Source organism: Adiantum capillus-veneris, chromosome 3 (genome assembly GCF_014529385.1).
Source record: "Adiantum capillus-veneris isolate H3 chromosome 3, ASM1452938v2, whole genome shotgun sequence".
Classification (NCBI taxonomy): domain Eukaryota; kingdom Viridiplantae; phylum Streptophyta; class Polypodiopsida; order Polypodiales; family Pteridaceae; genus Adiantum; species Adiantum capillus-veneris.
Window position 1 is genome coordinate 104,432,943 of NC_140933.1, and position 72,089 is coordinate 104,505,031.

The 72,089-nt window shown below is 43.2% G+C and overlaps 1 protein-coding gene across 1 annotated transcript; it reads right to left on the reverse strand.

Moving 5' to 3' along the window:
• Positions 1–25,208: 25,208 nt before the first annotated feature.
• Positions 25,209–51,134, reverse strand: LOC147461438 (cytochrome P450 709B1-like). The gene is made up of 5 exons (XM_086508999.1): positions 50,804–51,134; positions 46,352–46,575; positions 46,029–46,264; positions 26,014–26,380; positions 25,209–25,939 (listed from the first exon to the last, which is right to left on the reverse strand). Exons 1-5 carry the CDS (start codon positions 51,072–51,074, stop codon positions 25,508–25,510), a joined length of 1,530 nt encoding a protein of 509 aa, XP_086365125.1. The 5' UTR covers positions 51,075–51,134; the 3' UTR covers positions 25,209–25,507.
• Positions 51,135–72,089: the final 20,955 nt, after the last annotated feature.

Sequence of the window (72,089 nt, forward strand, 5' to 3'; positions counted from 1 at the left end):
GACGGTAACGCATTTTCTCTGATCATACAAAAAGGCAAAATTTGCCGTATCAGCACCGCATACACCGCAAACTATTGTAACTAGTGGCGATAAGTTTTGCCTTTGCATTGAAGACCATACGGCAACTCTGAAGCGCGGAAGAAGAAACTGAATAAATTCTTTTGTTTCTGGACAAACCACAACTCGACAAGTACCCATCCGAAATGTTTGCAAATCCTCGTAGGTGTCTGCTATACCCAGAGGCACGCGCATCAATAGCAATCCATTGATGTCCAAGATAATCAACCTCTGTAAAAGTTGACAAGTACATATAAGAAGTTAGAAGTTGAACATATTTTGCCATACTTGAATAGACATTACCGGAACAACCGTATCTACAAGTAGCAAGGGTCCATATTGGGTCTCTATAGTGTTGTTGTTGTTGTTGCTATCCTCTATTTTAGCTTCATCGTCGTAGTCATCGTTCTCATCTTCATCAAGGGTCTCCCATGGCTCTTTCTGCCTCATCTAGGGTTTCCTCCAAGGTCTTTTCCTCTCCCTCCATTGGCCGGCTTGCATCATCCATATCCTTTTGGGGCTCCTCCATTGGCCGGATTTCCTCATCCATAGGCTTGCTTTCCTCATCCATCCTTGCCTCATCCAGGGTTTCCTCCATGGGCTTTTTTGGCTCCTCCACTAGCCTACTTGCTTCTTTCATTGTCTCCTCCATAAGCCCCTCTGCTTGTACACTAGCACCTTGCATAGCCCGTTTGGCCTTTCTTCATCCTTGGCCCTTTCATCTTTGGCTGGTATGACCCCCTCGGCCCGTTGTGGTTCCACTGTATCTGATGAAGGGGCTTGTGGTGGTGGCTCGTCACGTATTGTCATATCAACTGTGCGGTTGTCCAAGCAGCTATCTTCAGCTTCTCTGGGGTTCGACATAGTGAGCAGGTGTTGTATTAGACTTGTCCGATATCTTTGCAAATAATCATATGTGTAGTTTGCACAGCACTCTGCAAAATTGAAAGACCACATGGTGAGAAGTCTTGTATAAAGAAAACCAAAACTGACTAAATGCATTGCCAAATGGTTACCTTAGTCATGAAAGGTTGTAATGCAAAGTAGCTTTGTAGGACATATTCTGCATGGAGAAGACATCTCCAGCCACAAGAAGTTGCATCGGTTTGATTTGGTACATGCACATCTTTGATTGGGGCCTTGTATAGTTTGTACCTTCCACATAGCTTGCCATAGGCAAGCAATAATCTCTTTACACAACTGCATAAAGGAGTATCAGGATGTTAGCTTGAGGCTTTCAAATTTACATGGATATCCATAAGAAACACTTTCTGATACATAACACTTACAGCCTAATTTCAGGGTGGGTTTCTTTTATTGAATTGAACACCCACACTGCTGGCTGCTCAACATCAAGGCATATGAGACTCCAGTGATGGTTGTTCTCATAAGGAAAGATGATGACAGTTACTTCCAGCATAGCACAGTGGAGAAACCAACTCTCAAATGTGCCAGATGGATTGTTCTTCTGTCTAATAATCACAGACATTTGTGGATCAAGAAGAAACACCTCCGTGTGGGTGTGCGGTGGAAGTTGACTTTTGATCAAACTGCAGGGAGTGTACCTGATTTAGTACACCTATCATTTGAGTTTTCAAAGTTAGAAAAATATTAAAACTTGCTTAAGACAAACGTAGATAATTATATCTTATATTTGAGCATCTGGATCCAGCAATATATTAATGTCCACTATATCTCGAGCCAGCTTTCTGGCTCCATCTATAAATGGTATCTCTGCAAGCAAACCGTCCTTCATTGAAAGTAGAGTATCTTTGTTTCTTTCATCTATGGATCGGGTCACATTGCATTCTCTTTGCGTCTGCGACTCCACTGCTACTTTCGTTTTCTCCTTAAGTTATGCTTCCCTTATGTCTTCTATTTGGCGAGCAACCGTCTCTGCCTTGCCCTTGTATTAACATCATGTGTGACATCTACAATTGTGACTTGTGGCAATAGTTCAGGGGGGTATAGAAAAATTTCCCTCATTTTCTTATCCCTACAATCATTGGGTACCAGAAGTTGGTCATACCTCCACCTTACCCTTTTTAGTGTCTCGCTGTCTTTGTCCATTACAGTCACCCTGTGGGCATGGGCTGCTACAATGGTCATGTAACTGAAGTACTCAAGCAGGAAGTCCTCTGCTACTTCCTGTAGAGCCATCAGTGCAACCACTTTCCACCTTTTAGTGCCCCAGGTAGCTTCGTCACAAATGGACCTCACCATCCTCTGGAAGGGCAGCTTTGGTATGCACAAATCAACACATTTCTGTGCCTTCCTGATTTCTCTGAAAAGTCCCATGCAGCTCTGTAACTTCTTCATCCTTGGACCTTCCAAATTTTTACTTGGTTTTCCAAGTCTCTTGTTTGGGGTTGCAGATCTGCGACTTGCCTTAGCTGCTAACCCTGGTCCCTTGCCCCCCTTTCTTGCAATGGCCTTTGTTCTAGCCATTCCACTGTATACAAATAGAAGAGTGTCTCTCTCTCTCTAAAACTCTCTCTCTCTCTCTCTCTCTCTCTCTCTCTCTCTCTCTCTCTCTCTCTCTCTCTCTCTCTCTCTCTCTCTCTCTCTCTCTCCCTGTCTCTCACCAAAACTTATCCCATTACTAACGGCGCGCGTGAAAGAAATTTTTGACAATAAAATACACCTCCTCACGCCGTTAGTGAAAAGGAAAGAGAAAGAGAGAGAAGACTCTCTCTCTCTCTCTCTCTCTCTCTCTCTCTCTCTCTCTCTCTCCTTCCCCCATATCTCCACCTATTTCTCCCTCTCTTTATAACACACACACACACAGGCTGTGTGTGTGTGTGTGTGTGTGTGTGTGTGTGTGTCTCCAAAGCAGACCTAAACACACAAGCACAAACACACACACACACACACACACACACACTCTCCCTCTCTCTCACTCGTTCTCCTTGCCTCTCCACAATACTAAAGGCGCACGTAGAGACATCCAAAGAGTAGTTGGTTGTCTCCGCATGCCTTTAGTACACACACACACACACACACACACACACACACACACACACACACACACACAGGTTCTGTGTGTGTGTGTGTGTGTGTGTGTGTGTGTGTGTGTGTGTGTGTGTGTGTGTTGTGTGTGTGTAAGAGAGAGAGATATGAAATTTCCTGTGACAGAGAAAGAGAGAGAGAGAGAGAGAGAGAGACAGAGAGAGAGAGAGAGAGAGAGAGACCTTTGAGAAAGAGAGAGGGTGATAGAGAGAGAGAGGCACAGGGAGACCTTTTAGAAAGAGAGAGAGATAGATAGATAGATAGATTTTATTATCGTCCTCGGAGGTCAAATATGACCTATGGGACCAAAGTTACATGTGATGTAGTATGTGTATGGCTGATGAGCCACTCTCAATGCTCCAAAATTGTAGTGATGAGAGTCGCAATGGAGAGCCCACACTTTGGCTGGGAGAGGAAAGTGTGTAGGTCTAAGTTATGGTTGAAAATGTGAGAGAAGCAAGTTCGGATATGATCAAAAGCTGAGCACTCTAGTAGTGTGTGGTACTCAGACTCTCGAACTTGCAGTGAGCATAATGTGCACAATCGATTTGACTCTTCTCCATTGCCCCAACGCCCTATCTCGCATCAAAGGAAATGGGAGCTAAGCCGAATTGCTGCGATAGTGCGTATTGCGGACAAGGGAATAGGCTCAAGCATGTAAGTGTGAGTACGGTTTCCTCTCTCAGCGAAGAACATGGTTTTGTAGTTGGGGGCAATATAGGTGGTGTAATGTATGAAGCGTGACCCACCCGATTTCTCCCAAGCCGTAATACATTGGCGTTGTAGAAAAGCTTCATTCACTTGAGAGTCAATTGAAGCATCATGTAGCAAGTGTAATGCATCCCATCTCCCAAACCACTTCTTTATGTCTTGCATCCATCCCGTGCTCAAGATCTTGCTTTTATGCGTCTTTTGAACTTTTTTTCTTGCTTCCCATGCAATTGTAGGAAGTTGATGTGAGGGCTTTTCACGCATCTTTATCATGTACTCCACAACCCTTTCCATGCCCATAACCTCAATTGGAAGAGATCCCGACTCAAGAAGTAAGAGCATATATGGTGTTTGTGTCTTAACTTGGAGAAAGTTTGTAAGAAAACGCTTTTGGACATTCTCAAACTCTTTCTAAGTAGACTTTGAGATGCTCCCGCCCCACACTTCAACTCCATAAAGAAGAACCGGTGTCACCAATGCATCAAAAAGATACTTCTTGAGAACCCAACACTTGATGTTTCCCGCATTACACATGTTCTCAAATGCATAATATGCTCTCTTTCCCACTTCCAAACGACGCATAGCACATTCATTCCACTTGTGATTGGATGGAACCTCAAGGCCAAGGTACTTAAAGCTCTCAACAACTTCGAGTGTCTCGTTGTTGTACACAATGCATGGCTTCTCCTTATGGTTGGTTTTCACAAGCATAACCTTTCTTTTGGATTCATTTACAATCAGCCCACTATGCAAGCAAAAGTTCTCAAGGACAACCATAAGCTTTTGTGCATCTTCTAAAGTGTGTGCTAGAAGCACTACATCATCCGCATACAACAAAAGCATGATTACCGCATTGCAAATAGTGACCTCTTCAATGCCTTCTTCTTGCATAAAGTCAAGTACCATTTGTTCCAATTGATCGATGCATAGACCAAAGAGAGTTGGTGACAATGGACATCCTTGTTTAACCCCAATAGTGCTTACAAAAATTTCTGAAATTTCTCTTCCCATGCGCAATTGACAAATCACCTTCTCATAGATTCGAGAAACCGCAAGCATGAACTCACTTGGCACTTGGAGTTCTTCCATCCTTCTCCACAAATTGTTACGTGGAATCATATCAAAGGCTTTCTTAAAGTCCACAAAACAACAATACAATCGCTTGCCTTTCAACCGACTTTCCTCCATGAGAACACGAAGAGTGACAAGATGATCAATGGTGCTATGGCATCGACGAAAACCCGCTTGTCCCTTTGCACGCTTGTCATTCTCTTCAGCCCAATCACTCAATTTCATCTCCATTATGCACCCAAACAACTTTGCCATAAGAGACCCAATCATTATAGTCCGGTAGTTGCTTACATTCTTTACATCCCCTCCTTTATGCAAAGGCTTAACGCAATTAGTACTCCAATCATAAGGCATACCATGTTGAAGTGCAAGGTTGAACATATCACACATCCACTCATGGGTAAAATCTCCTGTCCATTTGATCATCTCCAGCTTGATACCTTGAAGATCTCCCGCTTTGCGAGTGGCCAACTTTTCAAGCCCACCGCATACATCCTCAATAGTAAAAAAAGACGGCATGCATGGGAGTGAACCATAAAATGGCATTTTTTCAGTATTTTCTTGCTCATATAATTGCCTCCAATGTGTGTACATATCCACTAGACTCAAGTTACCAAAATTCTCAACCCGCTTGCCTCTCAAGTTTCTCCAAAATCTTCCACATGCATGTGCCTTTTCTTGGACTTGAAATTCTTGTTGCTTTAGTTCCCATCTTCTTCTCTTCTTTTGAATCAATGCCTTGTATGAATGCAAATGACTTTGATAGTTGTCTTTGTCCATAGTTGCATCAAGCTTTATCAAGGACTTTCGAGCATCTTGACATTCTTTATCAAACCACCTTTTGCGTAATCTATCTTTGTTGATACCATGGAGATGCTTTATGGCAAAGCATTCTTCCGCACAAGAACAAATAGCTTTCTTGAAAGCTTCCCATTTAGTTTCCAATGGTGCATCACATTGAAGCTTTGTCATCCATAATTTTTGCTCAACCATTTCAATGTACATTGGTGCCCGTTTGAAATCCATACATAGTGATAACTTCTCTTTCCTTTGGCTGAGATTATCATGCTTAGTTGCTTCTCCACATGAAAGGTCAATACATAAGGTGCGATGGTCGGATTCCAGGGTCCATTGACCAAACATAAAACTCTTTATGCGATACATGATGGCTTCAGAGAGTAGAATATAGTCAATCACACTATCCCCATTATGTCTCCTACATGTAAATCCATTGGTTTCACTCCACAAAGATACACCATTGGCAATGAGCATACCCGTGCTATTACACATGTGTAAAAGTAACTTTCCATAGTGATCCGGCTCTTTCTCATCCATTGAAGTACGATCATACAAGTGAACTTCCTCCAACTCCCTTGAAATGTATGGCATATCAAATTGTTGAGTATCATGTTGCAATGTTTTTGTGCGAGCATTCATATCCCCAAATACAATAACATCACCTTCACCTTTAAAATAAGCAATGTCCTCTTCCAAATCAAAAAATGGTTGATCTCTATTCATACAAGCATAAAGGGAGAATCATGATGAGGAATGTAGCAACCGGCTACAAAAATGGGTGCTCTTTTTGGTGTCATAATTTTCAGCCATACATAACGTTTGTACTTGTCATCTTTCACAATTGATACAAAATCTTCCAATCCTTTCTTAACCATACATGCTAACCCTCCTTGTCCTCTTCGTTGCTTGAGATTCTTTGACCACATCAATGAATGTACATTGTAATCCTCTAAGCCGTTAATCCTTTGTGTATCATGCTCCCAAGTTTCAACAAGAAGTACAACATCGGCTTTGCTTGTTAGTTCATCAATGCCAACCCCCGCATTCCATGGGTATCCATTACAATTCCAAAAGCATATTTTCAATTGTAACTCGGTCTCATAGGTCACGGATCCCTATTTGCTTGAGAGACTTGCCTCCTCCTTGGGCACATTTTCTTCATGAGAGATCTCCTTGTTTTTATTATTCTTTTCCTCATATGCCTTGCGACGCATATTTTGTTGCTTAATAGTGCGATCTTCACATACAAAACATTTTGTATCCCTCAAATAGATCCAACTATTATCAAGGATAATCTTTCGCTTGGTCTCATCCGGCATGGTGCATACAATTGGTCGTTCTCCCGAGCAAGGAGCTCCTTGCTTCCCCACTTTATGTGCTCCATAGACCATAACTCCGGACATGCCAAAGTGGGTTTTGAAGAAATCTTCAATAACAATGGCAAGAGAAGGAGGTGTCTCTAACTTCTCTTCGGGAATTCCACGAATAACAATGTTCTTGGAACGTCGCTCCCGTTCCTTCAACTCCTCCACATCCACATTCTCAACATTCTTTGTTTGAACCATAGCTTGCATGAGTGAGGAATTAGAAACCACATTGCTACTACATACATCAGCCCAAGACTTGTTTGTGCATACATTTTTCATGTCGCATACATCCCGGCTCATAGTGTCAAATTTCTCCTCTTTCAATACATGGCCATGCTCTACTTTGCTCATCTGCTCCTTCAAAGCATTCAAGTCCACAAGAGAGCGTTTACATTCCTTGACTTCCTCTTCAAGTTGCATCAAACGTATTGTTTGCATCTCAAGTGTCCTCTTGAGATTATCATTCTCAACCACAAGTACCCTTAGTGTGCCATTCTCCATTGCAAGTGCTCGTAAGTCTTCGCCTTGTTTGTTTACGGTCTCTTGCAATGATACCAAGTACGCCATGATCATGGTTTTCGATGTCGTTGGTTGGGTGGTTGTGTTGCTATCTCCACACTTAGGAGATTTTGGATCATTTTCCACAATGGTTGTGGACCTTGTTGAAGAAGAAGAACCCTTGCGAGTGCCGGAAGACATTGTATATAAAATGGGAGATGAGAATCAATTTTGTTGAACCTGTTCACTTCGGAAATGCTGCTACAGAAACGCCTTCCCTAACTCTGAAATTTTTTGTCTTTACATCAATGCATAGAGGACTTCGTGCTCTTCGATTGAGGCTATAGATCACCCAAATCGGAGTTCGGATGAAGAAGTTATGATCAAAAGAGTGGACTGTTGTCTACTAGGTCAAAAAACGGCTGCGTTTTTTTAGAGAGAGAGAGAGAGAGAGAGAGAGAGAGAGAGAGAGAGAGAGAGAGAGAGAGAGAGAGAGAGAGAAGGCAAAACCTTGGTAGGAGACGCCAAACCTACTCTCTTTTTCACGTTCTCTCTATTGCAGACGCAGACGCACGCTCAGTTTCTCTTTCTCTCACTCTGTTTAACTCTCTTGATGTCTCTCCTTCTCTCTCATACCTTTTAGGTGTCACGTACTAACGTCCCGGCCGCATTAAATGACCGAACGTGCGGCATCATGCACATCTAGATTCTATTTTAATCAACATGTGGGGCGCCGCTTGGTGTTACCGTTATACGTGAAGAGAGAGAGAGAGAGAGAGAGAGAGAGAGAGAGAGAGAGAGAGGGGGGGGGGGGGGGGGGGGGGGGGGGAATCATAGAAAGAGAGTGAAAACTCAGAAATAGAGCAAGAGAGAGAGATAAAGAGAGAGAGAGAGAGAGAGAGAGAGAGAGAGAGAGAGAGAGAGAGAGAGAGAGAGAGAGAGAGAAAGAGAGAGAGAGAGAGAGAGAGAGAGAGAGACAAAGAGAGAGAGGGACAAAGAGAAAGAGAGAGAGCGCGCAATGGAGCAGATGGCTCCCGTGGAGTTTCTGCAAACTCCCCCAACAAAAGGTCATCTCTTTCACTCTCTCTCTCTCTCTCTCTCTCTCTCTCTCTATTTCTAACAATAGCTAGCAGAGCGCGTGTGTGTGAGTGTGTGTGGAAACAAAAGGTCATCTCTTTCACTCTCTCTCTCTCTATTTCTAACAATAGCTAGCAGAGCGTGTGTGTGTGTGAGTGTGTGTGTGTGTGTGTGTGGAAACAAACAAATCTATACTGTTGAACACACACACACACACACACATACACACACAGACAGACACAGATACACACACACAGACACAGGGGCGCACACAGACTCTCTCTTTCTCTCTCTCTCTCTCTCTCTCTCTCTCTCTCTCTCTCTCTCTCTCTCTCTCTCTCTCTCCCCCTCTGTGTGTGTGTGTGTGTGTGTGTGTGTGTGTGTGTGTACTAAAGGCGCGCAGAGACAACCAAGTACTCTTTGGAAGTCTCTACGCGCGCCTTTAGTACTGTGGAGAGGCAAAGAGAAAGAGTCATAGAGAGAGGGAGAAAGACAGAGGGAGAAAGAGAGAGAGAGAGAGAGAGAGAGAGAGAGGGAGAGAGAGAGAGAGAGAGAGAGAGAGAGAGAGAGAGAGAGAGAGAGAGAGAGGAGAGAGATTGTATGTGTGTGTGTGTGTGTTTTGGAGAGAGAGAGAGAGAGAGAGAGAGAGAGAGAGAGAGAGTATGTCTGTGTGTTTTTTGGTGTGCTTTGGAGAGAGAGAGAGAGAGAGAGAGAGAGAGAGAGAGAGAGAAAACAAAGACTTGACATTGTTTCCTGATGAATAGGATTAAGGTCCAGTAGGCAAAAGAGACTAAAACCGGACCCAGAGGTTGTGCCAGGATTCCAACCTTTACAGGCTGAGTTGCTTAGCGTTTCTTCCAAAAGAACTGTTGACTTTTGTCAGGACTTTGATCAAGAAGAGTCAATTTGTGAAGATGAGTTAGAGAGGTCGGCTGGCCAAGAGTATCCCTCACCCTCTACAATACTTGTCAAGAAAAATACAAGAAAGAGGAATATAGACTTCTCAAATGATGCACATCTCCCAGCAAGCAGTCCTTGTGCAAGTAAAGGTAAAGCCAAAGAGGATGTGCCTTCTCTGGAAGAGCCAGCTGTAACTCATGAGAGGTTGTTCGATTTTGCAGCATCGTGTGGTGTTGGGGACAAATATGATCTAGTTCATTCTATGTTTAACCCAAAATATGATATTGAAGACCTTTTAGCTCAGCACAGTGAATTCTTGCAGCCGTACAAAGATCAATTTGAACTTATGGTGCAGGTAGGGAGGGTTTTTCTGCCCAGTATGACTGTGGTTCATTTAAATGACTGCAGTGGAAAAGGACAGGGATTGATGAAGTATACGGAATTACCACCTGCTTGCTGACATTCAGCTTGCCCTTTGCATCAAAAAGAGTGCAAACTTATTCAGGAATCCTTTGGCTTTATGATTTACCTGAACAGCCTGTTTGGATTCCTCATGCAGAATCCTGATGAGGTGATAGAGGAGCAGCATGCAGCACGAGACGAAGAATGCAAGGAGACAACACACATACAAGAAGTCGAGGAGGTTGAAGATACAGTCGACCTTGAGGTTGAGGCAATTGAAGTTCAAAGAAGTAAGATGCTCTCTGTGAAAACAACAGAAATCAAACTACCCTTGGATGTTAGTAACTTCACTGAGAAGCATGCTCAGATGATGTTGCCTGTTGTGCCTGAGTTCAAAATTGGAGACAGGACCTATATCTTTTTACATGATGTGCAAAGCATCTTTTATTTAAGGGAGGAATTCTCCCTGGCTATCATTTCCAAAATCCAAGAGGAGAGGAGTGGATTTGTTTCAGATGATAGTAGCGATGATGAGGCAATGGAAACATCCAACAATCCAATGGAATGCCTCCGAAGTGGCTTTGAGAAAGCTGAAAAATACAAGGAGACACTACCGGATGAAGCCACCTTCCAAGCAATAAGACAAAGCCTAAGACCATCAACAAGTCACAAAGAAGTGGAGGATTGGTTTAACCATTTAGGTCAGGAGTCAACTACGTCTGTGGACCTGTGGCAAGAAAACCTCTTTTTGTAGGATGAGAGCTTCATGGGAACTCTCTCTCTCTCTCTCTCTCTCTCTCTCTCTCTCTCTCTCTCTCTCTCTCTCTCTCTCTCTCTCTCTCTCTCTCTCTCTCTCTGTGTGTGTGTGTGTGTGTGTGTGTGTGTGTGTGTGTGTGTGTGTGTGTGTGTGTGTGTGTGTGTCACTTACTTAGACATAATATGTGCAGTCTTGGATTGCTGAGAAGGATGACTTCCTTCGACGGCAGACTCGAGAGTATCGTGGAAGGGATGCGACCCTAGCACAGTACCTTTCGAAGCTTTGCAAGTCGTCGATAGTTGTTTTTCACAATGGAATGTCACAAGAGGGTACACCAGCAACTTACACATTAAAGACACTATCACGCTTCTTGGGTGGACCCGTGCTACCCAAAAGTGAAGATAAAGTCATTCTTGAGGACAAAGTGTTTGCCAGAGATTGTTTTGGTTATTGCCCGGGCTATACAGGTGGTCGGGCAGCGTATTACTACACTTACACGGCAATGGCACTAGCTCTTGGCAGACAAAACCGGATGAACTTTTAGAGTATGGCAAACATCTCATGATTCGTTACAAGGGTGATGTGCCAAAAAACAAAATTGAACCTTCAAAATCTTGATACACTTCAAGTAGCAATTGTATAAGATCATGTATTACAGAAATATAGGATTTTTTTACAATGTCATCCACTCAGAGTATCTTTCTCCACTTGTGATTCACATACACCACTGTCTCTCTCCACCTTCGTTGACCTTCATGAGCACCGGAGTTGTTGTATGCCATTGATCTTTTAATTTTATTTTGTTGTAAATGTCTAATGGATTGTGATGTTGCTGAAGAGGCCAAGACTTCTTCTGCCTCCATTCGATGAATGATTCTACGATAGAACCATACAAATAGTTCTCTCAAACTGTTAGCCTTGATTCGAGAGCCACCAGGTCGTGTGTGCCTGAAATACGCATTTCTGGCCATGTAATGAGACTTTTCCATCCCTTGGGTATTCCATATGGCCGGGTTCCCATAATTTTGTATAAAATATGGTAAATGATTGAAAATGATGTCTGGATATGAAAACAGATTACTTAGAATGTTTTACACTCACATAGTTACACATAAAAGAGAATCAAATACACAATAATACCATGTAGTGAGTAATCTAGGTGTTTGTCCATGCTGTCTTGAATGATTTCTTGAGAAGGTTGAGATTCTCCTTGAATTTGTTCATATCACCTTGTGACCAGTCATCTTTGTCGCACATCAAAAATTGCATGTCTATCGATCACCAAACCTCAGCCTTCGCGTTACGAGTAGTTGGTTCTTGATCTTTGACTGCAATATGTAGCTTTTTCCAGCTCTGATACTCTACCTTGCTAACATAAGATGTGTTATATATTTTTCCATGTTTTGTTAGCTTCGAATCTTGTATTCCTTGGGGTTTAGATAAAAACCTCCGTGCCTTCACCCCACCGATGGATGGGACATCCTTCTCAGCAGTTGATCTCTTTTCATCCCGCTAGATTTTCACATTGCCACCATGAAGCCCCATATCCGACAGTACCAATTCTAAGCACTGCAGGGCCACCTGTCGCTCTACTGAGTTCTTGAATTTCCAAGCAAACCTGATATATAAGTAGACCAATTTCTCCACAATTCTACAAAGGGCATGCATTGTACAGATGTGGACATTCACAAGTGGTATTTTTAAAACCGGTCGAAAAGCAAGGTCCTCAATGTGACGTGTTGGAGCTTTTCTCCACGACTTTGGGTCCATGACCTTTGCAAGCTCCATGCAAAACAAACACAGTGACTTTTTCATTGCACCCATTCCACAATTATACATGCACTTTAATGTTTTGAGGTCACCTGCAAGATGCCACTGAACTTGAAAGTCTCCCCTTCCATCTAGACGTAGTACCTCTCCCTGGTTAGTATGTCAATCAATCACCTCCAGAACATTAGTTTGATGGAACACCCAATATAGAATCTCATGATCTTCTTTCTTTACCTGCAACACAAAATAAATGAGACTTAAGTAGATGTGAACATTTGAGCTCAGCTGAGAATCTCGCTTACCTCAAAAGCACCAAGCCACCATATGTTAGATTCTGATTGAACACTAAAATACAAAGGATCATCAGTGGGACACTTTGAGAGGGCTCTATTCATTAAAGTAATGGTAACACGCTCTAGCTTCTTGTCTTTAACAAGCTCACACTCATCCAGTTTCAACACAAAATGTAATACCCCTCGTGACTCTTCAAATGTGATGTTGTAAAACTCCACCATTCTCTTCTGCAACATCTGCAGATCCATAAAAATATTATTGAACTCATCATATGCTATGTTTGCTCCATGGCCACTGTAAGTTTCTTTAATATGAAACGGCTATCCAAGATATTCTCCCTGTGCGTCGTTAAGCTGAAGCCTCTCTTTCCAAACACTTGAGGCTGATGGTAAAAGTTTGAATTTAATTCCCTTCTTAACAAAGATGGATGAGACAGATTTCTATATAGCCGAATATCCTCTTTTGCTTACACTGAGTGAATCAAGTGTGCCTTGTATCTCTTTTGCAGGCACTGAGTTCTCTAAAATAAAGAGGTCCACTACATTTCGTTGTAGGACCTTAAACTTCTTGTCATGTACTATACCTGCTGCAAGGCTTCTACTTATAAGTGGCTTCAATCTCTTTCCTATATTGGCTTTGGGGTCAATGTTTTCCTTGTCAGGATAGATTGAATCTCTACATGAAGACAATACATAAGTAAATAACAGAAAATTTACTTAACTAACACTATTTAGGCACATGAAAACAATGCATAACTAGAAAAACAAAAAATTTACTTAACTAAGACTATTTAGTCAACCAAGAATCATCACCTTAATGCTCGGATTCTTTTCTTGAGACCTCCGGATGCAACCTGCAATGTTTCAAGATTGTGCAATTTCTTCTTTCGGATACGACCACCCAAGATGGTGTCCTTCATTTGACAACTTCATACCTTTCCTTTCAGTTCCTGTACCTCTGTTTTGTGTTGCAAAATGGTAACCTGATCTATAGAATGCAAATGTGAAAGACGAAAAATCTCACATTGTTGAGCTTGGAGAATGCCCTTTTAAGTTTCACCTTGCCTTGTAAGAGATTTACAATAACCCAGAAGGCCGTTTTCTCCATCACCAACAAAAGTCAATAAGCTTGTAGGATTGACAAATGCTGGAGACGCATTAGTCATTGGATTCTTAGGATAGAGAGAGCCTCTCGTCCAGATATCTATGTGTTTAGCTCCCTGAGCTCTGAGCGTGTCTATGGATGCGGGAGGTATATGTGTGTTTGCTTTACTCCGCTTAATCAATGGTTGGTACTCGTTGTCCAAATCAATGTGAAGGTGATATTTGGCTCGTTTCTGTGTGACATTTGTGCCATTTGAGGAGTGCGCCATTAGCCAAAGGTGCAGGTTTAATGAAAAGTGAATAGGCGGTTGCGGCTTCGTCCCTCCATGTTAGCCTCATTCCCTCCATGTTGACGAGGTTCATTCAATGCAACTGAAAAGAAGATTATCCCTCAATCATTACAGACGAATGTTCAAAAGGGTAAAGAATCTACTTAAAGTACACTTTTTGAACTTTTATCATGACAGCCCCGCCTCTAATATTCGCCATATTTTCTAAAGAGAGAGTGCGAAAAATATATTTTCTTAGAAAGCCCTCCAAATGACCTCCGAAATTTCCTAATGGGTATTTTTTACCCCGAGCACCTATTTGGCCAATATATTTGCCTAGAATCTTACCGCTTGTTGGTATAGACCCCCATAGCACATTCCATAGAACTATCTTCATTGTTATAAGGGGCCACTAAGGGTCCTAGATGTTACTTGCTATCAACACTCATCTAGATTCAGACCATTGCTTACCCCACTACTTGTTGAGAGGGGAGAGCGAAGCAATTTGGAGCATAAAGATGTGGTAGATATCCTTGGTGTGTGGTTTAGTGAATTGTTTACTCTTGGATCATCACCAGGATTTCCACTCGAATGCAAATTTCTAGATAGGCATTAAGATATTGTCCAACCCTTTAACAACTCTATTTACTAGTAGTCTTTCATTTTTGTTTAGGTGAAATTGGGAAGCGACTTTGTCTGCTTCTTTCAATCTTTTGTAGTTGATGTCCCAAAATTGGGCCAGACAACGAAGTCCTTTGTTGTTGACCTTTCTTGCAATTTCTCTCCAAAATGGGTTCATAAGTTTGGTTCCTACTTTCGAAATCCATGAGGACGAGTGTGTGATAGAGTTTTGGAAATGTCTAGTTGCCTCCACCTATTCAAGTGCCTCCATTGATCTATTACACTTATGAACTAGCTTGCACTCGTGGTGCCACCCAATCTTAGGTTGGACCACCAATGGGCCAACAATTTATTGTGAATCCCTAACTCTCTCTATTGGACACATCAAGAAAAGAGCTTCGCTTTTTCAATCATGAACCCTGTGATAATGGCCCATGCCTGGTCTTGCTTTGCAACTGATGCAGCTCAGGGAATTCACTGTGTTTTTTCATTCGGTACTACGTAAGTGTACAAGAGGGAGGTTTGGATTTTGTACATAAGCGTAACAATAGGGGTAGCCCCTCATTATTTCATACTCATACCGTACATGGGGGGGGGGGGGGGGGGGGGGGGGCTACATACAACTACCTGGGACATCTTAAATACGATGGTTTCATTGAACAAATTGAACTAGTACACATGTAATACACTTACTAGACATTTACTACTATCTAGAACTCTCTTCTTCCCCACCATATCTTGCCTCCAAACCTCATCCTCTTCCTACCTGGGCCATCTTAAATACAATGGTTTCATTGAACAAATTGAACTAGTACACATGTAATACACTTACTAGACATTTACTACTATCTAGAACTCTCTTCTTCCCCTCCATATCTTGCCTCCAAACCTCATCCTCTTCCTAACCTATTGTATTCTTTAGGTTTGTTGTTTGATGGGGTTTTTTAAGAGGATCAGAGTGTTGTGATTCTAGTTGAGCTATAGAGAGGTTTGTGGGTGTTGTCGAGTGTGTTTCCCTTTTCCCCCCTTCTAATGTAGCTACAGAACACACATACATGATGGTAATCAATGTAAATTTTCCTAAATATTAGTGCATTGCCATCTTCATGTTTATAAAAAGGTGTTGATAATGAGTATATTTGCTTGTAATGTCTGCGACACTAAGGAAATCCTGAAGTTGTCAAGTTTGATGCATTATGCACATTGCTGTTGCAAGAGTCACTTTCCAAAAAAAACAGGACTAGACGAAGTGCAGTTGAACAGGCTTTTATTTCTTCTCAAAGAAAGGGTGGTAACAGCAATGCGGACACTTCTTATGGTTCTGCTGCGAGTGGCAAAACTTTTGTTCCTAATGCTTCTGCTGGCAGCAATTCGTCTGGAAATTCTGGTGATAAGGGTAAAAAGAAGATGCGTTGCCATTATTGTAGAGCTAATGATCATTTGATCAAGCAATTTACTAAGTTGAAGGCGAAAGAGGCTAAGAAGAAAGAGGGTGGTTCCAGTGCAAATGCTGGTTCCACTACAAATTCAGCCATTGTTGAGTCTTCTATAAAAGGAGACTGTGATGCTGATGTTGATGCAAAATGAACTTTTAGTGTAGAGTCCACTTACAATCTTGTTGTCCATGATGCATGCTTGTCAGTTGCTGCAGATTCACATGCGTGGTATTTCGACAGCGGTGCTACAAAGCACATTACCTCACATCGTGAATTGTTCACCTCTCTTGAGTCTGTCCCTCATGGGAATTCAGCCTTTTGTGCCAACAATGCCTCTTATCCAGTTCATGGGGTTGGAAAGATTTTGCTTACTGCTGCAAATGGCAATTCTTTCACACTTGTTGATGCACTTTATGTACCTAAGATCAAGAAGAATCTTTTGTCTGTATCTTCACTTGCTAGACTTGGACTTGTAGTCAAATTTGTGGATGACAGATGTACAGTTCACGATCTCAATTTTGGTGATGAAATTGTTGCATCTGGCCTTTTGTGACGTGGGCTGTATAAGCTCACTTTGTTTCACAAGTGTGGACAAAATTTTTCAAATGCAATTGCAGATTCAAGGGCTATTTCAGATGCAAAACTTTGGCATGCACGTTTTGGGCATCTGAATTTTGCCAGTTTGCTATATTTGCAATAATCTAATATGGTTGCTTCTTTGCCGCCTCTTGAAGCACCTATCAAACATGTTTGTGACGGTTGTATTTTGGGTAAAATGCAGTGTTCTAAGTTTCCAAAGGATGGTTCAGTTAGGGCCACATGCAGGTTGCAGCTTGTGCATAGTGATGTTTGTGGGCCCATGCAAACTCTGTCCTTGGGCAATTACATGTACTTCGTGAATTTCATTAATGAATACTCCAGGCATGCATGGGTATTTCCACTTAAAGCGAAGTCGAAAGTTTTTATGTGCTTCAAACAATCTCTGACTATGGCTGAAAATGTATCGAAATGTACTATGGGCGTGAGGCTCAGGTGCGTGGGTGGGTAGATTTCAGGGAAGCGTCTCTCTCTCTCTCTCTCTCTCTCTCTCTCTCTCTCTCTCTCTCTCTCTCTCTCTCTCTCTCTCTCTCTCTCTCTCTCTCTCTCTCTCTCTCTCTCTCTCTCTCTCTCTCTCTCTCTCTCTCTCTCTCTCTCTCTCTCTCTCTCTCTCTCTGATTCTCATTGAAGCAGCAGCTTGATATCGTTGCTCTGTCTTGTTTTCAACACCACCTAGTCCTCGCCACCAAAGCCAACATGTGTGAGTTGCATGTGGGTGAGAGCAACAACACAAGTGCACATAAGAGAACCGAAGGGGGCCGGACGCTAAAGAGGGAGCTTTACAGCTACAAGCTACACAAAGGCGACATCCCTTGGTGGTTGTATGCTCATGTCGCCCCCCCCCCCCCACCTCCAGTCCTTCCAATGCATACACTGCCCCTCTGTTATGTATCCTTTTGGGTTTTTGCTTCCATTTAAGTTTCCCATTGGTTTCCTACAGATTTTGTAAAGCTAACTTCTCTCAAAATACCACTCTTTTCCTTTTCAAGAGGAGACAAAACATGACAATACACTTCTATCTAGTACATTTCCCCGCATGCAAGGTGCTTCAAGGCATCTAATTGTGAACCTTCTCTTTTAATCTTCACGTTTTTTATGCCTCACAAGCATCATCATCAACATCAGCAGTGTTAAGCTCCTGTTCGCCTTAGAGAACCAGCAAAAAAAAAAACTTTTAAGATCATCTCCTTGATTTTGTTGTCACAAGAGACAAAATTTCTATTTGATGTATCCAAAGCACAAGTATGCACGTTGTCTCATTACAGTGGCGCTAGCTTGTTAGGACCATTTACGATGTGTTTGTGAGTTGTATGTATTACATGGTGTCTTTGAAATGTTTCTAAGTGCACATGTTTGTCTAGTCTTAACTTTTGTGATGGTTGATATTATGGAGCTACAACTTAGTTTTGATAAATGCTTACATTGAGAGTGTTAGTAGCTTAGATTAGAGTGTATAGTCCATGTAGTGGGTTGTTTGAGATGCTCTTTCACGTCCGGTCAGAAACACATGCTCAAAGCAAGTAGACTTACTCTACATTGAATGTATGTGCATGTTTTGTGAGAGGAATTTTGAAGAAAGCTAAGGTAGTCATGGAGGAGTTGCTGCCAATAATCAAGTGAGTTGGAGTTCTATGCAGATTTATGCATCATTTAGCTTCTTTTGTAAAGGTCATGCTTTCAATTGTTGAGAAGAGCTCTCATTTCACGATAGCTTTGTTGTGGACATTAAAGACCATCTAAACCAATGATAAGTACAATGGGATCATAGTTGCACATGAAGTATGAATGACTTGGCCCATTTGCCACTGTTGATACCCTTGTGGGCAGGATATCTCATAGAAGAGTTGAGTTGGGGAAGAGAGGGGTTGGAGAAGAATAGCAAAGATATGAAAAGAGATAGGACACTAGCAAGGACTTGCATTGTGGACAAGATAAGGAATGTACGAGCAATGTATATCTGTTTCGGTGTGTGCAAAAATGTGTGGGGGTGTGAGAGAGTGTGGCAACATAAGGAACAGGACGAAAAGAACAATGCACATGCACTTGTTTTACAAGACCCTTATGGTGTAGGATAGTAGGCTATTAACAACCGTTGCATGTACTTTTACTAAATACTTTTGAAACTTTGAGTTTCGCGTGTACAACTCTAGGTTTCGGATACTAATGAGCTTAGCAAATGTTTGCTTACGTGAAACATCAAAAGGTGTGCATCTTTCTTTTTTGTTGTGCATGTAGCTTCTCACTAGTGGCTATTGTTACTTGTACATTGTCCATAATTTTTTTCACGTTAGAAATGCCTCAAGTTTAACATAGGATGCTCCTTGAAGATCCAAATGTTTTCAATGATCAAAAGCACATTGCATTGTGGAGAAAAAGTTGGTTGGTAGGACAAAAGCATGTCAAGGCAGCAAGCATTAGTAGTGCATTTGATAGACTTTATTCCTCACTTTATTGGTGATACGTGTAGTGATTCTAACCTCAATTGGAGACCATGATTATCAACATTTTGAATCGTGTTTTCCTTTTAGGAGAAATGGATCTATCAATAGACGGCTTGGTTGTGGGAGCTCCAGCTTTGGCAAAATATGTTATTCAGACTATAGATTTCTTGTGGGTAACTTGGACAATATGGTTGCTAGTGAGGAGGATAACCACATAAAGATTTTTACTCCTGAAGATGGGATTGCATGTATTGCAAAGCCCATCTCCAATGACTTTCTCTTGCAAAGCTTACAAGGGTTTCTTTCTCGGCCTTAGAGCATAATCCATCAGGTAACTCCACAACTAGGGAGTATATCTCTAAAGGATCCAATGGTCACTTTAATGGGAAGCTTTAAAGGAATTGTTTAACACTATCACAGATTTGGTAGCATGTATAGCCATGTTCATAATCAGCAATTTGAGGCTTTTACTATGACGAAGATGATGAAAAGAGAGCACACTGAGGGAAAATAAGGTTAGTCGCTACTACTCTGACAATGGGGATGTTGAGGGGGGTTTGACAAGCCCTCTACCTTTACAACATAGCAGTGTTCATTGGGAGAAATCAAACCTACGCATAGCAGACTCTGGCAAGCAATGTGTCTTGGATAGCTTCGAAAGATCTTAAAAAAGATTCACATCAAGATACGCCCACTAGCATAGCACTCTAGCATGGAGGTTTTGTGGGTTCAATCAAGAGCATAGGCATTGGAGGCGGTTGGCAATTTTCTTGGCAATGGATCGCTTTGAAGGGACCGAAGGAAAATTGGATCAAGGCACATATCAAAGCATATTCTGTTCCAAGAATCTCTTGTAGATGGGCTGCAAATGGGCTCTATCTATTCACTTTCCCGTTTTGGTAGCACAATGGGTGAGGTGGAGTCTACTCCCCGGGGGATTTACTTTTATCTATGAGGGGACATCACAAGGGAGGAACCTTGAAGCCAAAATAGGCAATCCTTTACATTCAAGATGGCTTCAGGGAGCAACCCTGAAGCCAAAATAGGCAATCCTTTACATTCAAGATGGAAATAGGATTAGTACATGTAAGGTAGGGGGGGCTTGCAAATACTCAAAAACTTGTATGTAGGGGCTTATGTAAGTTATAGGATCTCTGTAGATAGGGGTTGAATCAATATGCATGGTTCTGTATATAGGGGAGTTTTTGTTCAAGGGTTGCATGCAGGTGACGTCCATAGGTAATAGTGAATCCCCCGAGGGATGGGCATGCAGTGCATTTGGTGGTCATGGAAAAAATTGGGGCCATGAATCTGGAGCCCCGAATCTACAAAACACCAATCGAGCACCCAAATCTACATTGATCTGCATTTACAAAACCAAGCGGACTCCCATTATTTTCAAGAAGTACGTATGGGTGAAGCAGTATGGGGGTTGCCAAACGTGACATTTGGGGTTCAAGTCTGGAGGTGGGGAGGAGTCCAAATTTACATGCATATCGAGCAGCTCACATATCCTCCATCGTTGATCCCCTCCCACCATGCTCGTGTCATTTAGTGCCATTGTTCTGCTATACCTAAAGTTGAAGGGTAAAAAACTTGGTCCCTTTTTTTCCATATGCACAATTGTGAGTGGAGAAGTTATATTAATCGAGCAAAGAATGTACAACGATCGTCAAGCACTATATGTGTCTTGAGAGGACAACATTTTTAAAAAGGAGCTATACGATTTATAAGCAAACGACCCCCTATTATCCTTATCAAATAGCTTCAGCAGAACATCAGTAGTTTGCATTTTCCATAGAGGGCACTACCCTGAGCAGCTAAGGAAATTGGCATGCATAGTTATCCCTGCCTTCTGTTAGGAAATAAGACGTACCTAAGTAGATATTAGAGTAGTTTACTTAATGGAGAGAGATATGTTTTCACACATGAGAGATCACAGAGTAGAGAGAGAGAGAGAGAGAGAGAGAGAGAGAGAGAGAGAGAGAGAGAGAGAGAGCACACAATATACAGGCTTCACACAATGTGGGCTATGTCCACGAAAAAGCAACCACTCAAATGGATTTAGTACTTCAAACTAGAAGTAGGTTACAAAGGGATTATACCCTTAATGAAGCTCCCACCTTGCTTTCAACCATCGACCATTGAATTCAGCCACTGACCAAAGACTTCCACCCACCGTTCATTGGGCATTGACTTCCGACCATCGGCCAATTGACCGGTTATTTTCCGATCACTTTTTGATCGCCGCCCGACCATAATATTCATGCGAAAAGGATGAATAATATTTTGGCTTTTCGGCGAGTGATTTTTCTTACGCGCTATGGCTTCTCCTCATAATGGGGGTCCTTACAAATGTGTGTCTTTTAAGACTAAAAGTTACAACGGGTAAATCAAGCTCTATACTTAACAACTTCACGCACGATACCATTGACCAGAGCTACCACAAAGTGTCTCTCAAAGACCCGAAGGTTTTGGGCTTTCCATATCTACTTCAAATAGCAGTATCCGGTTATTTATGCGCATTCTGAAATCTTCTCCCTCCCAAAACCAAGTCAATCTTAAAGAAGAGTACATGGGTGTGTGCGAGATCAAGTGTACCCATTTTTCACAATTGAGTATTGAGTGTGACATTTAATGTACCCAAAACATTTGTCGATGTAATGTCTCCACTATATGTTCTTACATAGCCAAGTAGGATTGAGAAACTAGAAAAAACACTTGGGTGACACAAAAATGTGAATTTAGTAGTAGATTTGATACATAAAAACCCTTAGATCTACACGATAGGTGAAATAACGAAATGGACTTAATTGAAATGGGTGGAAAATAGGCTTATGGTGTTTATTTTCAATCAAATGTTTTTCTATGGGCAACTTGCACCTAGGACTAGATGTTATATGAAATCCATAAGAAAAAATGTAACAAAATATTGGTTATATTTTACTCAGATATCATTCTATTATTTGAATAGAGTAATGTGTTTTTCTAGAAAATATCTATTAAAATATAGTCGTTAAAGTTTGGATTTTTGACGTGACCACATTCTTTATACTATATCTTTCAAATGATTGTAGGGTCTTGCAAAATGAGCTTTGTATCTATTGATATATTGTGTAGAAAAATGGAAGAATAATGAACATAGTATCTTAATTCATACATATAGATATAGATCTATAGAGTATCTATAGATATGTTGTGTAGAAAAATGAAAGAATTATTACAATATTATTTTAATCAAGATAATTCATAAAAATTACACATATGACCAATAATTCAAATTAAACTCCTCAGTATGTACTTAATTGATGCGCAAGGTAACATTTATAATATATGAGTGATATTAGACTTGAATGCAAGTCTTTATTAGGATGACAATGATGTGACAGTGCATGACAATTTAGATGAAGAGACTCTTTAAAGACAAAAAGTACTCTTTTTGTGAGATCGATTGACCTTCAAGACTTTCCACTGTGATCTTGGCAATGTGTTTTGTGTGGACAATGATTCTTGGCTGTCAAACTTGCAGCAAGACCTCGCAAGGAAGAGCAATCTTTGAAGAGATGCAAGGGATCCTCTGAAGTTGCTTTGCACCCGGAGCATGTGTCTGTGACAAGCCCTCTAGCTTAATCCTTGGAGGGATAGCCCCCACAACATCTTCCAAGTGAATACCTTCATTGAGCAAGGCATTTTGCTTCCCGAATAATATTTATACTTTTTAGCCACTTCTCTTCTGACCAATTCACCCTCCACAATCCAATGAGTGGAGTCAACCAATCCATTTTATAAACCAACTGGTTATAAGTAATCTCAGTATTTGGAAATGCAAAAAATATCTCTTTGGGCCAATGCCAAGCTTTCCAATCGAGCTTTGTACTAGTGGCACATATTGGACAGTTATATAGAACTTCTAAGACTCTACTAATCGATGGCCTTTCATTCAAATTCAAACTATGTTGTATCACTAGCTGGTCCACATGGTTACAACAGCAGTTGGCATCGTCGCAAATATGTGCCAATTCAGAGATCCCTTTGTTATTCACCTTTCTCAGCAACCTTCCTCAGAAATTTATAGGATCCTCCTTCTAGTTTGGATAACCATGGGGACTATTGTAAGATGGAGTTCCTGAAGTATCTGAAAGTCGTCCCCCCATTCCAGTGATGATGCCACTTTGTTGCACTTTCTTGGTATCACCCCCGTGCAACCCCCAAGCTTCAAAAAATTCAAGCTTGGAGCTAGCATTTTTTCATGAACGTTAGCCTCCTTCCATGGGCCTCCTTGCAAGAAGAGCTTTACTTGTCAATCGTATCCCAAGCCATGACTGCTCAACCTTGCCTTTAATTTGTTAGAGACTACTAGCTTTGCACACATGGCTTTTGCGTGTAGCACTCGATCCAAAATCCCAATGCCACCTTGGTCATTGGGTCTCACCACCCATTCCCATTTCCACCACTGCCATGGGATTGTGTCTTTTGTGTTATTTTTCTATAGAAATTCCTTGATGCATTTTAGAAATTCTTTCCAATTGCATTTGGTCATTTTAAGAATAGGCAAGACAAAGGATATGTGTCGAACTATGAAGGAGTTCATCATTGTCACTCTGCTGTGGAATGGGACATTCCACATACTTTAGGGTTGGGACCCTTTCAAACAAATATGATGTATCTTTTTGGTGCGTTAGATTAGATGATATTATGGAAAAAGAGAGAAATACCACATCAAGATATCTTTGCATGGTCGCTTTTACATCAAAAATCTCCATACGTATAGGGTAAGCTTGATGGGAAAATCTCCTTAATACCTTCTCTTCCTTAAGGAAATTTTAGGGTTTAAGGTTTGTCTCGATTTACCAAAGATAGAAGATTTAGATATGCTTGTAAAACACCTCACTGGTCATTTCTACAATCAACATGCAAAGAGAGAGAGAGAGAGAGAGAGAGAGAGAGAGAGAGAGAGAGAGAGAGAGAGAGAGAGAGAGAGAGAGTTGCAAGTGATGCAACTTTCATGATTGTAAATGTTGTGTGTAATGCTCTAGAGAAACTCTTGCGCTGACAACGTTTAATGATGCCCAAGGAGGCCTTCATGAATAATACACTTGAGAGTAAACTTTAACCTGCTTTAAGAACATGTTTACAATGAATATTGATGATGCTTGAGGCATAAACTATTAAATGCATGAACCATAACGTTGTATTTCATAGATGTCTATAGTAGAATGTAGGGATAGATATATCCAAGCAGCCCAACCAAAATATACGAGGATACATTAGTGCATAAGCAAGCAAAATATATATGGTCGTCAATCATTAGAGAGTGTGTGTGTGGAGAGTGTCACCAAAACCACATTTTGATAAGAGCCCTATCAAAGTTAATATTAGAATTTGTTTTTAACATCCTACAATGTTCCACAGAATATAGAATAAATTTGAAGAATTAAAATATGTGTTTCTTTCCCTAGGCTACAGAGTAAAAACACTTCATAATGCCCAAATCAGATATGAAAATGTAACAAGAATGGTCATGTCAGACTCTAGATGGGCTACATGTTTTTGAAATATTTACAAGGGACGCTACAAGATGCACGTGAGTCATAGTCGATGACTAAATTTCAAAAGAGAGAGAATGTCATCAATTATGCTTTTTCTAGCATGCTTTTTATTAATCATGGAAGTTTTTAGCAAGTATCATGATTAGAATGTATTTTAGAAGTCATCTTCTTGATAAAAGCAAAAATGCTTTCCAAAAAGCGAGTGCTTTTGAACGTCTTTTTGAAGAGGACCACTTCATGATAGAGGGTTCAGTGGTAGGGTCTTTGAGAGGCAACCCAGACCGACGTTGGAAGGCTTCTAGCTTGAAGAGACCCACACACCAGAGGACTGTATGACAACACCCAAGGCAGCTCAAAAGGGCTGAGACAACAGCATTCAATAGTTTGTGATGACAATACCTTTCTCCCTGTGGAGCATGATCTTCATTAGCAGGACAAGCCTCTCATTCGGCTTTCCCCCCTCTCGTTCTTATATAGCCCATTGAACAATTCTTTTAACTATTGAAACGGTCCCAAAAAACACAGAACTCCCTTGTCATGTTAACCTGTTTACATCTTTGACCAAGTCTCTCTTTCCAAAGGAAGCGAAGTTTCCTTTGGATAAGAAACATTGCACATTAATATCCCAGAAGGAAACTGCCTACATAGAGGATGTTTGATTGCTTGATAAATTTGTAATTGAACTTTAAAAGTTAAGCCTATATAACTTGCTCAAAACACCACCTTTCAAATATAGAAAGTAACTAGCTAGTTAGAGGCAAGCAATGCAAGCATGCTTGTCTATGCAACAAGAGGCTCCAGCAAGATCTGCATCCCATTTTCTGCTTGCAAAGTTAGCACAAGCGTGGGTGCATGTCGGTAGCCAGGAGAAAGCCGGAATCGGAACTTTTGTAAGACCATACAAAGAACAGTCTTGGCCTCCAGCATGGCAAAGTTCTGGCCCACACAAGTCCGAGGACCAGTCCCAAAAGGCAGAAAAGCTGAGGGTTGTTTGCAAGCGTTCAAGACCCCATTTGCAAATCGCAGAGGATTGAAGTCCAGAGCGTCGGCACCCCACAGTTCGCTATCAACATGCAAAGGCAGAATAGGAATAAATATTCCACATCCCTTTGGTACTGAAATACCACCAAGCTTTACATCCGTGGTTACATCCCTATAGGTGCCTGTGACAGGTGGGTACAACCGTAACGATTCTTGCAAGATCATCCCTACCTGCAACAGCCACGTATGCCTCAATACAAAAATGTAAGCAAGAAGGTTTATTGAGGCTTCTTCACAGAGCTTACCGTCTTTAAATGATTCAGCGAGTCCGCATCTGGATGACTGCCGCCAAAGAGAGAAAGAACTTCTTCCCGAGCCCGCTCTTGCCATTCCGGATACTTGGCAAGAAGCATGACTGTCCATGTAAGCAGCGCCGAAGTCGTCTCATGCCCAGCAAAAAAGAAAGTCCTGCATTCATCAAGAATTTCTTGCAAGCTCATTGTTAGATTTCTCTGGCCTTCCTCTTTGAGAGCAGAGAGCATCAATCCCAACAAGTCACTTCCATATGCATCACTGGGACGACTCAAGCGTTGTTTAACAATCCCTTTCAATATAGTTGTAACTTGCTTCATTAATGACCACCGATACCGGTTCATAGCTGTAGGTACAAACCTATAAGGAAGTAAAAAATATTTCAAACCCATTGCATAAGGTTCACAAATTTTACACGAGTAATTAATTTTAGATAGTTGAATAATATTGTAATATGCAGCGGAAGTGACTGATTGATGGTGAATGCTTGAAATGAGTGCTCAATGCGTACTCAAAGTTCCCGAGTTCCTTTTACTTCATGGGAGAGATGCGCAATAGACTGGAATAGGAAGAGAGAATGATATTGTGAGTGAAGGTTCTGTGAGTGATAAAGAGAAAGAGAGAAGAGTCGAGACTAACACAGGATGGGGTACCAAACCCCCGTCCAAGGGCCCCCCTCTCTATCGCTAGAGAGGTATTTGCTTTAGATTGCACAACTGCTGATACAATGGTCCTAGATGCTGATGAGATCTTGCAGCGTTTTTGCACCAGATGAGCCTACAACACCCCATCAGCATCAGCGTTTTCAATTTCAGCCATAACCTCGCTGTACCGTTGCTGATCCAGCCATCAATACCAATGTTTTCAGTTTTCAGCCCGAGACACCAGATCAGCCAGTGTTTTCAGATTTCAGCTCTAGCCTCATCATTAGATCGTAGTTCCATGCCAGATCAGCCCTACCGTTTTCAATTCTCAGCCTTTAGCCTCGTAGATCCAAGAATCTACCAGAGATGCTAAGGTACTGTGGGTACTCGGTGTTAGTATGGAGGGTACTGACTTATGCTTGAGAAGCGACCATGGAATTAAAGCTGGGTCGGGCAATGCCAATAGAAACCCACAATTTCTTAAAATGTCATTTACTAATGAGTCAATAAAAACTCACTTATAAGAGGTGCTTCACATGCAGATAAATACCTAGGCTAGGTACTAATGCAACTCTCAGACTCTATGGGAACACTCTCCAACGTCTACACTTAGCAGACACTCGTCGTGCTCATGTGCAATCAGAGGATATGCAACTACTCTAAAGTGTCTGAGCAAGCAAGTCCTACGTACAAGCTCACAAGGGTGCCAGAACACTTCCTAGGCTATCATAAACCCTAGAAGTAGGAGTTAGCTTGTCCACATGCACATAGGGTTAGATGCGCACGTGACATCCCTTTCGAAGCATCTCTATAACCAGAAAACATGTCAAATTTAAACTATCCACCTTCCTTAAACTTTCGGACTTTCTTGCTTTTATCTTCCAGAAAGTCAAACTGGTTGGTTTTATAAAAATTCTTCTTCTTTGTGTAAAAGATACTGTCATGAGAGTCCGAACTATCTGAAGACGAGTCCTCTGTAGAACTGTCAACCACGGGGCGAGATTTAGGCTTCTTTGCCTTTTTCTTGCCCTTTCCAAAGCGTTGCTTTTTGCTTCGCTTTTTGCCTTTTTTGTTTCTTCGCTCGAGTCAGAGGAGCTAGAAGAAGAAGAAGAAGAATTGGGTACTCCTTCAAATCGAGCACGCTTCTTCTGCTTTCTTGCCTTTTCAAATGTAGACTGACGACCCAAATAACCCAGGAAGTCAGCGCCTTTCTTCTGCTTTTTGTCGTGCTTTTTAGCTTCGTTCTGCGCGTAAAAAAGCTGAGCAATTCGTGCATCAACCACCTCTTCTAATTCTGGCTCTGTGTACATCCTCGGAGTAGGAGGTTCCTTCACGGCCGATTTGAGGAGTGGCTCTGTGGTCTGCCGTCACTGTGTGTGCACCTCATTGAAAGAAGTCTTGCTCATATATTTTGCAACTTTTGGGTCCTTCGCAAAATTGAGCATCATCTTTGTTGCATCGCCGATCAATCTTTGACGCTCCATCTCTTCGAGCTCCGCCTGAGTAGGCCGAGGCGGGCCGTACTCCTCGTGTGAATCTTCATTGTGATCTCCTCCCGCATCTCCGAATGCAGAGGAAGTCGACTAATCTTTGCCTGAAGCCATAAGTGCCGCGAAAAAGGGATCGGATTTACCGTAGAAGAGAAATCGGCCGTGCTCTGATACCACTGTAACAGACTTGGACACTCCAAGTCGAGAATCTGCCGTGACACCACAAACAATCACTTCAAAACAGTTCACAGTTCACAATTGATTCGACGCTGGCCCGGCGGAGTTCCGTGCCTAGAGATATTGGCCCTAAAGACTGGCGCCCTTTTCGGTATTTCTTTTTGTATTAATCTGTGTTCAAAGTACAAGAGTGCAGACGGGCACTCACTCTCAGACTCTGCGTCCAAATGCTCTGAGTTGTGAGGCCCTGCCCACATATTTAAAGATTACAAGGGATGCTAAAAGGAGAGCCCAAAAGCTGGAAATCAAAAGCTTGTTCTCTCTCTCTCTCTCTCACAAGCTCTCTTGAGCCCATAAGCAAAGCTTTTAAAAAGTAAAGCTCCCTCTCTCTCAATTCATTGCGTAGACTAAAAGCAGGTCCCAAAAAGCAAAATTGCCGCAAAATCAGCCTCCGCAATTTCCGCCGCAAAACACGGGCATCCGTACAGCCTGCCACGTGTCACCCAGCCCTGCCGGCATATACGTCAGTATTTTTCAGCCGGTTTCTCCACGGGTCTGTCCATGCCAAAGGGTGGATGTGTTTTGCATTGGGCAACCACGTCATCAGTTTGTGACAAAGACAGTGGCTTTCTCGGTTGGTAGTGCTCCTACGCCTGACTGGCTACTAGGTGAGGGTTTCAGATGGATCCTTCCAGGGACTGCAGTTCGATACTTGGGCTGTCAGGTTGGCTTGGACTTGTCTCTTGAGCAGCAGATTGCTCCCCTCCTCCTGTCCATCAGGAGGAAGCTATTACATTGGAGCTCGGCACGACTTTCTTTGGCAGGCAGAGCTATAGTGGCCAACCAGGTGTTGTTGGCTACTATGTGGTACATTACGTCTTGTTAGATATTTTCGAGTTCCTGGATCAGCCAAGTAGAGGCTGATCAGGAATTTCCTTTGGTCAAGGTGCAATACTCAGATTTTCCGGGCCAAAGTGGCCTGGCAAGTCATCACTCTACCTTGTTCTCAGGGGGGGTTGGGGATCACAAGCCTAGCACAATAGAGCAGAGCCGTTCTTGGGAAGTTTGTTGTCAGAGAACTGCTTCCAAGGGAGGAGCCCTGGAAGGAGTTTTTGCTTCAGCGGCTTAGAGCTAGAGTGCCTCAAGCTGGAGGCCCTTGGAGACCTTCCACTAGATGGATTTTCACAGAGATGCATTTTCACAGAGATGCACAGAGTTTGCCTGAGCAGGAGACTAGAGGACCATTTTGCTATGGGCCTGCTTCGCTCCTGGGAGCAGCTGTGGAGGGGCCTGGAGCAACACCAGTCTACTTGCACGAAGGAGCGCCTGAGACAGCCCCTTGTTTGGAACCAAATGGCCAGCACTCAAAGAGGCCACTTGGTTGGTAGTAGGCCTCATGTTTCTTGGGGTCCCATGGCAGAGGGTCCAGCACGCACTTTTGGTGATTGGCTACAGTTCTCAGGTTGAGCTTCAGAGCATCCAGCTACAGGGCACTGGAGGTTGTGGGCTTGGGAGAGCTGTCCACTGGCACAAGTGCAGTGGGAGCCTAGAGAGTGGTTTTGGAGGGACCTTTTCGCCTCCGACCATCCAGGTGTCCCTTTCTTTCAGTACATTGTTCGATTGGAACGTCACATACTGGCAGCACGGGGAGAGGCTCATCCTACTGCAGCACCTCATTGGCAGGAGGAGGGTCTCACAGTTGAGTTTCTGTCAGCTTTTTGGGCGAGGTTGTGGGATGCCAGACACCCGCGGCGAGTCGCTTTGTCCCAGTGGCTGGTTGCACATAGAGCTACAGCACTGGGGAGCTAGCTCGTACATAGTGGCCTCTCGGCAGCATGTGCAACTTGTGACCAGCCTTTGGAGAGTCAGCGTCACTGTCTTTGGGACTGCCCTATGGCACAACAGATTTGCCTTCGGGTCCTTCGGTTGATGCCAGTTCTTTCCACAGCATGGCAGTACACTTGGGGGGCAACTTCTTGGTCCACTCTCACGGGCCCTGCATTACAGTTTGAGCTATCCTCCACCAACAGGATGATAGTGATACAGGGGGGTTGACCTACACTCCAGCCTGCTACAGAGCTTACTCCACAAGAGTGGTGCAGTGAGAGAGGAGTGTTGGGAGCTCGTCTGTGGCCTGAAACTATGGTGCATCTGGCGGGCCCGCTGCTTCCGCATCTTTGAGGCTCATCTTGTGCCACCAATGGAGACTGTTCAAGATTTTTGGCTAGAGCTGATCCATACTCTCAGGGGACAGTTTGAGAGACTCCACGGCAACTCCGACCGCATGCGGGAGCGTAGAGAGGCGTTTCTTCAACTCTGACGCCATGGGCCTTTCTTCACCAATGGTCCTGTCAAAGGTGGCAAAGGAAGATGCAATAAGGACAAATACTGGCTCGTGATCCGGTGGGTACCTCGACTCCGATCTAGAACACCTGCAATGCCAAACACATGAACAAGGCACACCTGTGTAGAAGAGAGATCAAATAGATAGAATGAGACAGGACATCTGAGAATGACAGAGAGAGAGAGAGAGAGAGAGAGAGAGAGAGAGAGAGAGAGAGAGAGAGAGAGAGAGAGAGATCTGGGAAAGGCTCCCCATGCTGATAACAATCTGCTCATACAAGTGACCAAGGGTGGTCCAGCATAGAACTGACATGCCAATGGATAGACCCGAGGACACAGACAACTGCGATTGCTACTGCCACTGCTAACTGCTTCTGCACACGACATCACTGACACAACCACACCCATGGGCTGGACTAGCCGACATGGATCTACCTCCTGGCAAAGGAAGAACTGGAGAGAGAGAGAGAGAGAGAGAGACGAAGGCCTCAAGGCTGCCTATGTGGCTGCCCTCTAGAGAAAGTAGGGATCTCTGCTCTCCTCGGCTTCTGACTGCTATGCCCACCGAATGGACTGCTCCAAGGAGAAGTGTGGAAGGGAATATCGGCTGCCCATCGCCATGGAAGAAAAGCCTACAAGTGTTGCCCATCACCATCGCCAGTGCTCCACAAGGCTGACCATGGAAACGCTAGGGAAGTGACCCCCTCTGGCTGAAAACGCCTGGCAGGACAGCAAAAACGCAAGGGTATGGAGCTGCCCAAAAACCCTAGGCAGCCCCTCCTCATGCCTATGGCGGCTGGCCTCCAAACTGCCCAATGGGACACCCCATGGAGGGCGCCCCTTCTAGGGCTGCACTGTATATGTTCCTAGGTTGCCCCCCTCCCCTGCCTATATAGGACACAAGCCTGGCTGCCCAACCCAGATAGCCAGCCCCACGATCTGGTAAGTCCCATAAATGGGGGGTAAATAGGAGAAAAGGGGCAGGGGGATCTGGCAGGGCAATGAACTGCAAGAGAAAGAGTGGTATAGGGCAGAAGGAGCCTATGTAACCATGGAACAAAGCCAAAACCCGAGCTAAACATGGCTGGACATGACCCGACATGAGAGTACAACCTCACACTGGCTGGGCACAGCCACAAAACAGCCCTCAATTCCTAATCTGCTCCTGGGACATACCGGAGCTACCACCGGACGGGAATATGAACTCTAACAGGTCCAGGGTGTGCTCAGATGGCACTACCATCCACCTGTGTGGCTTTTCCCTCCTCCCATTTCCTGATTTAGCCTCATTGTACATATGCTGTTTTTCCATTGGGAGAGTCTCCCCTTTTGATTTTTGTAGACCTCTCTAGTAGAGGTGGTTGTAGCCCTACGGGCAGTTTCATTAACTAATAGAAGGATCTCTTTCTCGGGGGGGGGGGGGGGGGGGGGGGGGGGAAATCAAATGCTTCAAGGTAAAGTTCCAAAATCTGAGGAGTATCTGCTAGGTCCTCCTCCTCCATCCACTTCGCATCCAATGCCGTGAATTCAACTAAGAACCGCCGAATCACTTTTCTTTCCTTATGTGCCAAAATCTCTTCGGGAACGAGTATCACCTTGCTCTCTTCCACTTCCGGTTGCTCATCAAGCTCCCCATCAAACTGGCACTTCACCACGTTTCAAGAGACTCAAATGGAATGCATTGTTAATCTTCCAAGTATCTAGCAGCTTGAGTCGAAAGGAGACGTCATTTATCTTTTCTTTAATCTGGAAAGGGCCATAATACCTCATGCTAAGCTTTGGAAAAAGTCACTCCTTTCCCTATTGTTTCCTTAGGCGTGCCTTTTCAAAACGTAAAAGCACCCAATCGTCTTTCTTTAATTTCAAGTCACGTCAATGTTGATCGGCTGCCTTCTTGTGTCGTTCTTGAGACTTCTCTAGAGCCTCACAGACCTTGGCAAAAGCAGTGTCCAAGTCCCTCATGTACTAGTCGGCTTCAAAAATCTTGTCCTTGGTGCTGAGAAAGGGAGGAACCTTCTGAGCATCTTCAATTATCTCAAATGGCACTTTCCCCGTCGAAGAGTGAATCGTGTTATTGTAGGCAAATTCCACCAAAGGCAAATATTTTTCCCATTTAGTCTTTTGATCATAGATGTCAGACTTCAACAAATCCAAAACAACTGAATTTGCGATCTCAAATTGCCAATCTGTTTGCGAGTGAAAAGATGACGAGAACTGCAACAGTGTGCCAATGTTCTCCCAAATAGCCTCCAAAACAAACTCGTGAATCGGGGATCTATGTCGGAGACTATTGTCTCAGGCATGCCATGTAACCGAAATATCTATGCAATAAACAGTCTCGCTTGACTGTTTTCTTCACTGGAATGAAATGAACTTGCTTGCTAAATCTGTCAATGACAGTCCAAACCATTGTGCCCACTCTGTGTCTTCCAGAGATAAAAGATGAAATCCATTGCAATACTTTTCCATGAGCGCGTGGGAATGGGTAAAGGCTGTAGTATTCCTTGTGCCTTATGCCTGTCAAACTTGACCTCTTAGCATACTAAACAACTACGAACAAAGTCGTCCACATCCTTCTTGAGTCTCGACCAAAAGAAATAATGCTCTACCCCCTTCAAGGTGGTATCGATGCCGTGGTGACCCGTAAACAATGGACAGTGGCACTCTGTCAAGACCTTTTCCCTCAAAGGCTATGTGACACACAACATCGTTTTCTTCATCAAGTAGCCATCCCGTATGGAATATCCTGGAACTGTCTCCCCATTCTGTATTCGAGTGAAAACATCGGTAAAATCCGGATTTGTGGCGTACTGGTCAACCATATCCTCGAAGCTTCTATGATGAATCGTGGAAATAGCCAAGACGAGGAGCTTCCGAGACAATGCATCTGCCACTAAATTTTATTGTCCCTGAACATGGACAATGTGGAAGTGAAACTGCGACAAGATGTTAGCCCACCACATCTGCTTTCCGACAGCTGCTTTTGTGACAAGAAGTAGCGCAGACTCTGATGATCTGTAAACACTGTAAAATCGGCTTTGAGTAGATAATGTCGTCACTGTGTAAGATCTTGCATGGATCACAGTCAATAGCTCTTTCTCATAAATCTAGGCTACCAATTCTGGCCTTGAAAACATTCTGCTTTCATAAGCAATCACCTGGCTGTAACACACTTTTTTTTTTTCCGAGAAAAAGATCCTTCTATTAGTTACTGAAACTGGCCATAGGGCTACAACCACCTCTTCAAGAGAGGACTACAACAACCATGGTGGGAGACTCTCCCAATGAAAAAACCAGCATATGTACAATGGGGCTAAATCAAGAGATGGGGGAGGGAAAAGCCACACAGGTGGTCGGTAGTGCCATCGAAGTACACCCTTGACCATGGTGTAGAAAGGTCCAGGACGCCAGAGTCGTAGGAAAGCCTCTCTACGCTCCCACATGCGGTCCGAGCTACCCTATAGTCCCTCGAGCTGTCCTCTGAGAGTGTGGATCAGCTCTAGCCAAAAATCGCGTACAGTCTCTGCTGGTGGCATAGGACGAGCCTCAAAGATGCGGAAACAACGGGCCCGCCAGATGAGCCAGAGTGTCAGGCCACTGATGAGCTCCCAACACTCCTCTCTCTCACTGCACCAATCCTATGGAGTAAGCTCTGTGGCAGGTTGAAGTGTAGGTCACCCCTCCTGCATCACTATCATCCTGTTGGTGGAGGATAGCTCAAACTAAAGTGCCGGGCCCGTGAGGGGGGACCTAGCCGCTGCTCCCCAAGTGTACTATCGAGCCGTGGAGAGAGCAAGCATCAGCCGAAGGACTCGTAGCCACACCTGCTGGGCCGAGGGACAGTCCCAAAGACAGTGACGCTGACTCTCCACAAGATGGTCACAAGCTGCACATGCGGCCGAGAGACCACTATGCACTAGCCAACTCCCAACTGCTGTAGCTCTGTGTGCGACCAGCCACTGAAACAAGGTGACTCGCCTCGGCTGTCTGGAGTCCCACAACCTCTCCCAAAATGCTGTCAAGAACTCGGTTGTGAGACCCTCCTCCTGCCAATGAGGTGCTGCAGCGGGGCGGGCCTCTCTCTATGCTGCTAGTATATGACGTCCCAGATGAATAGTGTACTGAAAGAACGGGACTCTTGGATGGTCTGCAGAAGAGAAGGGATCCCTCCATAGCCACTCACCAAGATCCCACTTTACTCGTGCCAGTGGACAACACTCCCAAGCCCACAGCTTTCAGTGTCTAGTCTCAAGAGCTACTGGGTCAGGATCTATGACACAATTCCTCCCACAAATGCCCACTACTCGGATCCTCTGAAAACAGCACTCTGTCACCTGCGGGGCCTCTACTGCAACTCGTTGAAGGCGTCCCCCACCCTGGAGCTCGAAGAAAAGGGATGGAACAGTCTCTGAGCAAGCCCTGACTGAGATGAGAACCTCCAGTCGTGTGAAGGCTCCCATCCACCGGGGTGCTACTGGCTCGAGAGGCGTGAGCCACTCAGCTGGAACTGACTCTGAGATGTCCTGGCACATGCTCTGCACCCCTCTCATGCCCTGTAGATGGAGACCCTGTACCTCCTCTGACAAACCTGTGAACTCTAGCAGTCACCTAAAGAGCGCGTTGGACCCGCTGCCATGGGACCCCAGGAAACATGAGGCCGACTGCCAACCAAGTGGCCTCTCTAAGTGCTAACCATGGGGTTCCAGACGAGGGGCTGCCGTAGGCGCTCCTCCATGCACGTAGGCTATCTCTGCTCCAAGCCACGCCGCAAGAGCTCCCAAGATCGAAGCAAGCTCACAGCGAAGCGGTCCTCCAGTCTCCTGCTCAAACCAACTCTGCGCATCTCTGTGAAATCCATCTGGTCGAAGGTTGCCAAGGGCCTCCTGCCTGAGGCACCCTAGCACGAAGCCGCTATAGCAAGAACTCCTTCCAGGGCTCCTCACCTGGAAGAAGTCCTCTGACGATGAACTTCCCAAGAAGGGCTCTGCTCTGTTGTGCTGGATCAATGATCCCAAGCCCTCCCTGTGAACAAGGAAGAGTGACGACCTGCCAAGCCACTTTGGCTCGGGCTATCTGAGTGTCACGTCCTGACCAAAGGAAATTCCTGATCAGCCTCTCTACCTGGCTGATACAAGAACTCGAGAAGATCCAGAAGAAGTGATGTACCACATAGTCGCCCACAACACCTGGTTGACAACTACTACTCTGCCAGCCAAAGAAAGTCGTGTTGAGCTCCAATGTAACAACTTTCTTCTGATAGACAAGAGAAGGGGAGCAATCTGTTGCTCGGGAGACAAGTCCAAACCCACCTGACGGCCCAAGTAACGAACTGCAGTCCCTGGGGGAATCCACCTAAAACCGTCTCCTTGCATCCAATCGGGCACAGGAGCACTACCAACCGAGAAAGCCACTGTCTTTCTCCAGTTGATCAGTGCGCCCGATGCACAACAGAAGGTCTCCAGAGCCTGCTCACACCTGTGAAGGTTGGCCTCCTGGACATCTAAGTACAAGGCTGAGTCGTCGGCAAACTCAGCGTCCAATAGCTCATCTCCCCGAATAGCTAAGCCCCTTAGACCAACCTGCTGCGACACCAAAAACCTGCTCATCGCCTCCACATAAGACAGAAAGAGGAAGGGAGCAAGAGGACAGCCTTGTCTGACCAAGCGTGTAAGCATGAAGCGATCACCTCTACCTCTTGCCAAGAGTATCTGACTATGAGCATGTCTGTACAAAGCTGACACCCCTCTAATCCAAGCATCTGAGAAGCCCATCCTGCGTAGAGTGCCCTCTAGAAAGTCCCAGTCAACTCTGTCGTATGCCTTCTCAAAGTCGAGAAGAAGAATCACGAGGTCCTTACCACGGAGCCGTGCCAAGACAGAAGCCTCCCAAAAAGTAAAGATGTTGTCAAGGATACTGCGTTCCTTGACAAAACCTGTCTGAGTCCCATGTATAAGGCTCTCTAGAAGTGGCTGAATCCTCAAACTCAGAGCCTTGGCAAGAATTTTGTAGGCTGAGTTGAGGATGATAATGGGGCGCCACTGTCGAATCTCATCCAAGGAGTCACCCTCCTTGGGAATGAGGTAGATCAGGCCCTCACTCATGCTGTCAGGCATCACTCCTGTGTTCAAAATGTACTGAAAAGCACTACAGAGATCTGGGCCAAGCAGGTCCCAGTACTCGAAGAAAAAACTGGGAGTCAACCCATCCTCATCTGGACAGCTACCACGGGGGAGGGCCCTAAGAGCTGTGTGCAGCTCCTCAAGCTGAAGTGGCAGCTCAAGCCTCTGACACATCTCCTTAGTCACAAGACAAGGCATCTGTGCCCAAACCTGCTCCCTGCATGCATCCTGACGCTCTGACTGGGACTCTGCAGACAATAACTCACGGTAAAAGTCAGTAGCAACTGCACGCATATCCTCGGGCTCAGAAGCAACTGACCCGTCTGGCCTCCTCAACTGATTGACCTTGGCATGCGAGTGCCGAGGTCCCACTGCCTCAAAGAAAGCACGAGTCACTCTGTCGCCCACCTGGGTCCACTGAGATGCCTGTCGGTGAAAAGAAAACTCATGTCGCCTCTCCTCTGTGCTAGCAAGCTCCTGTCGAGCCTGCTGTAATTGCTCCTCCAACCAAGGACTGTCTGGATGCTGCTCCTGCATCCTCTGTAACGAAGCAATGCCCCGTCTGACGCTGCTCCTTCTCTCTTGCTGCAGCCCGGCGAGCCAGAGACTCCTGGAGAAAAAAGCGGCTAATCTGGGCTAGGCTTGAGGCCACTCTGTCAACAGGAGACTCCTGCATGTCCAAGCTCTCTGTCCAGAGAGCCTCTACCCGCTCTCTGAGTGTTGAGTCCAACAAGACTCTCTCTGGGATGCAAAGCATCGTGCTCCCACTCCTCTGCTTGTCTGCCGTAGAAGCGATCTATCCGCGATAGATTCACTCCTCCCACTCTGCGGTCCGACCGAGAAGGCAAGGCTGTCTGGGGGCCTCACAAAACCAGAGTGCTGCCAAACATCCGAAACCCTCAAGAGTCATACAAAACCTCTCCCAAGCTGCCAGCTCAACTCCATGCACTATAGCATGGCTGCCACCAATCCTGTCAGAAGGGTCCTCCAACATGTTGAAGTCCCCTCCTATGCACTAGTGTTCTGCCTACGGCGGCAGAGACTCAACTATCTAAGACCAAAACTCTGCACGAGCACTCGCCACATTGGACGCATAGATGTTCAGGAAACCCACTAGGCCATCCTGAACCTGCATAGTAATCCACTAAGCCCTGCCTGGCACAATAATCCCTCTGCCCACAATGGCCTGCTGCTGCAAAGAGTCCGCAAAAGTCATACATACCCCACCCTCGATGCCTCCAGGTCCAAAAGCAGCTGCCCAAAAAGTATCATATCGTCCACGCAAGAGCTGACCACAACATCTAATGTGGCTCTCACACAGATGGTGCTCCTGAAGCATAAGGAGATCAATCTCTCCTCCCACAAGGCAGCGCTGAAGCTCCTGATGCAGTCGGCCCCGCTGACGCTGAAACTGGGGCCCACCTAGTCCCTGCACGTTCCATGAGACGATCCTCATGAGGAGTGAGAGAGAACAGATGCTGCCGTAGCAGCTAGACGGGCTATCTTCGAGGCTGGCTTGGATGGGGAGTAATCCACATCCGAGCGTCCTCTAGATAGGCGTGACTGCATCGAGTGCCTGGCCCAAGCCCAAGCAGAGCGAGCCGTACGTAAAGCAACCTCCTCTGTCCAAGAGTCCTCATGAATGTATACATAGCATGGCAAGTACTGTGTATTGGCAAAGAAGTAAACCACAATGTGTCTACATCCTGCTGAATCTGGAGGTGTCACCGCAAACTTGGCCAATGGCCACAAAGTCTGGAGCGTGTCTGTAACTCCTAGTTCTCCCATGTGGTGAGAGAACTCTAGGACCTGTGTGTGCAACCATCCCAACACTGAGTCGAGAGTCCACTCTGTCTGGTCCCTGCCGCAAAGGGGGAAGGAGAAGCCAACTGTTGAGTCCAAGGCCTCTGTCCCCCTAGCGGCAAGGAACAGAACATGGACCCTAAAGCAGGCTGCCTCATGGTCTGTTGAGGGGTCGCCGAGAAAACGAGTGAAGCCGTAGTCGAAGAAGTCCCATCGGCGTCGGATGTCAATGCTCGTCAGACCACGAGGGATAGCTGCAAGGGAAGATGTCTGTACCTGCAGAGAGGGTCGCAAGAAAGGTTGTCCCTCTCTCGCTAAGCGACTCGTGGCAAAGACGTTGCCAAGAGATCTCCTAGCCGCCGGAGAAGACCCTGCCCCTTGGGTCGATTGTGGAACTGAAGCAGGAGGGGAGGGGAGAAGGAGCTGGGGAGAGCGGTGGAGAAGAGGGGCGGGAGGGAGCGGCAGAGGTAGAGGGGCAAGGGGAAGAGGCGGCGGGAGCAGGAGGCGGGGGGGAGGATGAGGAAGAGGGGGGGAACTCTGGGGGGGAGGGGCTGTCAAGGGTGAAGCTGGGGTGGGGGCTGGAGCAGGGACCTCATCCTGCTCAAGAGGACCAAACCGGTTCCCCGTGGGAACCCACTGCTGTTGAGTAGGCGCCTAAGGACCACTCTGAGTGTCAGGCTGACGATGTGGCCCCTGTCGTCGTCTACCACGGGCCTGCTGCCATCCCTCCTCCGCTGGAGCCTCAGGCTCAGAGGGTGGCTCTGCATGTGTGCGTTGTGTCTGTCTGTGTCTGCTGGCCAGCCCTTACAGGCTGGGGCTGAGGCTGTGGTGTAGGTCGAGGCCTCCTCTGTGGAGAGACCTTCGCTAGTGGCCCATCTGTCGACAAATGAAGCACTGGTTCGGGAGGCCCGAATACTCCATGCTCTGTCTAAACCAACCCCCACTCACCCGAGGCAGAAGAATAACCTTCGGGAGCGTGTGAGTGTCTCTGACCAAAACGCGAACTGAGGGAATGCCAGCCGCCTTGGCAGATACTGAGGTTGCCGTGCGAGGTGTCTCCGGGACATGCCCAATGGCTGAGCCGATCCTGGACAAAAGTGGTAAGTACTCCCTCCGCAAACTTGGAAAGCAAACAGAGATGGGGATGTTTACCTCCTCTACTAGAACATCCGAAGCAGTGTCGAAACCATGTCTCCACTGTCGAAAGTGGCCACGTGCTGCTCGGATGGTCAGTGGACTCATGGCGATGACCTTGGACGCCATCTCGGAGGTCTCAAACTCGATCTGGTAGTAACCTTGTCCGAGTATCTGCACGTCCAAGATCTTGCCCACCTCTGCGAGAAGGCGGGCCTGGAGAAGGTCACGCATCTCTCCTCTGCTAGGTCGGGTGCCGAGAATCTTGCAGATGACAGAAGTCGCCTGCAATTGCTCTACCTCTGCGGCAAGGCTCGCTTGCTCTGTAGGCGAAAGAGCAAGTCAAATGGTGGGCTCAGCGGGGTCGGGCGAGGGGGCTTCGGACGAGTCCCTCTGTGGCGGAGCTGGAGTCTCCATCTGTGTATACTGCTGTGGCGAAATGAACGGGCGGTGAAGAGAAACTGCAGACGAGCGCCAAGCACTTGCCCAAAAAGACAATGCTACACGAGCCAATATGCAGGAAGGGGGGGGAAGGACGGAGCAGCCGGGTAATGTGCGGGTGCGCAAGCGGGATGGGTGGGGGGGGGGGGGGGGGGGGGGGCGGAGGGGGGGAGGGCAACGCGTAGGAAGGTAGCGGGCGGCCCATGGGGCAGCGTGAAAACAGGGGGGGCAGCGGGTGGGCTGTGGGGCAGCGCGCAAGAGCGGCGGGGACGGGGGGCAGCGCGCAGGGGTGGCGGGGGGGGGGGAGGCTAGCGATGGCGCAGCACGGGGGGGGGAGGGGGGCAGCAGTAGCGAGCGGCGCAAAGTCAACAAAAAAATATGGCCGTAACACACTTGAACACCCCAAGTCAAGATTCTACCGCGACACAGTAGAGATTCACTTCAAATTAGTTCACAGTTCACAAGAGAGAGAGGACACGGCCCGACGTACTTCCGTGCCAAATTATGGCCCCAAAGACTGGCGCCCCTTTCGGTATTTATTTTTATATTAATCTATGAGCAAAGTACAATTGAGACCCGCAAGTGCTCGCTCTCAGACTCTACGTCCAAATGCTCGGAGAAGTGAGCCCCTAAGGCCACTTATAAACATTACAAAGGGTTGCTAAAAGCAAAGCCCCAAAAGCAGGTAATTCAAAAGCAAACTTCCAAAAGCTGCCAACAAAAGCTGTCAACATAATTTGCCGAAAATCCGAACGCTGTCAACGGAAAAAAACACGTTTCTGTACAATTGCCACATCAACCTGTCAGCACAAAAAGAGGGTGTCCGTACCATAGTTATAGGGGACGGGGGGGACGGGCCCTAGGGCCAGGAACGGAAGGGGACACTGTGGGACGGACGGATTTCGGGCCGGACGGGCGGGTCACAGGGGGGACAGACCGGGAACGGCCCGAACGGCAGGGGTCGGACGGGGTCGGCCGGGAACGACTGCAGTCAAGCCGAAAAAAGTGACCGTTTTTAACAGATCTGTGAAGCCCCAACTGCCACATTTGGGAGGCCTTGGCCCTTGGGAGGCTATAAAAGGCTCCCTTGGGCCTCTTAATACTCATAGTCTCATTCCAATTTGCAATTTCCCTCAAGCTCAAGCTACTCAATGCTTTCCTCTCTACTCAATGCTCATTGCTCAAGCCTCATAGCCTCATTGAGTCATTGCTCAAGCCTCAAGGCTCAAGCTTGAAGCATGACCATTGACTACTCTACACTCTAGTCTCCACTCTCAACTCTCTCCCTCTTCTACCCACTTTGAAGTTTGAACTTTGAAGCTCTCCTCTCCCTCTTCTACCCACTTTGAAGCTCTCCTCTACTCTCTCTCCACACAAGCTCTCCTCTAACTTCTAAGCTCTACTCTCTCGAGTCTCTCCACCATCATGTCATCTCAAGCCAACTCCACTTCTCAAGCCGGTTCTTCTCGAAGGAGGCCCGCCATGCAAACGTGGTCGTGGTGGGATGAAGTAGACTTTAGCTCGCGTGGCAAAGGTGGCGGTGCAAGACCATGGACGTGCAAGCTATGCCCATACAAGAGAACGGGTGGTTCAAACAAAGTGCGAGCCCATCTTCTTCATGAACCCGGTCACGAGGTGAAGTTTTGCCCTCATGTAGCTCCCGAGAAGAGGTTGGATCTTCTTGAGAAGCTCACGGTGTATGAGGTTGCGGAAGTGGACAAGAGGGGCCGTTTTGTTGCCGTTGATCCCTCCGCCACGGCGACACCGCGAGAGCAAAGGGAAGCCAGCCTTGACAACATCTCTCGAAGCTTCAAGAGCCATGCATCTACACCGTCCTCTTCCGTTCCGCATCGCCAAACCACTCTCAACGAAAATTGGAATCCTAAATTGAAGGAAGAGGTGGATAGGTCGGTTGCCCGATTCTTCTTCCACGACCACATTGCCTTCCATGCTTCGCGGTGAGTTTCCCTTGGCATATACACATTGCAATCTTCCATTTTGTATTCATAATGGGTTATAACTTCTTGACTCTCGACTCTCGACTCTCCATACTAACACAACATGCTCTATTTTGTGTGGATAGGTCTCCATACTTTCGAACCATGGTTACGAAAATAGGGGAATATGGCTCCTCTTATGTGCCACCTTCATCGGAGAGGCTTCGCACCACCCTCCTTGACAAAGAGAAGCTTGCCGTGGAGCAAGCAGTCCACGCAACAAAGGATTTGTGGGAGACCAATGGCGTCTCTCTCCTTGTAGATGGATGGAGCGACACCCGCAAGCGGTCCATCCACGGGGTGGTGGCCTACTCTACGGGGGAGATGTACTTTGTGGAGTCACATGATGCATCCGATAGTGGCAAGGTCGCCGAGATGCTTGCTGCGGAGTAGACAAGCACCATAGAGATCACCAGCCCGGAGAATGTCCTTTGTATGGTTGCAGATGGAGAGGCGTCAAATAGGGCAGCCGGAGCTATCATTGAGGGCATGTATCCCAGCATCCATGTCACATTTTGCATGGCGCATTGCCTCAATAACCTCCTCAAGGACATAGGGAACTTGTCATGGATTTCACCCACCATTGGTGACGCCTCTCGAATTGTCTCCTTTGTGCTCGACCATCAAAAAGTGCGCCATGAATTCTCAAAGAGGAGCCACTTGTCCTTGCTCAAATATTCAGAGACAAGATTTGCATTCAATTGGCTTATGCTAGACCGCTTGTCTACATGTGGCGGAGCCTTAAGGGGCCTCTTTCTCAATGATGAGTTCCAGGCCATGCCGGAGTCTACATCAGCAGTAGGATTGAAATGCCGAGAATGGGCCGACGACGCCGCTTGGTGGGAGGAGGTGAAGACTCTTAACGCCATGGTCAAGCCTATTCTACACCTACTTCGAGTGGTGGATGGCTTGCAACCATGCATTGGCAAAGTCTACGAAGCCATGGATCGGATGATAGAGGCACTTGAGAAGCTTGTGCCTGACCCTGTTCAGTATGCGGAGATTCATGGCTTGTGTGAGTCGAGGTGGAATGGATACTACTCTCCACTTCATGCGGCAGCTTATGTGCTTGACCCTGAGTTTCAGGGAAGGCGTCAAGAGACGGACAAGGAGGTGAGCAAAGGATGGCGGCTTGCATTGGAGCGACTTGAGCCTAGCAGTGACATTAGGCGCAAGATTAGAGACGAGCTACTCAACTACAGGCAAAAGAAGGGCTCCTATGGATGTGTAGATGCACAGCTTGATCGCAACAAGATTGGCTCGGTTTTGTGGTGGGAGGACTATGGAGGAGATGGCCCACATTTGCAGCGCTTGGCTGTTCGTGTCCTTAGCCAAGCATGTACCACTAGTTGCTTGGAGCAACTATGGAGTGTGTACAGCCACATTGCCTCTAAGAAGAGGAATCGCCTTGGGGTTCAGAGGACCAATGATTTGATGTTTGTGAGCGCTAACTTGCGCATGCTTGCCAAGAGCGTCACACACAAGGCAGATCCTTTCATTGAGTGGGAGATGGCACAAGAGAATCCATCTATGGCCGATACTCTTTTGGAGGAGCTAGAGGAGGATTTCGAGCCTCAATGCGAGCCTCCCGAGCCCTCATACATCGCTGACGACCTCGACTACAACGACGATATGGAGATTCAGCAGGCGAGCACTTCTTGAGTTTGATGATCATTGATCACTCGACTCTCGAGTCTAGACTCTTGAGTCTACGACTCTACCTACTACATAGCCCTTTGTACTTTTTGTTATCCTTGAGGCCTCAGGCTTGTCCTAAGTCCTTTAGGCTTTTTGACTCTTGAGCCCTTGTGGCATGCACTTCTCATTTTGTATCCATTGATCATCGATGTTTTATTAGCACATTTCAGCCTATATGACTCGTGTTCTTAGGTCTATTTAGTGTAAATTTATGGTCAGAGTGATGCTCTATGTGCGTGGCATGTGTGTAGGTCAAAAAATGCCAAAAAAACTCTCTTTCTTTTTTGCCGTTCCGAACCCCGTCCCCGTTTTCTGACTTTTGCCGTCCCGTCCCCGTTCCGACCCCGACCCGCCGTCCCATGTAACTATGGTCCCTACAGCCTGTTGTCCAACCTGCCGACGCATTTTTCGGATGGCTGCCACGTCAGCATGCTGTGTGTATGTCCGGGTGGCTCTGCCACATCACCAGTTTGTGACATACCCTCCTCTTGAAAGAATTGTAATCGCCCTCGATTGCGCCTGCAAAACAGACAGAGGCCATGAACTGTCTTGGTAGACACTAACTGTTAGTACCGACGCACTAGACACGACACAAGACAAATTAATTCCAAATCTCAGACCATGACCATCAGCAACGTATTTAGTAATCGCATCTAGATCCCTTCCGGACCTCAGTAATGCCCGATTAACTAATCATTATTGCAATCATGTCTATAGAGATTTATAAGACCGAAATGCTGCCTAGTATGCTTCAAACATCTTAACCTTGGTGCACAAAATAGGTGAAACCTTTTTGCCACCCTCAACAGTCTCATATGATGCCTTCCCTGTCGAAGTGTGAACAATGTCTTTGTAAGCAAGTTGCACCAATGGTAAATACTTCTCCCACTGAGACTTATTTTCAAAGATATAGCACTTCAACAAGTCTAAAACCACTGTATTGGTTATCTTCGACTCTCTAATATCTATCAGTCTATGGATGAAACGACGAAGAGAATTTGAGGATAGTACCAACATAATCACACACTGCTCTCCAAAACAAACTAGTAAACCCGGGGGTCTCTATATTAAACAACAAATGTAAGCATCCCATGTAACCGAAAGATGTACGAAACAAACAACTTTGCCAAATGATCAGCCTTCACTATCTTTTTCACTTGTATAAAATGAGCATGTTTGATGAATCTATCCACAGTAGTCCAAATACCATCATGCACACTTTTGAGTCTTGGGAAGATCAAAGATGAAGTTCATTGCTATACTCATAACAAGCTTGGACACCCAAGCGAGAAATCAATAGCAACACACGAATAGAATTGCAACAACAGAACTTGAAAAAGAAAAGTTGACACAATGCGGCACATATTTGCTTCCAAATGCACTGGCCCTCTACAAACGGCTACCACACTGATTTGTCGGAGCCACCCCCAAGGCTTCCTTGTAAAGCTTACAAGAGCCCCTAAACTGCTTTTCATCTACTAAAAGTATTGCCTCGAAAAGCTCCCCAAAAATTTTCACGCGAAACTGCAAGGAATCCTGGCGTACAGCCTGCCTCATGACAGCCCATAAATCGCGATACAAATCACACTAGTTCCTTCTTTCCAAGCTTTTCCCAATGCTCACACGAAACAATAAAGGCGTGAACAAAATGGACCCTTGGTTGATTCAACTTTGAGACCTGTCAGAAAATGGTCTCATTAAGTTTTCAGGGACAAATGCCCCTCGGTTTAGCAATAAGTTATAACAACTTCCGAGGTTTCCAAGCAAGGAGCAGAGCCTTTGTGATGTAACCCCAAGGTTGCGGGTTCAAGGCTCTGTCATCAACTTCTCCATTGGGGAAGTTGTTCCCATGGTACAGCCCCTTGTGGGTGTGATGTGTACCGCAAAGTCCGGTTGTAAAACACAGAAATCTATGAAGTTCTCGCTGCTGCATTCCCCCGTGCTGATGGTTTTTAAAACAAAGGAGAAATAATGCACAAGAGGGTAACCTGTGAACTAAAACTTGTGTTTCTTACGCATGATAAATCAGAGAAAAAAATGAACAACAAATTGGTTAAAAAATGGCAAAAACCCATTACATTTCTACTGAAAAGATTATCTTCTCTTCAACAGCAAAGATGATGAAAAGCAGAAGCAGATGATGAAAAAGAGTACAAACAGACCTGATTCCAGGAATAATAACAGAAAACGTAAGCTTTGACATCAGAACCTGTTGCTGATATTGTAGCAGAGAAACTTGCTTCCCTTCGGCATAGCTACTACCAAATGCAGTATGGGCAATGATGTTGGCTGCCAAAGCGTGAAACTCTTTGAAAGCATCAATTTCCTTGCATGCAGATTCTGATTTCCATTTCTCCAACATGGCACTTGTCAAGTCCACAATTGTCGGAACCATTCCCTGTCAAAATACGTGCTATGCATCTCAGCTGTTTTTTAGCCGAGATTATCAACATGTGTGGTCAATTTAGCCAGAATGGTCCTGTACCTTCAACTTATTCAAAAAAAATGCAGGGCTCACCACCCTCCTGTGTTGTGTCCACTTCTCCCCTTCCAGAGTAATAAGCCCATTAACCAGTACGTCCTGCAGTTGAACAGGAACATTTGGCTTTGCATAGTGACCAAACTTATTAAACAACACCTCTTTGCAAAGCTCAGGATCAACAACAGCTAATCTAGCCTTCCACCCCAGCCAATAGAGGTATTGCTTGCCTGCAGAAAAAATTCCATGGTTTGATCAATTGCATGCCTTGAGGAAAGTAAGCTGAAAGCAACAAGGCAACCTATCAAAATAGTCTTATTAAGACAAGAAATTAAGCTGAAGAAGAAGAAAAAGAAGAGTATTTGGAGCTGAGAACACACTGTCAAGCTTGTAAATCTCAAAAGTATTTCATTATGAACATCATTCATGCACCTTGCAAATCCAGCCCAGAAAAGATTGCCATTAAGGGAGTGAGCAAGCAAAAGATCTGTTATAGACATCATTTGAACATTGCAATTCCAGCTCAAATAAGATTAAACACTATTGACTTTGGTACAAACAACAAAGACCTGTGTGTGTGTGTGCATGCGTGTATGTGTGTTTGAGAGAGAGAGTGAGTGAGATTAAAAATTGATTCCTGTGCAAGAGCTCATGAATCCAGTAGCACAACATGCTCTCCATGTCACAAAATGATGACGTGGCAGGCTGTACGGACAAGCAAAACTGACTACAGGAGACCCTCAAGTTACAAATTTAAAGGCTCCAAGGGCTCTCACGAAAGCTGTACTTGAAAAGCTTAAAACTCAAAAGCTTCTTGGCCCAAAAGCAGCCAACGGAAAATGCGAAATCCGTATTCTGCCACGTCAGCACCTATCAACGCATTTTGTGGAATCCACGTCAGCATGTCAGCGCAACTTGCGGGTCACCCTCGAACTTTGTACTTTGCTCAAGCATTAAAATAAAAATAAATACCGAAAGGGGCACCAAGGCCAATACCTCTGGGCACGTATCTACGCCGGGCCGTGTCAATTCTATTGAGCTGTGATTAAGTTTTGTGAAGTGTTTCTAAGTGATTCTCTAGTGTGTCGTGCGAGATTACGACTTGGGGCGCCCAAGTCCGTTATAGTGGTATCAAAGCTCAGCCTATTTTCCTTCCACCAGGAAATCCGATCCTTTTACTGCAACACACATGGTTTCAAGTGACGAATCCCGCAAGAATCAGACCAACCCACCCGACAACTCCAAATCGAGACAAAGTACGGAAATTCTAATGGACAGTGGCCGGATCCTGACGATTCAGAACAAGAGTACACGCCACCATGGCCTTTGGAGTATGAAGGAATGGAGATGCAACATAGATCGACACTTGTGCTAAGCAAATGCTCCAATATTCAAAGGATCCCCAGTATGCAAAATTTTTGACCACGCATCCGATTGACGAAGTGCGTACTTGGTGGCGTACAACCATCAACTCACCTTTAAAGTTGGTATTGAAGAAACCACCTGTCTCGCGGATGTACACTAAAAATGAACTTGACAATGTCATGGAACGACGAGTCAATCAAATATTGAGGACCACGAAGCATTCAAAGAAACGCAGCCGAGGAGCAGACTACCCCGGTTATTTGGTTCGTAAGTCTTCTTTTGCAAATGACGAAAAGCCAAGTAGCGTATACGCTTTGAGGGTGTCCCGAGTTCATCCTCATCCTCTTTTGATAGTTCTGACAGCTCTTCCTCTACTAATTCCAGTGATGAGAACCGAAAGGGAAAGAAACGACGGAAGAACCAAAGACATGGAAAGAACAAGAAGGCCAAGAAAAGCAGATCCAACCAAAGATCTCGGGAATTTTATGACAAATCTGAGGAGGATTCATCCTCTTCTGAGAGTTCGGATTGGTGATGACCAAATGTTTTATTCTAAGAGGAAGCACTTTTATAGAGCCAATCAATACGACTTTCTCGAGGATAAGAGCAAGAAGACCAAAGAATTTAAGGAGGGTAGACAAGCACTAATATTTGATACCTTTTCAGGTTTTCAAGATGCTCACAAGGCCCTCGCTTTTATTCAACAGTTTGACATAGGTTTTTTTGGAGGTCGCTACTCAGAGTACTCCATGATCAAGAGGGCAGCATCCTATTTGAAAGAAAATGCATGCACATGGTGTCATGGATGCTTGAGAGTCAGTCGCTGCCTGCATCATCGTCTGTGTCATCGCCTACATCATCGCTAGAAGGATCTAGAAGAATCTAGAAGGATCTAGAAGATTCTAGAAGGTTCTAAGAGTATCAAGGAGATTCTAGAAGCATGGAGAAGATTCCAGAAGAATCTAGAAGTTTCTGGAAAGCTCTAGAAAGTTGAAGAAGGATCTAGAAGAACTAGAAGGATCAAGAAGTTTCTAGAAGCTTGGAGAAGATTCCGGAAGAATCTAGAAGTTTCTGGAAAGCTCTAGAAAGTTGAAGAAGGATCCAGAAGGTTCTAAAAGAACTAGAAGGATCAAGAAGGTTCTAGAAGATTCTAACCTCCTCAAGGAGAACCTAGAAAGTCCTAACCTCCTCAAGTAACCTCCTCAAGCACTAGTATAAATAGGGGTCTTGGGCCACAAGCCCCTCAGTCTTGCCAACACCAGTTGTGAGGCTCCTATGAGGAAATCCCTCTTGTTCAAGTCTTGTCCTTGCAATCAAGCCTTGTCTTATACTCAAGTCATGTAATCCAAGTCTTGTATCTAGCTCTCTTAATAAGGTATTAAGTCTTATAATCAATATTAAGCTTATCATCAAGTCCAAGTTCTTGTACATTGTGAGCGCCTCCTCTTGCTCTCTTCTAGCTCTATACGCGCTCATAACACATGGTGGTCCACTTTTCTATTATGAAAAGAAGCAACAACAAAGTGGCTAAAGTTCAAGCGACTTTATTTCCTCATGGCTCACTCAAGAGTACGAACGTGATGTGATTACCGCTTGGAATCAGCTTTGGATGACCAAGGGAGATACTTTTAATCTTTATTGTGAGAGATTTTGGGATGTTCTTCTACCCGCCTCATCTTTCAAAAAGATTAGTTTTGAGCAGCAAATCGAGCGATTTTGCTTTGGATTTTCCAAAGAGATACGAGATTACTGCTTATTACAGAAATCTGAGTCCATATAGCAATAGATGGGACATGCTAAGCAAGGGTTTGCTATGCATTCAGGTAACTTGACTTATCCAACAGATCAACTTTCAACAAATGATGACAGAAGAGGAAAGAAAGATACACGTCCCCGATTCACAGAGGAACAGAAAACCGAATACCTCAAAACGGAAAAGTGCTTTGACTGTGGGGAACAAGGACATATAACTGCGCGGTGCCCCAAAAAGGCACAAGAATGAGAACGATCGACACACCGAAATATAACTGCGCGAGGAGATACTCGATACTGGAAAGGAAACTGAAAGGGATATTGATGTACTAATGACCACCGAAATATAACTGCGCGAGGAGATACTCGATACTGGAAAGGAAACTGGAAGGGATATTGATGTACTAACACTATTCTGCTTCACAGAAACCTACATTAACAGGTACTATGGTCAATTCTGCAATAGGGCCACTACAATATAACATCCATCGCCCCATCTCCTGGGGGATAACATAAATCAAACCCTCAGTAAAGCTGAGAGGCATCTCATCAGAGTCCATCACATGCTAAATCTTTGACGAAGGCCATGGCCAAGAAGATCTTGATACCACATAATGAAGGCAGAAGTGAGAGGGCCCACAAAGCATCAAAAAACCCAACACCTTAGAAGACCAGGTTAGTCGCATGCTATCTGTACTGATGTTAGCCCACAGCTCAATCCTACAAGCATCATCACCTTAATTTTATAACACTACACAATCCATAGCTAGCCAACGTCCTTTGCAAATTGGTGGCCAAAAATAATCCCAAAACAGTCTAAATTGGCTGGTCTATTTTGTAATGGAAAACATTCTATGCCAGATGTGCTCTTTATATGATCATATCAACAGATGTACCATTACAAAATACAACTTATAGGTATGAGCGGCTTTGTCCAGAGTACAAGCAACCACAGTGGAAGCAAAGCTTTCCAGCAATCCTAGACAAAAACAGGACTACTAAAATGTAACTTTCTACAAAGATATCTTGTGTATACACCTTTCCGCGCACACTACCTTAATGCAGCCTATGCAAGGAATATGTAACACAAGAAAGAATGTTAAAACACTCCCCTACATTTGTAAGCATCAATCACAAAACCATTTCAGAGCAATATGAATCTCCAACTCTCATCCTGAAGCTATAGATAAGAGGGCGATGATAAATTTCAAGCGCTGCTGCCTATGTGGCAGCAGCCATTGCCATTAAAAAACTCAACATTGTTTCAATCAACGACGACTGCTAGTGCCACGTAGGGCACTAGCACTCGAAATTTAACCGCAAATATAGATAAGGGCATACCATACTTCTCAGACCATATGGAATAATCAGGCAGGACGCGAGGCATGATATTGTGAGTGACGTGAGGCAAGGGAGAGGCTCTGATGGCCTTCATCATGGCGGAGATCTCAGGAAAATTACCCACAAGGAGGCGGTAAGAAGGGCCGCTGACGCCTTGAGCTCTCAAGCATCTCTGAATGCGCAAAGGCTCCCATACAAACAAAGAGAGCGTCTTGTGTAGAAACGAGAGAAGAAGCAAGAGTAGCAGAGCCGCTATTGCCAAGATGGCCATGGAAAAGCGGTCCAGAGTTGCAGGCGAAGCAGAAGAAGCTGGGCTTTTGTAGCTCCATTCGGGCCGGTGTCTGCTCTACGCAGACGTACGTTCCGGAGTCTGAAAAGTGCTGACGTAAGTAGACTGTAGTGCAGTTATAATTTTCCTATCATACAGAATATAAATTTTCAACAAAAAATTATGAATTTCATTATTAGTCCAAATTTTGCCTATTTGCAAGAAAACTATAAACAAAATGTCGGGGAGACAGACATTGGCGCTCCCTTTCACTCTGATTGAAGAAAGAGAGAGAGAAAGAAAGGGTTCTAGAGAGAGAAGGAAAGGAAGAAGAAAAGAGACTATAAATTAAAAAGGAGAAAAATGAAATATACCTTCCAAACAACGGAGATCCGTTTTTGAGTGCTGCATGTGATTTGCCACAAATTACCTCGCAAAAAAAGGGTAATTATGTCTAAAAATAATAAAGCAATTCATCTCCAAAGCCTACATAAACAACTCAAATTCTAGTTTTAGCATCTTCTATCGATAGGCAATCAGTCTTCTTATGAAAAGCTACAATTTTTTTATCTTTGGAGAAACTTAAATCAAAACTAGGGATATTTTGGGAATTTTGAAAAATTTGAAGGGCATTTTGGGAATATATGACAAAATATTGGGGGCGGTTTGGGAATTTTTTGAATTTGAGAGATATTTTGAGAATTTTCACAAATTAGAGGGGTCTTTTGGTAATTTTTCCTATTTTAAAACATGTGTTATCACAATAAAATTGTATGTTTTTTGAAAAAAGGTGAAACAATGAACTATTTAGATTACAATATATTTCAAAAGCATAGAAAACAAGGTGAGGAGGCATAAAGGCCTGCTAAGTTAAGGAGAGTAAATTTAAATAAGTGCTTACAATCACATAGAATTTTTGATGTATTTTAATACAAAATTGTATTATTTATTATACATATATAATCATAAATAGTTTCTATATTATGAAAGGTCTCACTTCAATAATAAGGTAAAAGGAGCACATTGCACATCAACATTCTGAAACAAAACAAAATAAAAAATAAGTTAAAAAAAAGACACAAAAAAATCAAAACAAAAACAAAAACTAATGTGTTTTTATAAAGAAAAGATAGATTAAATAAGCATAGAAAATAATAAAACAATTTAATGAAATTAAATTTTTTGAAGTCCTTAAATAAAAGGACCCTTTATCAATATCTCGACTTTCAAGATTTGTTGCAAGGGCAACTGCAAAGGTGTGGATATCCCTCTGTGGAATATTTGGAGAGGATTGATAATCTAATACGTTTGGATCAACAAAACTCTATTATGAAATATTACAATATGATTTAGTGCACCATGCTACTAAGCTATGTCATGCTCTCATTGATGGAGTCAATGTAACCACTCTTTAGAAATATCTCAGATGGCAAAAATGGAGAACAAAGATTCCTAAGCTCTACTCGGCTATTAGACTTAAAATGAGAGACTTGATCTCATGATGTATTAAGTTATGATTGGGGCTTCCCACCTTCTAGTTGTGAGACTATGTACTTTCTTTTTTTTTCCTAAGTTTAATTCATTCTCCATTAAAAAAGAAGCAAGGTGAAAAATCACAATGGCCTACATATGAGGATGAGAAAGAGTATGTTGACCCTCTACTTAATGACCCACTTTCGAGAACAACGCTGACCGTCTCTCATGTTGGCCCACACAAGACAACCTTAGTCAATGTCCCTCTTGCAAGAGATAGAAAAAAAGAATTTTTTCTTGCCATTAACTTGCCATGCAACACTTACCAGCAAGCTTTATCTAACAATACACAATTTCTCTCAAGGGTCGAATTTTGTACTAAGCCCTTATGTAGGTTAAACAAGTGATAAGATCATGAGGCTTGCCTGTTTGAAGAATTTAAGCTATATTATGTTTTAAAGTTCAATATTTATATTATGGAAAAGCTATTTTAAAGTATGAAATAACTTTCTATTCAACGATAGTCTTTATTGAAAAACTAAAATGTAAGTATCAATCATATCAACCAAAAGGAGAGAGAGAGAAGTCTTTATTGAAAAACTAAAATGTAAGTATCAATCATATCAACCAAAAGGAGAGAGAGAGAAAGAGGAAAAAGGGGGGGGGGGGGGGGGGGGGTTGCAAAAAACTTTTGGAAGGATTGTATAGTCTTATCAATGGTAGTTTTGTAACGTTGTTTCTCTACCAATAGTGAATTTTTTGGCTTTCTAAAAGAAACCCTTAGTGTTCTGTTGGGTCAGGGAGACTTTCATAGTTTTCAGTGCATGATGGAGACTTACCTTTCATTTCACGTCCTGATATGTCTTTAATTTTCTTGCATTCTATTATTTTAGAATGCTAAAGTGAAGCTTCACCTTGCATAATTTTAGTAAAATTTACACACACACTCACATATGTTTTTCTTTTTGCATTCTATTGTTTTAGAATGCTAAAGTGAAGCTTCACCTTGCATAATTCTAATAAATTCTATACACACACACATATATTAATTAGTTCTTTTTATTTCACCTTTCATTTCACAACTTCACATGGATTTACATTTCTTGCATTTTATAGCTTGATTTCAGTCAGTGTTAACGTTCGAGAAAGTCTCTTTTATTAAGCAACTACTAATCGAGTTTTCTCCTCACAAAGAAGAAAACCAGAAATACTAGCAAAAATTTTGAGATTTGTAGAATTTTTGGACTACTTTCTCATATATTTCATTGGTTTTTCTTTCCTTTACCATGGTTTGCAACTAGCTAGTCTTGATTTTCAATCGGCTCAAAACTAAGCTGAGGCAATCCTTTCCCAAACACTCATATCAGTTTACAATTTTATCACTTTCTTATTGTTTTTGAAAGCCGTCGTGATCCTTTCACTTGTTTAGAATAGCATTGAAATGTTAGACTTTCAACCAAGCCAAAAATGGTGAAAATTCACTATGGCTTACATAAGACTATTGAGAAGAATTTCATAATCAGAGACTTCTTTGTGAGGAAGAAAAATAGAAAGTGAAGTAATGTTTTAAAAGTGATAGTAGTATTTGAAAACATGTGGTATATTATGTTTTTGGGAAAAAAAAGTGTAATAATGGATTATTTAGATTACAATATATTTCATAATAAGCGATTTCTTTGTGAGAGAGAGAAATAGAAAGTGACATTAGTATTTGAAAACATGTGGTATTACAATAAAGTATTATGTTTTAATGAAAAAAGTGAAACAATGAACTGTTTACATTAAAATATACTTCAAAAAGTGAAACAATGAACTATTCACATTAAAATATACTTCAGAAGCATGAAAAAATAATTTTTGATACAATACTCAATGTCTCTCTTTAAAGAGAGAGATACACAAATGTCAACACCCGTGCATAAAAATAATAATAAAAGAAAAGCTTATTATCATTAGCTTGCCATGTGGCAATAATCCGTTGGCTTTTTCCAATGTGGTCCATATTTGCACCCAAAATCCAACCCCTACTAAGGACTACTTATGTAGTCCAAAAATCTCATATCATGGGATTAAACTCCTATGAATATATTGTTTATTCATTTGTTCTCTAAAGCCTTTTTCAAGCATGTCAAAAAGTGAATGCACCTTTGATTCTTTGGAGAATAGCATTTGAAATCTATGATTTCTTTCTATTCATTCACAAGACTTTTCTTTTGGGCCCTCATATGGACACTTGTCTTACAATGAAATTTGACCCCCTTCACCCTCTGCGTACTAATGCCTTTAGTAGGCCAATAATGTTTGACACAATACTCAATGCCTCTCACAATGAAAATTGAACTACCTTCACCCTTTGGGTACTAATGCCTTTAGTAGGCCAATAATGTTTGACACAATACTCAATGCCTCTCTTTAAACAGAGAGGTACACAAATGTCCACACCCTCTCACAAAGGCCTAAAAAAATAATTAAAAATTTAATTATCATTAGCTTGCATGTGGCACTAATTCCCAAGCTTTATCTAATGATACTCAATGCCTCTTTTTTAAGAGAGAGGTACACAAATATCAACACTCTCACAAGGGCCTAAAAGATAAAATAACAAGGTAAAGATTTACTACGGCCTATAAGAGAGAGAGAGAGAGAGAGAGAGAGAGAGAGAGTTACCTCGACTCCAACGAAGTGAAAGAGGGGGGAGACAGTCCCATATGCACACAATAAAATCCAAAAACGTTCAAATGCCACATGGAGAACATCCAACAACTCAATTCAATGATAAAGAATTGCACCAAAAATCTTCGTTTTCCTTATGCCGTATGTATGAGTGTTATATTAATTGACCTTATGAAAACATAAAGCATATAAAATATTAGTGAGAGTTTGGAATTGATCTAATTTTTGTATAAATATATCAATAAAACAAATTAAACAATAAAAGATGCATGCTATTAAATGAAAGAAATCCATAATATCTTTAGGATAGAAATAAATATTGAAAATGTTTAAAGTAACAAGGTGACATTTATATATCAAAAAAAAAGTTGAAAAAAAATCTTAGTTGTGAAAAAATTATAAATCTATTCCCTAATAATAATATACTAGTATGTGACACGTGCGTTGCCGCAGTGGCTAAGAGCAAACCTACCTTTTTGGTGTCCACGTGGACTATCCACTTTTTTAATATCCACATTGAGTCTCACCGTTTTGAGTTCACGTCTTTTCTCCTCAAGCTTTAAGGTCTCTTTGGATTGCTCTTCTAACATTAAAAATTTCCCCTCTTCTTTTTTCTCTTATTGTTGTATGGAATATCTCTCTCTCTCTCTCTCTCTCTCTCTCTCTCTCTCTCTCTCTCTCTCTCTCTCTCTTTGCGTACGCATACATGCTTGAACATATCCCCTTATTTGTAATCCACATCATGGCAACAATCTGACTCATCTCCCACACTCTTTGGTGCGAGATAGGGCATTAGTGCGCTGAGCCCCTTAGTTTATGCAAAATATGCCCTTGCAAGTTTGAGAGTATCTGATCAAATCAAAACTATATGTGACATGTTTCATTTGGCTCCATAGGTCATACTTGATATTTAAAGAGACAATAAGATCTCTCTCTCTCTCTCTCTCTCTCTCTCTCTCTCTCTCTCTCTAAACTAAGTGCAATAAATTGGTTCTCTCAATTTTCTTTTGAGTTACACGTCTTGACTTGATGACTTGTTGTTGATATACCTATAGGGTCTCTTGGATTTTTTTTACAAAAGAGAAGAACTCTCTTCTCTCTTTGTCTCTCCCTCTTTTTGTGGTATGGCCATGCAATAGAACTATAGATCTACTTGTGCAAAAGTTAGGATAATGAACTGTGACTAAAAAAGAAAGAAAGAGGAGGCAAAAGGCCTAAGACTCTTGAACAATGGAGTGTCATCATCCTTGGCCTTTATTTATTTGGGTGGCTTTAATTTTAAAATCCTAAGAGGCGATCATCTCTAGGATGGTATAAATAGGGATTTTTTAATCTATAATAGTCTCAAAAAATGCATGGACGTATTCTTGTTGTAGGTATAGTAAAAGAGCCTTTAGCAGGTTCCATGGGAGGTGTGAAGAGTTCAATACAGAAGGAGGTGTAGCACGAAGGTTTGAGAATGGTGTTTCCAACCCTTGATACATTGGTTCCACATACGCCTCCCAAAGCCTTTGGTGAAACAAAGCTTCAACCTTCTCTATTTATCTAATCTCTCTCTCTCTCTCTCTCTCTCTCTCTCTCTCTCTCTCTCTCTCTCTCTCTCTAGTTGTGTCCATAGACTTATATTTAGCGTCTCCAAGGCTCTTTCTTCTTTGCTTCAATTTTTGTATTTTGTGAAATATCTAACTTTTGTGAGTAAAGTTTGTCCATGGTGTTATTATGCCGCTCCCAATGCTTGCCAAAAGCATTTTTAAAATAAGAACACCCTTGAAATTCTTTCAAATTTTTGGTCCAAATTTGAAGCATTTGCTGATGTTCACACTGAAACTTGTAAAATTTTGTCGATTTTCTTGATTGCAATCTCAGAATCTAGCCAAGATTTTCTTTAGAAAAAAAAAGGTAGACAATGCACACACAATTAACCTCTCTTGCAGAATTTATCACACATCTCCATCTTTGGAAATGGCAGAGGAGCGAAGCATGGACGCACCCAGCTTCCTCTCTCTCTCTCTCTCTCTCTCTCTCTCTCTCTCTCTCTCTCTCTCTCTCTCTCTCTCTCCACATACACAGACGACCCCTCACACCCACACACACCTTAATAAAATTCTCTATCTATCCCCCTTTCTCTCTCTCCCATCACACACTCACGCCCTCATACCCACATACACATCAATAAAACTCTCTCTCTCTCTCTCTCTCTCTCTCTCTCTCTCTCTCTCTCTCTCTCTCTCAATTGGCAATGCAGTTTGGCTACATAATCAAGCTAGCTAAGTGAAGAGTTGCATCTCATGGGTAAACAAAGTGAGCCGACATGATGACATGTCACTCAACCTATTGCACACTGCCAAGCCAGCAAATAGGGTAGCCCACAATATGATGACCAGCCCTGCCACTCTTGACACCAATGAACGCCCATTTTCCACCTCTAGGATTTCTTGCTCGACTCACACAGGATAGATCGCTCACGTGAGCACTGGCTAGGCTCATGAGTGAGAGCATTTAGTGTCTGAATGGTTCCTACCTAAGTTATTGCTCTTTACAATCCAACTTAATGCCACATCTCTCTCTCTCTCTCTCTCTCTCTCTCTCTCTCTCTCTCTCTCTTCTCCTCTCCTCCTCCCCCCAACCCACACACACACATGCTTTGATTGGCGTGTGCTGCCATGTTTGCAACTAACGCGGAGCAACTCACTCTCTCTCCCTCTCTCTCTCTCTACATGTTTTGACTGGCGTATGTTGCCATGTTTGCAACTGCTGATGTCGTGAGCAGCTCTCTCTCTCTCTCTCTCTCTCTCTCTCGGAAGGCCACAGAATTGCATCAGCTTCTCCAAGCTTCTGCTGCCATAAATCGACTGCGTGTGTACACACATTCGAGAGGTGCTCTATTCTTTGACATGTGGCATGATAAAAGCTTGAGAATTCCATAAAGAGATAGAATAGATAGATTTACTTTAAAATTATTTCGATCAAGGAAAAAAGATTTGGCACTCTTTTTGAGACCTCTCTCTCTCTCTCTCTCTCTCTCTCTCTCTCTCTCTCTCTCTCTCTCTCACACACACACACACACACACATGTATACGCACGCATGTGGACCCTTCCATTTTGAGGCTATTCAAGATCGATATTCGATGAAAATTGGAGTTTAGTGTATTAATTGAAAAATCTTAGCTAGATTTCAAGTTTTCCTTGAAGTAAACTCACAAAATTTTGCTAGTGTACATACAAACAATTTCTTAAATTTTGAACTATTCTGGCCATTGGCTTTCAAAAGCAAAATTGAGCCACCCTTCAATTGGCTTTCAAAAGGAAAAGTAAAGTCTGGAAAAGTACAATCAAACCTTCTTTTTATTTTACTTATAGGTTGAGTGTTGAAAGTTGAAAAGGTTCATAAATTCCAAGCTTCATAAGAATGTGACATTTTGTAAGATTTTTTTTCAAGTGAAGCAGTGAGAGTGACACATGGATGCCTTCTCCTTGTTCAAAAAATTTAAGCTTCTTCATATATATAGTATAGATGCACTAAAGTATAGAGGTGATGTTTGCATGTCAAAACCAAAAGTTGAAAAAAAATTCTTAGTGGTGAAAAAATTCTTTCATTTAAGGACAATTTATAATTTTTTAGTTAGAAATTGTTTGTAAATGAAATAAAAATTTACAAGAAAAAAAGTATGTTTTAAATTAAAAAGTTGACAAGAAAATCATTAGATCCTTAAATGAAGAGATCCATTTATAAAGTAAACAAAGATTTTTTTAAAAATCAAGTGAGCATTAAATAAAAGGATCAAATTACAATGATGAAAAGTGACACTTTCATTATAAAGGGAATATAAAATTTATAAAACTTATAAACTAAACAAAGATTTAAAAAAGAAAAAAAATTCAAGTGAGCATTAAATAAAGGGACCAAATTACAATGGTGGAAAGACCCATTTACATTATGAAAAGTAAATATAACCTTTATAAAACAAGGAAGTGAGTTGAACATTAAAAGAAGGGACCAAGTTACAATGATGGAAAGACCCATATACATTATAAAACAAGGTGAAGAATAACTGGGCACATAATTGGCGCTCCTAGTAAAACTTTCATTGCAGATTCATTACATGAACACATCCTCACTATAATTCTCATCTCCATATTGTAGCTGATGCATTAAAGTTGCATGCCAAAGATCAATGCTCAATCTTTCACGAAAATGAGGAGTGAGTTTTTGGAATTTCTTTGTGGTCCTTGCCAACATGGTTAATCATATTATAAGGTGTAAAGTCGTGTAAGAACCATATGGGCTACATGCAGGTCAGCAGACGTGAAGTCGCCCAAACCACCAACTAATGCATGACCGCTACTGTTTCACTCTCTCTTTCTCTCTTTGCCCTGGATTTGCTACACATGTACACACAAACTCTCTCTCTTTTGTAAACCATGCAGCCACGCGACCCACAACCAGCTATCGTCCAGTCACTCTCTCGCTCTTGTCTGATGACTGATCATGCCATATAATTCCCAACACCATTCACACATCCCCCTTTCTCTCTCTAACTACCTCGCAGCCAGTCGACTTTGAGTGCTCCATAGTACCTTTGTGATGCATGGCTGCCCTAAGACACACACACGACGAAGAGATTCATGCACTCGCAAGAGGCAAGAGAGAGAGAGAGAGATGACACGCAGATGTTCACCGCTTCGCAGTAACACAGCATAATGTCAAGCGAAGGGCAAGAGGGCAGGGCCCCCGACCTAGGGGAGTCAAGGACTTAGGCCAAGGGCCCGACGAAGGTGTGGACAGGGGATCCATTTAGGGCAAAGGGCTAGGGGGCAGGGCCCAACCTAGGGGAGTCAAGGACGTAGGCCAAGGGCCATGGGCTCTCCTATATTAGGTTGGCTGGGAGGAGGATCCGGTATTCAGTCTCCCCTCGGTCTTTCACTAGTATCAGAGCTCAGAGGAGGGGAGAGCTATGGAGGAGAGGAAAGGACTCTCTCTCTCTCTCTCTTTAGGTCTCTCTCTCTGGAATTCAGTATGAGGCATGGCCTCTCTCTCTCTCTCTCTCTCTCTCTCTCTCTCTCTCTCTCTCTCTCTCTCTCTCTCTCTCTCTCTCTCTCTCTCTCTCTCTCGTTTTCAGCAGCGGAACGTGCATGGTCTTACATGTGGTGTGCAAGGCGGCAAGCAAGAGGGCGGGGTCAAGGCACACTACGTGTGCAGTGACGCTTGCTAGGCGGGTTTTTCATGGCCAAGAAGATGCGTGAATGGCCGCTTGCATGAGGGAGGTGGGTGGTTTCGACTTGCATGAAAATGGGCTGTGTGAAGCTTTTCGGGTTCGCCCTAGGTCAAGGAATGGATTTTGTCATAGGAGCATGGCTCGAGAAAGTCTGTAGCACGCGTTCTCTCGGTGATGATCCCTGTGCAGCCTATAGCGTGCCGCCATAGCCAGGGTTTGGTTTTTTTTTTCATATGGGATAGCCCTATTTTGGGCACCGTACCCCATAGGGGTCGTACCCATGGCAAAGCACACTGGTGTGGTGATGCGCACATGACGACCAAGTTGCACCATGCAAGATAGTTGAGGGTCGAGCCAAGGGCCACGGACTGCTCAAAAATACTAAAATTCTATTGTACATGGACACATGCAAGAGGAAATATGGACTTCATCACTCGTATGCAAGGCAATTCAAGGTTTATGATGAGGAGTTTCGGCACCAACATCTTCTCCAAGCATGTATGGCATCATGGGACAATAGCCAATTCATGAACCTCGATAAAGAATTTCGGCAAATGACCATTCTGGCAAGGTGTTTGAGGTCATTTAGGCGGTAAGCAATCCCATTCCCTTTTGTTTGATATTTTCCTCAAGAACATGTTGCACCACAAACCAAGCAAGGCTTGTTTAAGGCATACAAAACCATCATGACGGGACCATGCCGAGTATTTTGTTTACTAAATTTTGACTCCAACAACCAATGATCGATTTGAATACCAAAATCAAGCACGGATCCCATCCAAATTGTTTCTCTAGCATCTCAAAGCAATCGGCATGGCCTATTGCTAGACTTGATCCTATCGTAAGCGACGACTCCTCCAAAGCTTGGGTTGTGACAAGGATTTCTAGCAAAGAGGGAAAGCACGGCTTTCAGGAGCATGACTCTACACATTGGATTTATAATCACAACAAAGATGTTGTAGCTTGCTAGGGAGCAGGCAATATAAGTATACGAAGCAGTGTTAAACACATTGATATCCATAGCTATGAGTTGAATCCAATGTTCATCTATAGATGTTATCTCTATCCATATTGAGCCATCTCATGATTCTCAATACGGTGCACGATTGGCCAGGCCGATTCTCTATAAAATTTTGACAAGACTTCTTAGAAGCAAGGCTTACCTCTAAGACGTACGACATAACAGTTTAGACATTCGGAATCTGCTATCAGCATACGACCTTGGGAGTCTTTGCAACATGTCTGCATGTTTTCTCACTAGAGATCGGATTACACCAAGCCAAGAAGGCATGTGTCGGGCATCCAACAACTCTCAAGTTATTCGCATATATGACTATGAGCTGGAGTCAAGCACACCAGCAGACGGCTGCTCACAAGTAGGCGACCAGGTTAGTTCATGTCAAGTTATGCTTGTTTTTGTCTATGTTTTACGTTTTCTTTTGGACAAGCTCTCTCTGCTGTGCAAAGCAAAGTGCTTGGGCAGGCTCCATACCAAACAAGTCTATAAAGCAAAGTGCTTTGTCTGTTTTCATGTGAAGCACGACTTCTCTTATGTGCCATAGTATTATTAATGCACTTTGGATCAATGATAATGACACACATATTTGGCACTACGTGGATATAAGCTCATAGTTTACACAACGGTGCAATGTGTGATGTATCCATGCCAGTGTAATCGTGCAAGGCACGTATACCAATGACTCACATGGTTGAGATTGTCATTAAAGCCAAGGGCTTATCATTCTATTTTTTAAGTATGCATGGCATACTAGTATGTTGGACGTACAACACCCATCATTGTATACGCTTCCGCTATAACACTACATACTTTGTCAAGGACAAGGTAAGTAACTGACCTCTTCAAACATTTTTTAGGTTATTCGTAGGCACCATGCCGTGTTTCAAGTTACCATGGTACGGTCACGCCCATACAAGTCGATCTGGATGTGATTTCTGTTACCTCTCTCGACGAGCGCATCACACAGGCAGATTGTTGCATGTTTATAGGATAAGCTACCAGCTAGGCAGCAGATGCACACAAGCAGGGGTACCAACTATACACGTCATAAATGCTTAAGGAAAGTTCCTCAGCCCCGCATGCTCTCTTTCTCTCTCTTTCTTATTTCTCTCAAAGAATAATGACAACTTTTTAAGAAGCTTTTGAACATGTTTGTTTGGGCGTTAGCCTGAGCCAAGGTGCTCTAACTCTCAGCTAGAAATAGGGCAAGACGCCATCTAAACTAGTCTTCATCGGTTTGTTAATTGAACACTAATTGCCATAAGGGCTATGAACCTCACATGCTGGCTAAGAGTCATTGTACGATCTCGGGTAAGACCCAATTGTTGGCATTCCTTGGGTGATTGTTCTAAAGATCAAACAAATTTGCCCAGTGGAGTACACATTGAACACATTGACGTTAATGGACAAGCAATAGTCTTGTCATTATAAATGTTTAAGGTGTCATTTTTGCACCATGTTTTTAGTGTGACGCTCAAGTTGAGTTGTTGATAATCTTAAACTCACAATCAGCTGATCTATACCACGGAGTCTAGAGGCAGCAAACAATTGAGACATCATGGCTATTCATATGAGCTAGGTATCTCACTTGTGTGAATATCTTGCTCTCTCTACAGCACTACAAGTGTTTATGGCAACACAATTTTGGGGTAAGACCCAATGGGTGTTTACTAAATCACCCATAGGCATTGAGGATCACAGTTTGATCTATCCCGATTATACTTTCAAGGAAAGAAGTCCGCAATCTACCAGGGGGTAATGGAAAAAATTCAACTTTTCAAGTTGACTCCAATCATTTTTATACACGGTCGACTATGTTGGTTACGTTAGCTGCTAGTAGAGAAGATTCTATAAAGGGTCTTACCATTATAACCAAAGGGTTTGGATTGTGATGGAAACACTCAGGGTACCGAGTGCAATGTTGCTTGTTTTTTTTCACAGGTGGGAGACGTGCTCCTGTGCATTTGAATATGGGTAAGTGAACATATAGTTCAATCCCCAAGTACGCATCTATTGATTGGTGTTATTCCATTTTTTTAGTATGCTTTGTTTGATTTTCTCAACTCGTATAACTACGATTGAATGTTTCAGAGACATGCCAAGGGCATGTCGAAACAAAGTATTTTGGGCCGTAGTGTCCAATATACATTTCTGCATTATGCTATTATGAACCCACTTGTAGGGTTCGCTTTGGCACATGTTGTCACATGGGATACAACATGGTCTAGGAACTCAAGGAGTTCGATTTAGCCAGTGTGGAGCAATGATAATGCGGGTCCCTCTCACTCTTGTTGCGGAGTGTTTTGCGATTACCTCCACACACAAGTACATCTTGTACTTGATGGATGTCGCTTTTTCGGCCATCCTTATTTGAGACATATTCCATATGTGAAGAATATGAGTCTCTGGGATTGACACTGGCGCCTAATTCCTAATGATGTGTTGCGAAGACGTCCCTACGTGGTGGTCGTATCCGTTTATTAGACCATTTGGAGCACACCGTATCAGGAACAATGTCAATGGCTAGAAATTGTCGGGTACTAAGTACAGACTTGTTCCGATTACAAGTGCTATGAAACCACCTTAACGGAGGGTTGTTTCTACACATAGCCAAGTATGCTATGTTCATGAGAATGTCTCATGGTTGGTACCTAGGTGTGACTGGGTTGTCACATTCTGTAATGGTCCAACTTTTGTTCCGATTACAAGTGTTGTGAAACCACCTTAACGGAGGGTCGTTTCTACATATGCTACGTTCATGAGAATGTCTCATGGTTGGTGGCTAGGTGTGACTGGGTTGTCACATTCTGTTATGGTCCAACTTTTGTTGTTAGGCTTTCTCCGTATGTACCGTGGAAAGTCTCGTTATGGAATTGAGGTTTGGATAAGTTTGTGTTAAATGCATGCACACTAGGAGTTATGGGCCCTAATGTTTAACAATGATTTATTTGGAGCGGCATGCAAATTCATGGACTTTATTCTTTCTGCACCTTTTTGCACTGCAAGTGTAATCTCTACAGCAGATTTATTATGAGTTTACACCCTGTCATACAAGGTACTGGCTCAGGATGGGTGTCTGTGGTTGGATGGTCTAAATCTATGAGCTTACTCCAGTCTAACCCACTTTCAACCTAGTTGGTGTACTCAATGGTTGTGTCATAGTTTATCGTCAGTCATGGAAGACTGTCTGTAAGTGGTTGGGGGAAAGCACCTCACTCTTATTGCTACTATGCATCCCGTGTTGGATGGGCAGCTTACAAGTATTTTTTGCTAAAGGATCTGCTAAGAGCATACTTTAGCACAACACATTCTGAATGGGTGATTCTCTCCCTATTCTAGAATTTGCTTAGGTTAGGTTTTCAACTTTGACCACGTGTTGTGGTGGGGTTGGATACGTTTCAATAGTTTCATACGTCACGGACTTAGTAGGTGTGCTGACAAAGTATGTTAGCATGTAACCTACATTAGGGGTGAACATGTAGTTCTATGTGTTCCAAAATGTTCAAAACGTCTAACATGAGGACTCTCCCTATTCTAACCCTTTGTAGCTATGAGATTTTCAAGATAGTCACGTGAGTTGGAAATCTAGCTCACAACTTCATGGAAAGTTAGGTTTTCTTGCAGTATTCCAGTACCTTCAGAAAGTCTGAAAACTGGTTATGCCTTTAGACACCTCTTAGTTGTGGTTACTCCTTTAAAGTACTCAAGTGAGTTATAAATTGACTTACCATTTAGATACAAGTGGTTGCAAAAGGACAACAATGTTGAAAATCAAGATATTGCTCTTGGTTTCATTGAACCTCCTCACTGCACCAAGTATCAGTCATATGGACAATTGGCGTGCGACGATCGAATGGGATGCCAACAAGGAAAACATCAGTGTTCTTACGAAGATACTACCACTTGTGTTTTCGAGGACAAAAACGCTTCTCCAAGGGGGGAGTAATGTTAGGCCAAGGGCTAGAGGGCAGGGCCCCACCTAGAGTCAAGGACTTAGGCCAAGGGCCGGACTGAAGGTGTGAACAGGGGATCCGTTTAGGGCAAAGGGCCATGGGCTCTCGTATATTAGGTTGGTTGGGAGGAGGATCCGGTATTCAGTCTCCCCTCGGCCTTTCACATAACCCCCTCATTCCAGGCTCATTGACCTTTAAACTGCAGCACCACGTCCCTGACTCTGGAGTGCCCACACTGCATATACTAGTAGTTTCTCACCCAAGCAATTTTTTGTGAAGCAAGCTATTGTGGGGGCTCTAATTAACAGGAGGCATGTTCGTCACACTTGTCAATATGATAGAAAAAGAGACACTAAAATTTTCCTCACCATAGGTGATGGCATTGATGTCAGTGGGCAATGCAAAACTCGTGCGTGAATCAACAACAACAGTAGTTCAAATTTCTCGCCACGGTGTCATACCAATGAGCTGTGAGGCACGGCAAGACATAGGGAAATGTCATGGTGCAATATCCAATGATCCTCAATACCACACTCTGCAATTCCCTTTCACTTGATTTTACTAACCAACAAACCCTTACTGTTTAATTTCTTGGGATCATTCCCACTCTTTGGTGAGCTTATATGCATATAACTCAGTAAATCTGAGGGTTTAGAGCTCCACCCTAGTCATTTCAATCTGTGCAGCCTCCTCTTTGAACTATTATGGACATCTATTAACACTAGGGCTGTGTGAACATGAGCCACTTTTGTGGCTATAAGCAACTTTTTTGTAAATTCTTGTTCTCATAGGCAATAACTCAGTAACTCTGAGGGTTTAGAGCTCCACCCTAGTCAATTCAATCCTTGCATTCTCCTCTTTGAACTATTATGGGACATCTATTAAGACCCATTTGACATCGACCCACACACAAGCCAAAGTGATACGTATATTTAATCTCCAGCCCCACTCAAATGCTCGTGATGATTAACAAAATTGCTCATCGATCGTGACCAATATATCGGCAAGGTTCCTTGTGCAAGACGCTACCGTGGTAGAGAAGTAACGCACGTTGATAATCAGCACACTGGAAGAATTTCATAGTAGATGATGGTGGAGATTATTGTAAACATATCAACTTGACAGAAGTTACCAAAGACAAAGACACCATCACCGGGGAACCGAATTGTTACACAGAGTAACTAAACAACGATACTCTATTGTAATTGACCTTAAAAATGATTTTTTTAGAGTTGTTTATATATTATTGTCATGATTATATTTGTCATTGTGCATAACCTCTCTATTGAATTTCTCTCTCTCTCTCTCTCTCTCTCTCTCTCTCTCTCTCTCTCTCTCTCTCTCTCTCTCTCTCTATCGTTTCTTATGACATCTATATTGTTCATTTCAAAGAGCCATACTGACACACTCTACCCCACTTTTGTGGGTGACATCAATCTTCACAATTTAGGACTTATTGTGTATAGTGAAAGGATGCATTTTGGTCGACGATCGAAACTTCCCTCACAAATTGACAAGTCCGTTGGTCAAGGACACATGTATACGTACCCAATTTGTTTAAGTTATTCTTTGAGATATTTCCCACACAATATCTAAGGGCATATGTCACCTCTACATAATGAGATATTTAAAAAGCTTAAATTATCACTATCGCATATGTGACATGCTAAGTATTTGTCATTGGGATGTATTTTCAATAATCTTAAATAGTTTGCGCATAGTCCAGATGTAGCAGGCCTAAGTATTCTAGCAAGTATGACCATATGAGACCTCTAACTAGATACACTTCTAGCTACCAAAACTTAAAGTGAGTGCTATCCCAATTACAAGAATACAAATCCAACTCTGTAAGCAACTATTTACTGTAACTGAGAAACTTACTCTATCATCACTATTTGCATATTATGCCCTTAATTATGTATTGTAAGATTATACCCATTAGCAGTGATGTAATGGAATTTGATTTTCAAATTGATTGCTCTATTTTATCTTTAATGTTTCATCATATGTTATAATGGTTGTGCAAATTTTGACAATAGTTTAAACAACCCCTCGATTAGTTTCTTGATTGGATCTACTATTTGACCTTCGTATTGTTATCACACAACACTAATCTCTGATGACACCCATCCCTACATTGTAAACAATCCTCATTACAAACTTTTAACATGTTAATACAATAAGTGTGTGCCTCAATTAGTTTTACAATTGATAAGAAGTCACTTCTACTGCTTTGTCTTTGAGAATTACTATTGCGGATAAAGCTACATGCAATGGTTTCACATCAGAGGACCTCCAGGTACAAATTTTTACATATACCCTTGGTCACACTACCCAACACACTGGTTGAGACATGATGCATTGTCAGGCAAGGATCTTATGGGTTGAACTAAATTGGAAAGAGAGCTCCTACGCCTGAAGAAGGCAGGACTCTCCGCTCCACACCTTGTTATGAAAACTTATGGTTATTGACATGTGTCCTAGAGTGCCTACGCCTGGTGAGGCAGGACTCTCCGCTTTGCAATAATGTTATGGAAATTTATGGATGTCGATACATGTGTACTAGAGTGCCTACACCTGGTAAGGTAGGACTCTCCGTGGTTACATTATATGTGGAACTGACCCACCATATTTGGTATGGATTGATATGATAGGATATGATGAATTGGTATGGCAAGGTGGAAGGGTGATAGATGGTGGTCTATTTGGAACAACATTTCTGACCAATCTTGCACTCTGCACCTATGCACATCTACTTGGTTTTATGGACTCCCATTACACTATACACATGTTACACATTTTTTCACTTTTGAATTCTTCCTACTAATCGTTGCTACTCTTTTGGTTTTTAGCTACTCATTCTGCTATACAAGCATGTACCTAGCGCCTTGTACCTCGCACTTGACTCCACCACTTATGTACCTCGCAACTGAGGGCAGTTCCTTTTTCAACCATAGAGTATGTTATGGATATGGGATATGTACATTTATTACTCAAGTGCTCATTAGGAGCTATGATCATATGTGTCGGCCGGCCAATGTGTATTCATTTCTGAGCATTGAAGAATCTATAAATAAAATACGTGCAAGAGGAAAATGCTCACTCTTGCACGGGGGGAGATTGTACTCAATGCTTGTGTGTTTCTTCTCTCCCCTCCTCTCTTCTCTCTTGCCGTGTGCCGGTGTGGCACTCCGCTCTAGGAGGCGCATCTGCACGTGCTCTTCTGCTCTCTCATGTGCTCTATATCTCTTTGTTGGCATCTGGCTTCTATTCTGTGCTCATGATATTTGCTAGGTATAAAAATTAGTCTGTTTTATGGGTTGCAATATGTTGTCTTTGGTATTTTGCAGGGTCTTCCACGCATCCTTTTGTAGCATCAACTGTGCCAAATATGACAATTTTTCACATATTTTTTATATTCACCTCTCCCTGATCCCATCCATGCTATGAATAATCAATTTGGACACCTAAAACTTCAAATTAGGCCCAAAAAATGTTTGGTCCCCTCCTGACTTGGTCTTTCTAGAGTCAAGTTGGAATTCTTTGACTTTTGACCTACCTTGTAACTTCATTTTTTCATTCTACTCTTTAAATGGGTTCTTTGCACGAGCAACCTGCTATAGATTGTCAATTTTCCTAGCAACAACCGTGGTACCTGTCAATTGTGCCCATTTTTAGCATGAGTGGTACGCTCTAATTCCCCTTGATGTGTAGAGTCTACTGCCACTCTGCATGGTCAATTTGGATCATTAACTCAAATTGTTGAGACCGTCATTGAAGCCAAGGGCTTATCACTCTATTTTTTTGATATGCATGCATGGCGTGCCAGTATGGTGAAACTAATTCCACTGAATCATTATTTATGCTTCTACTATAAGACCAATTACTCTATCAAGGACATCCTTATTTGCCTCATAGTCACGGTGGATTCCACTCGCTGTGATGTCCACATGCACTAGACTCGCATGATCTTTAAGATGAAGTAAGACCTTATTTGTTTTTTATGATTTTTCTCGATGCTTCTTCTGTTGATTTTGTTGAAAGGGTGCACCATAGCTGCCACCTTGTACTTGATAACAATTGTAGCTAGTACATTTTCTTATGATCATTGTATATGACTAAAGTGACGGGCACTTTTTATCGTTGGCTCTATGCACATGGTGCAACCAATACAGATGATGCTTTTTGTGGATATCAAGTAGGCATGGACTCGCTATCAAGCAACTAATTCATGGCATGACATGAATCAACTAAGAGAGCCTCCAAGCAAGTAATCTCATGTTTCAAACACCAAAGAAAATCCAGTATTACTACCTTCTTTTTGGTATTGGAAATATTTCTCTTCTTTTCATGGGTGTTATGCTTGTTTCAAGATCCAATTGTGAATAAGATTCGATCTTGAGAGGATCTGCTACTTAGTTTTCTCCAATTGTGAATAAGGTTCCAACTTGAGCAAATCTGTTGCTTCATTTATAACATTGATTGGGCTATAAGAGTGGTATTTTCAGGGGTATGACCTAGCTAATGCAAAATCACTACATAGGTGTTGAGGGTCACGGTATGGACTCTTCACACTTATACTTTCAAGGAAAGAAATCCTCAATCTGCCAAAGGATAGTAGATGAGTTCACCTTACCAAGTTGCTTACAATCACTATTGGTGATATGCTAGATTATGCTAGTCTCCATTACCTAATAGTTTAAGCAGTTTCTATGCGGAATCTAACCAAGGGGTTTGATTTTGCTAAATCTACCGAAGGGGTTTGTATTGCCAAGGCAACACCTGGGGTTATCAATTAAATATTGTCTTATTTTCAAAAATCTTTAATTTAGAGTTTAACAAGTAAAAGGAATATTGGGCCTTTTGAGACCGGATTTTTGGTAATGTACCTTTCAGGTCTAGAAAGTGCACTTGACTCTGGGTAAGTGTAAGCTCTCTCCCACCTCCTAGTAAGCATATGATTTAGTTTAATTTCATTGTTGAATATGCTTTGCTTCAATTTTTCCAAGTGGGATGCATATGCTAGAATGCTTTTGTCCATTTTGCTCTTTAGATACATGACAAGATCATGTAGGATCAAATAATTTTGGGACAGTGGTGTACCAGATACATTTCTGCACCCTACAATTATAGGCCTACATGGTAGAGTTTTGTTTGGCACATGTTGATAGTCACAAGCTGTGCAACATGATCTAAGAGCTTATGGAGTTTGATTTAGCCAGTGTGGAGTAAGGTTTATGAGGGTCCCTCTCACTCACGTTGTTGAGTGTTTACAATTACCTCCACATACAAGTACATCATATACTTGATGTATGTCATTTTTATGGACATCATTATATGAGACATATTCAACATATGGAGAATATGAGTCTCAAAGCCGACATTGGAACCTGTTAATCCAATTATGCTAGTCAGATCCGTGTATTAACCATTATATCGTATGAGGAACAATTTTAGTGGCAAAAAATTGTCGGATACCTAGTAAGACTTATAAAGGTTATAAGTACTGTTGATGAGTAGCATTCACTATCATAAAATATAATATCTAACTTTACCAAATGATTTTCTTATATTAAACTGATCACTTAATATGCGAACATAAAAGGGGACAAGAGTTAGAATGTATATATGTGCTTCTAGACCTATCTCAACAGGGGACCGAAAGGAGAAATGGTTGCAACTCAATAGGGGTCCAAAAGGAAACGGTCTACCAAAGAGCAATGTGCAATAAGTGCTTCTAGACTTACCTCAGCAAGGGACCAAGAGGGGAGATGGTTACATCTCAAAAGGGGTCCAAACAGAGGTAGTCTATCAAAGAGCAACGTGCATCTAATGGAACTTAAAAGACCTTAGGGTTAGCTTCATTAAAGACCTCCAAAAGTTAGTATTAAAAAGTCCTTTGACCTTATGCAAGCTAAGGCTAACTTCGAGGTGGGAATCATACCAAAGCATGAGGTGCTAAAATGCTTAAAGTGGTTGTGGGAACCTTGCCTAAAGCTTGAGGTGATTTTTATGCTTAAATGACTAAGGTTTTTGAAATAAAATTCAAAGATAAATTCTCAAGAGGCATGAACGTCCATGCTTGATTGACTAAGTCTTGAAGTATTCAATTCAAAACAAATGACTTAAGAAGCATAAAAAACACATACTTGGCTGATTGACTAAGTCCTTGTTATTCAATTCAACCAAATAACTTAATAAACATGAAAGACACATGTTCAAATGATCCTCCACATGTGGCTCTCATTATGTGCTTGAATGCTATTGGTTAGGTTTTAAAGGGGTCCAATGAGAATTTAGATATATAAAAAGAAATATTTAAGGTCTTTCTCTCAAAGAGGAAAAAGAGGACACATGTCCAAATGAAATAATAAAATAATACAAGAGAGAGAGACAAAGGTGTAGACCAAGCATGAGAGGGAGGGTATACTCTCCCCCACACACACACACACACACACACACACACACACACACACATGTATTCTTTCATTATGTGGAGTGCAAAATGCAAGAGCTCCATCTCCTTCTCCAAGCTTGTTGAGAAGTGGAGAGCCTACACCAACACTCTTGACTATGGAATGCAAATCCAACCAAGAGCCATGCTTCAATGCTTAATCTTGCCATCTTCTTCATCCTCATTACTATGCTGTTATGCTATGCTAAGCAAGAGGAGTGATGATAAGTG

What these genes read in the sequence shown, in the direction of transcription:
- LOC147461438 (XM_086508999.1), bottom strand. Translation starts at nt 51,074, where the DNA reads ATGGCCATCTTGGCAATAGCGGCTCTGCTACTCTTGCTTCTTCTCTCG. An exon ending in TTTTTTTGAATAAGTTGAAG is followed by an intron (nt 46,265 to 46,351) that starts GTACAGGACCAT and finishes GTATTTTGACAG; the next exon opens with GGAATGGTTCCGACAATTGT. An exon ending in GTTATTATTCCTGGAATCAG is followed by an intron (nt 26,381 to 46,028) that starts GTCTGTTTGTAC and finishes ACTTCCTTATAG; the next exon opens with GTTTGTACCTACAGCTATGA.